Here is a 71,700-nt window from a genome sequence, read left to right on the forward strand (position 1 = left end):
ACTCTTTCCATTTCTGTGCATATAAAGTTCTAGCTGCTGTGGTTGCATACATACATAAACTAGTCAGCTTTCTTAGGACCTTTACTAATTAATTTTATATTGCACCCTTCATTGGAATTCTACAGGTTGAATTGCTATAAGACTGAGAACTTAGTAAGCTTTCCACCAATTTGAAGTGTTGAAAGTTTAAGTAGGGTGCAATCTTGGCTAATTAACCTATTCTAAATGCTTCATTAGTGGCTGTTCTGCCAATTATTTTCACTTCCCATCTGATCTTGGTTTTGCTCTATAAATGGGGCCTGAATGGGAGGAACCTGAGGAGGAGGAGGAGGAGGACCTGAATGGGAGGAACCTGAGTAGGAGGAGGAGGACATGAATGGGAGGAACCTGAGTAGGAGGAGGAGGACCTGAATGGGAGGAACCTGAGTAGGAGGAGGAGGAGGAGGAGGACCTGAATGGGAGGAACCTGAGTTGGAGGAGGAGGACCTGAATGGGAGGAACCTGAGTAGGAGGAGGAGGACATGAATGGGAGGAACCTGAGTAGGAGGAGGAGGACCTGAATGGGAGGAACCTGAGTAGGAGGAGGAGGACCTGAATGGGAGGAACCTGAGTTGGAGGAGGAGGACCTGAATGGGAGGAACCTGAGTTGGAGGAGGAGGACCTGAATGGGAGGAACCTGAGTAGGAGGAGGAGGAGGAGGAGGACCTGAATGGGAGGAACCTGAGTAGGAGGAGGAGGCCTCTCGCTCTTCCTTCCTGACTGAGCATAAGATGCCTCCTCTTAAAAGGTTTGGCAGGCAGGAAATACAACTATCTGGCTTCGTCTCATTGCTTCCCTCCAATAGATGAGTAGCTGTGTTTCCTTTAGGCACTTCTGGACACTGGGAACATGGACTATTTTAAGAATCACATGTCCCCTTAATTTCTGGTTGTGAGGTGCTCCTTTGTGTTCAGATCAGGCCTCAGCACAATAATGTAGCACTTGGGAAGGAAGATGCAGCCCAGAAGCCCAGCACTGGAGGCCAACATAGAGAAGATCTGCACGGCCACCATGTACTTGCCCTTGGTGCTCAGGTAGGTGGGCACAAAAGACACCCAAACGCTGCAGAAGACCAGCATGCTGAAGGTGATCAGCTTGGCTTCGTTGAAGGAGCCAGGCAGCTTCCTGGCTAGGAAAGCCACCGTGAAGCAGGTGGCAGCCAAGAAGCCCATGTAGCCGAGGGCAACGTAAAACATGGCCACAGACCCTTCGTTGCATTGCAGGATGATCTCTTCCACCTGGGAGAGCATGTCGGGCTCTGGGAATGGGGGAGAAGAGCCCAGCCAGATGGTGCGGATGAGAACTTGCCCCCCAGAACAGGAGATGACAATGGAGTTGGCCAGACTCTTGCCCAGCCATCTCCTCACCCTGTTCCCGGGCTTTGTGGCCAGGAAGGCCAGCACCACCGTGATGGTCTTTGCCAAGACAGAAGAAACAGCAGCTGAGAAGATGATGCTGAAGGCCGTTTGTCGGAGAAGGCAGGTCTCTTTCCTTGGGCGCCCGATGAAGAGGAAGGAGGACAAAAAGGAAAGCAGGAGGGAGACGAGGAGGATGTAGGAGAGGTCCCGGTTGTTGGCTTTGACTATGGGAGTGCCCTTGTATTTAATGAAGATTCCCAACACAATGCCTGCTGTTAAGGACAAGAAGAGGGCAATGGAAGCTAACACCATTCCCAAATATTCTTCATAAGCCAGGAAGATGATAATCTTGGGGGCACATTGATTTCTGTCCTTGTTTGGATACTGATCTTCTGAACATTTGGTGCAATGTTCTGCATCTGAGGAAGAGGAAAAAGAGTGGCTGCAGCATCAGTTACATCCCTAAGGATCTGTGCTCTGCTACGTTTTGAAAAACTCTGTGGTGGACCTCAGGAAATAAGAATGCTAAATGAGGTAAAGCAAAAATTGTGAGGTAGGATAAACTGAGTAGCAATGAGCACTCCACTTCTGTTAACTGCATTGTTTGGATCCTGCCTAATCCTGAAGAAACAGCTCTTTAACTTGACATTTGAAATGCAGTTTTCTGTTGCTTCCATGCAATGTTCATAGTAGTGAGATCAAAACAGTCCATTGATTATATTGTAATAATTTTCATTTGAAATATTTTATTTTTTATTGTGCTTTTGCTATTAAACATTTGCTGGTTTGCATCACCTGTCCATTACTCTTTATAAATGTCAACATGATTTCCTTTTTGGTGTGACTTGGTATGAAAAATAAAAAAGGAATGCTTTATGGGCATTCCTCTCACAGCTGCCCACTTTCAACCCCAGAGATGTCTTCCTCATGGTCATTCCTATCAACTCACTTCCTGGATGTAATAAAGTTGATTAATCCTAAAGAAGTTGAGGAAGGAGCCCCAATATCTGCAGAATTCTCACAAAAAGTGTGTGAGACTGGATTACTGCCCAGTGTTTACTCTCTCTCGGAATACTGTAATGGTTCTAGGGGTTGCTCGTGCATAAATCGGCGCCACACCTTGCTGAGTTGTCTGAGTGAACCCTTTCTGTCCGGAGAGCCACTCACCTGTGGCTGTCTCAATCGCTGGCAGAATCCGTCAGTGGGCGTTTCTTGAACTTCTTCCAGCAAAGAAGCTCTTTGACACCTAGTCTCCGCCTACTCTCCCTGCGCGGAAGCCTTCTGCGCAGGGAGGGTGTTGGCAGCGGAGAACCCATGCTCTCCCCGCAGGTCTCTGGCAAGGAGTCATGGAGCCACCTCGCCGATTCCCCAATCTGCCCCCCTTCTCCACTGGTGCTACGCTGATTTCCTTCCCCAGAAGATGGGCTGCTTCTCTCCCTCCCGGGACGCTCTCCAGAATCCCTCTGGAGCCCTCCCTCTCGCTCTGGCTCCGATGGCAGTTCCCTGACAAATACCTTCCCCTTGGAGTCACCCACCTTCCTGGGCGGAGAAGGTCCCTTCCGCACACCGAGCACAAGCATAGCAGCAAACGGGCTTTCCTTCCAGAACCACCTTGGCATATCCAGGTCGACATCTTTCTGTACACCTGGAACGAGGTACGGCCTAACCAGAAAGACAAGAAGGTGCAACAAAGAGGAACAGTTAGGAGTATTTGTGGGTATGTAATTCACTCATAGGGTAAATTGAAACTGATCTCTGGACTGCAGCCTTTGACCCCCTCATCAGGGTCCTTTCAACCCCCCACTGACCATTGGGGTGACCAGAATATCTTGTTCTTCGTTCAGGACAACTGAGGTTTGCGCCACAGAACTCTGATTCCTCTTCTCCGTTTACCTGCTTCCCTGCTTAAAAAATCTTCAAAGAAGATAGCAATGGAGTCTGAAATGTGATTTCCCCAATTTTCAGGATTCTGATAATCTCTCAACCACTAATTTAGATAAATTTAATATGACTTTTCCAAATATTGGTTTCCCTCACTCTGTTCTTGAGGGATGCAAGGTTTCCTCTTGTCGCTGATCTATTTCCCTAGTTATTTCTAGTTTACATGCCATTTCTTAACGTTAACCTTATATTACAATAGGGTTGTTGTTTTTTTAAATTATCATCTTTCACCAACAACTGTGAATGGTGTCTTCTCTGAGGACCTCTGGGCTCTATGCTTTCTGTGAGCATCCCAAATTTCCCACCTATCTCAGCTGCTGTGGAAAGAAGGAGTGGCCGTTGCAGCTGTTATTGGACGGTCAATACATCATTGGTCAACCTGATATAGTCATTTTGCAGCAGTTGTTCAAGGAAAAGCATATTCAGGATCTCCTAGCCTCCCCTCTCTGTGATTCCCCCTACCTTGTTGAATTTCTTGGGCCACTCAATGGCTTCTGGGTTAATGGTGAACTTTATGCTAGCAGACGTCTCTCTCCTTATATTCCCAATAACGACACAAGACTTATTGGGAGAGATCACCCAGTTCACAATATCAAAGTCTGCTGGCAGCTCCCAGTTCTCATCCAAGCACAGCCTGCCTCTGGAAGTATTCAAACACTGGATTTCTCTCAAGAAAGGGTGAAGCTGGAATGACAGGGGAAAGCACCAGCACTGAGAAACCTGGAAGCCAAGATGGATATCTCAGTCCTACTCACTTCAATCTCTTATGATTTGGGGCCTGGGTGTATCTCATGTAGACTGGAATTCCTATTCAGCCATTTTTATTACTACAGACCCTGCAAGTGCCCCAATTTTCCAGGGATGTCCCTGGATTAGAGTCAGTTTTTCATTTGATCCCGGAATGTCCCACTTTTCCTTTTCTTCATTGGAGAAAAGTTGGCAGATGTGGAGTTATCCAACCCACAAGCCGTCCAATCCTGTATCGGGAATTTTAATATGTTTTATATTTTAGTATGAATTTCTTTATTTTGGGAGCTGCCCAGAGTGCTGAGGCAAGCCAAAAAGATGTGTGGGGTATAAACAGTGATATATTTCTAGCAAAAAGGGTGCCGGAAATCACCATGAACACCTCCCTCTGAGAATGGCAATGGTACCCGCCTGAGAGGTGCCAGAACTGAGTTTGAGTGAGTCCCGACCCCCCAGTAAAAAAGCCCTAGGTATCAACAGTAAAATTTTCATTATGGAATGGTATGTCCCTATTTTCATCAGAGAAATGTTGGGCGGTCTGCTACTATTACTAATACTAATAGTAATTATGATATGTTGCAGGTCTATCCCCAGTCAAGATCAGCATCTGTGTGGACTGCAGTTTGCAAAAAGGGGAAGGAAATACCTGCCACGGCTGTAGCCTTTGGGGTCCCCATTGCTCTCCTTCCTCCACCATCAGCCTCCTCTGGGATCTCGAGGAAAGCGAAGCATGCAAGGCCTGAGCCACAGCTTGAACATGGATGTAAGTGCCATAGCTGTCTAGAGACAGGGCTCTCTCATGCACCCCTTGGGATAATGGCTCCAGTTTCTCCTCCTCTTTGCATCTTATCCTGCCTTTCACGGACAACAAATGCTTTGAATATGAACACTGAAATGCTTGATTGAAATAATCCCTAAGATTGAACTGCAATTTGTCACCTTTGCTGCTCCTTATTCCGGTCTGAATTGCAAAGGACAGAGAACCATGGAGGTGCTGGAATAAATTTGGAGGGATGTAAAAGCCATTTCTGATTTCTAGCAAAGATGTTGTGATCCAGACTTTTGCCCCTATTTCCTTCTCATAGATAAAGTGTATTGCCATGAGGATTACGATAGTCTGTGAATTGGTTATATAGGAAACAAATACCCCAACTTGTCTCCATAGGAAAAAAGGTTCCCCAGGCCTGATAAATTGACCTGGATCATTTTCTGGTACTCTTTTTGATAAAGCAATGCAGATCCCTTTGCTGAGCAGCAGAGGTTTCACAGCGCTCACAAATCTTTCTCCACTGTCATTGTCTGGAGTGAAGAGGCCAATCCACGTCCATCCAAAATGCAGGAGCAATTCAACAATCCCCTGGTACTGACTTTCCTCTTTGGGACTCATCCGGTAGACAAAAGGGAACAGGGTTTTACCTTCGAGAACCTGGGAAGTGAAGCCATAACTGATCTAGCAAGGAAAGCAAAAGATCAGCAATTTATTTTACTTTCAGCATAATGGGTATTTAATCATCTGAAATGCCTGATATCTAAATCTCTGCTGGCTGAGGCTGATGGGAGTTTTAGTCGGAAACATCTGGAGGTGCCAAGTTGGTAAAGGCTCAGTTTTGAAAAAGGGATGTTGAATCCATAGCTCAGGATTTTCCCATTTTGAAAAATATCCTCACTTGACCCCTCCCAAGAGAAAATAGAATTTTACACAGTTGGAATTCTCTGTGCTTCCATGCTCTCCCACTACTTACCTGTGGGATTTTGTAGATGCCTGACAAGGCTGAAATCACTCTTGAGATGAAAGTGTTGCTTCTTTCAAGAACAGCCAGCAGGTGATTCTGTTCTCCACAGTGATAATTGGGAATATTGCATCCACTGCCTGCAAGCAGCTCTAGCATGGCGTCCGAAGTCATCCTTGCATCAAAATAGTTCTCATAGATGTTGTAGCCCAGGGTGATGTTGGGTAAGAGCCTGAGATCCTGGTTGATCTCTTGAATGGTGAACAGGAAAGACAACATGTGCCAGTAGAACCTAGGTGCCTCCCTGCAATAAATGAACCCTTTAAACAGAGTGCAACTGGCATTCGTATGAATGGGGGTGGGGACATTATATGATCCACAAAGATTAATATTTGTTTGTTTCTTTGTTTTTCCATCCTTCTGCATTGACATCAAATCTTTTCCTGTCTAGCATAGAGGAAGAATTTGGAAATCTCTGCTCCATTACAGCACCTTTGAAGCACACAGAGCTGTTCAACAGTGGAACGGACTCCCTCCGAAGGTGACCATGTGTCATGGATGCTTCAGGTGAGATTCCTCTGGGTCCCTTCCATCTCTACCACTCTATGATTCTATTCTACTGTGGTTTTATGAGTAAGAAATGAAGGCGCCCCTCAAAAATTGTGATATACTGGGAAGTTGCTGCAAAGGCTGCTTTTCTTGCAGTGGTCTTTGGCTTCTTCCAAGGGGCTAGACTATAGGTAGGTAAGAGACCATTTTATTGACAGAAGAGAAGCACCAAATACCTCAGTCCCCTTTTACTTACATATGGGGCCTGGTGGCTTGCAGGTTTGACTGTGTGGTAAAATTATAATTTTGTCCATATTCTGGATCAGAAACTACACGAATGAGCACACCTCCCTTTACTAGAATCTTTTACTAGACACCCCTCCCCAGCTCCCAGCTCCTCCAACAGCAAGCCCAATGGTCAGGGCAGGGTAGTCCTGCAACACCAGCCCTTGGCTCCCCAGCCCTGAGAAAGGGGCTATTTCCTTGATAAACAGGAACCATTATAAGGAGTGGAGGACCATGAAACCATCTGCATATAAGTGCATACACTTCAGTCCTGGCGAAGGGTGTCTGAGAAAAGTTGTATGGCGTTTCCTCAACAAAGCGTTTTGGAGAGATGATCCCACTGATGAAAAAGTGTCCAGGCCGGTAGTAATTGCGAGCATCCGTTTGATCCCTGACCAGATTCAGGAGGAGGAGGAGGAGGACCTGAATGGGAGGAACCTGAGGAGGAGGAGGAGGAGGAGGAGGACCTGAATGGGAGGAACCTGAGTAGGAGGAGGAGGACCTGAATGGGAGGAACCTGAGTTGGAGGAGGAGGACCTGAATGGGAGGAACCTGAGTTGGAGGAGGAGGACCTGAATGGGAGGAACCTGAGTAGGAGGAGGAGGAGGAGGAGGACCTGAATGGGAGGAACCTGAGTAGGAGGAGGAGGCCTCTCGCTCTTCCTTCCTGACTGAGCATAAGATGCCTCCTCTTAAAAGGTTTGGCAGGCAGGAAATACAACTATCTGGCTTCGTCTCATTGCTTCCCTCCAATAGATGAGTAGCTGTGTTTCCTTTAGGCACTTCTGGACACTGGGAACATGGACTATTTTAAGAATCACATGTCCCCTTAATTTCTGGTTGTGAGGTGCTCCTTTGTGTTCAGATCAGGCCTCAGCACAATAATGTAGCACTTGGGAAGGAAGATGCAGCCCAGAAGCCCAGCACTGGAGGCCAACATAGAGAAGATCTGCACGGCCACCATGTACTTGCCCTTGGTGCTCAGGTAGGTGGGCACAAAAGACACCCAAACGCTGCAGAAGACCAGCATGCTGAAGGTGATCAGCTTGGCTTCGTTGAAGGAGCCAGGCAGCTTCCTGGCTAGGAAAGCCACCGTGAAGCAGGTGGCAGCCAAGAAGCCCATGTAGCCGAGGGCAACGTAAAACATGGCCACAGACCCTTCGTTGCATTGCAGGATGATCTCTTCCACCTGGGAGAGCATGTCGGGCTCTGGGAATGGGGGAGAAGAGCCCAGCCAGATGGTGCGGATGAGAACTTGCCCCCCAGAACAGGAGATGACAATGGAGTTGGCCAGACTCTTGCCCAGCCATCTCCTCACCCTGTTCCCGGGCTTTGTGGCCAGGAAGGCCAGCACCACCGTGATGGTCTTTGCCAAGACAGAAGAAACAGCAGCTGAGAAGATGATGCTGAAGGCCGTTTGTCAGAGAAGGCAGGTCTCTTTCCTTGGGCGCCCGATGAAGAGGAAGGAGGACAAAAAGGAAAGCAGGAGGGAGACGAGGAGGATGTAGGAGAGGTCCCGGTTGTTGGCTTTGACTATGGGAGTGCCCTTGTATTTAATGAAGATTCCCAACACAATGCCTGCTGTTAAGGACAAGAAGAGGGCAATGGAAGCTAACACCATTCCCAAATATTCTTCATAAGCCAGGAAGATGATAATCTTGGGGGCACATTGATTTCTGTCCTTGTTTGGATACTGATCTTCTGAACATTTGGTGCAATGTTCTGCATCTGAGGAAGAGGAAAAAGAGTGGCTGCAGCATCAGTTACATCCCTAAGGATCTGTGCTCTGCTACGTTTTGAAAAACTCTGTGGTGGACCTCAGGAAATAAGAATGCTAAATGAGGTAAAGCAAAAATTGTGAGGTAGGATAAACTGAGTAGCAATGAGCACTCCACTTCTGTTAACTGCATTGTTTGGATCCTGCCTAATCCTGAAGAAACAGCTCTTTAACTTGACATTTGAAATGCAGTTTTCTGTTGCTTCCATGCAATGTTCATAGTAGTGAGATCAAAACAGTCCATTGATTATATTGTAATAATTTTCATTTGAAATATTTTATTTTTTATTGTGCTTTTGCTATTAAACATTTGCTGGTTTGCATCACCTGTCCATTACTCTTTATAAATGTCAACATGATTTCCTTTTTGGTGTGACTTGGTATGAAAAATAAAAAAGGAATGCTTTATGGGCATTCCTCTCACAGCTGCCCACTTTCAACCCCAGAGATGTCTTCCTCATGGTCATTCCTATCAACTCACTTCCTGGATGTAATAAAGTTGATTAATCCTAAAGAAGTTGAGGAAGGAGCCCCAATATCTGCAGAATTCTCACAAAAAGTGTGTGAGACTGGATTACTGCCCAGTGTTTACTCTCTCTCGGAATACTGTAATGGTTCTAGGGGTTGCTCGTGCATAAATCGGCGCCACACCTTGCTGAGTTGTCTGAGTGAACCCTTTCTGTCCGGAGAGCCACTCACCTGTGGCTGTCTCAATCGCTGGCAGAATCCGTCAGTGGGCGTTTCTTGAACTTCTTCCAGCAAAGAAGCTCTTTGACACCTAGTCTCCGCCTACTCTCCCTGCGCGGAAGCCTTCTGCGCAGGGAGGGTGTTGGCAGCGGAGAACCCATGCTCTCCCCGCAGGTCTCTGGCAAGGAGTCATGGAGCCACCTCGCCGATTCCCCAATCTGCCCCCCTTCTCCACTGGTGCTACGCTGATTTCCTTCCCCAGAAGATGGGCTGCTTCTCTCCCTCCCGGGACGCTCTCCAGAATCCCTCTGGAGCCCTCCCTCTCGCTCTGGCTCCGATGGCAGTTCCCTGACAAATACCTTCCCCTTGGAGTCACCCACCTTCCTGGGCGGAGAAGGTCCCTTCCGCACACCGAGCACAAGCATAGCAGCAAACGGGCTTTCCTTCCAGAACCACCTTGGCATATCCAGGTCGACATCTTTCTGTACACCTGGAACGAGGTACGGCCTAACCAGAAAGACAAGAAGGTGCAACAAAGAGGAACAGTTAGGAGTATTTGTGGGTATGTAATTCACTCATAGGGTAAATTGAAACTGATCTCTGGACTGCAGCCTTTGACCCCCTCATCAGGGTCCTTTCAACCCCCCACTGACCATTGGGGTGACCAGAATATCTTGTTCTTCGTTCAGGACAACTGAGGTTTGCGCCACAGAACTCTGATTCCTCTTCTCCGTTTACCTGCTTCCCTGCTTAAAAAATCTTCAAAGAAGATAGCAATGGAGTCTGAAATGTGATTTCCCCAATTTTCAGGATTCTGATAATCTCTCAACCACTAATTTAGATAAATTTAATATGACTTTTCCAAATATTGGTTTCCCTCACTCTGTTCTTGAGGGATGCAAGGTTTCCTCTTGTCGCTGATCTATTTCCCTAGTTATTTCTAGTTTACATGCCATTTCTTAACGTTAACCTTATATTACAATAGGGTTGTTGTTTTTTTAAATTATCATCTTTCACCAACAACTGTGAATGGTGTCTTCTCTGAGGACCTCTGGGCTCTATGCTTTCTGTGAGCATCCCAAATTTCCCACCTATCTCAGCTGCTGTGGAAAGAAGGAGTGGCCGTTGCAGCTGTTATTGGACGGTCAATACATCATTGGTCAACCTGATATAGTCATTTTGCAGCAGTTGTTCAAGGAAAAGCATATTCAGGATCTCCTAGCCTCCCCTCTCTGTGATTCCCCCTACCTTGTTGAATTTCTTGGGCCACTCAATGGCTTCTGGGTTAATGGTGAACTTTATGCTAGCAGACGTCTCTCTCCTTATATTCCCAATAACGACACAAGACTTATTGGGAGAGATCACCCAGTTCACAATATCAAAGTCTGCTGGCAGCTCCCAGTTCTCATCCAAGCACAGCCTGCCTCTGGAAGTATTCAAACACTGGATTTCTCTCAAGAAAGGGTGAAGCTGGAATGACAGGGGAAAGCACCAGCACTGAGAAACCTGGAAGCCAAGATGGATATCTCAGTCCTACTCACTTCAATCTCTTATGATTTGGGGCCTGGGTGTATCTCATGTAGACTGGAATTCCTATTCAGCCATTTTTATTACTACAGACCCTGCAAGTGCCCCAATTTTCCAGGGATGTCCCTGGATTAGAGTCAGTTTTTCATTTGATCCCGGAATGTCCCACTTTTCCTTTTCTTCATTGGAGAAAAGTTGGCAGATGTGGAGTTATCCAACCCACAAGCCGTCCAATCCTGTATCGGGAATTTTAATATGTTTTATATTTTAGTATGAATTTCTTTATTTTGGGAGCTGCCCAGAGTGCTGAGGCAAGCCAAAAAGATGTGTGGGGTATAAACAGTGATATATTTCTAGCAAAAAGGGTGCCGGAAATCACCATGAACACCTCCCTCTGAGAATGGCAATGGTACCCGCCTGAGAGGTGCCAGAACTGAGTTTGAGTGAGTCCCGACCCCCCAGTAAAAAAGCCCTAGGTATCAACAGTAAAATTTTCATTATGGAATGGTATGTCCCTATTTTCATCAGAGAAATGTTGGGCGGTCTGCTACTATTACTAATACTAATAGTAATTATGATATGTTGCAGGTCTATCCCCAGTCAAGATCAGCATCTGTGTGGACTGCAGTTTGCAAAAAGGGGAAGGAAATACCTGCCACGGCTGTAGCCTTTGGGGTCCCCATTGCTCTCCTTCCTCCACCATCAGCCTCCTCTGGGATCTCGAGGAAAGCGAAGCATGCAAGGCCTGAGCCACAGCTTGAACATGGATGTAAGTGCCATAGCTGTCTAGAGACAGGGCTCTCTCATGCACCCCTTGGGATAATGGCTCCAGTTTCTCCTCCTCTTTGCATCTTATCCTGCCTTTCACGGACAACAAATGCTTTGAATATGAACACTGAAATGCTTGATTGAAATAATCCCTAAGATTGAACTGCAATTTGTCACCTTTGCTGCTCCTTATTCCGGTCTGAATTGCAAAGGACAGAGAACCATGGAGGTGCTGGAATAAATTTGGAGGGATGTAAAAGCCATTTCTGATTTCTAGCAAAGATGTTGTGATCCAGACTTTTGCCCCTATTTCCTTCTCATAGATAAAGTGTATTGCCATGAGGATTACGATAGTCTGTGAATTGGTTATATAGGAAACAAATACCCCAACTTGTCTCCATAGGAAAAAAGGTTCCCCAGGCCTGATAAATTGACCTGGATCATTTTCTGGTACTCTTTTTGATAAAGCAATGCAGATCCCTTTGCTGAGCAGCAGAGGTTTCACAGCGCTCACAAATCTTTCTCCACTGTCATTGTCTGGAGTGAAGAGGCCAATCCACGTCCATCCAAAATGCAGGAGCAATTCAACAATCCCCTGGTACTGACTTTCCTCTTTGGGACTCATCCGGTAGACAAAAGGGAACAGGGTTTTACCTTCGAGAACCTGGGAAGTGAAGCCATAACTGATCTAGCAAGGAAAGCAAAAGATCAGCAATTTATTTTACTTTCAGCATAATGGGTATTTAATCATCTGAAATGCCTGATATCTAAATCTCTGCTGGCTGAGGCTGATGGGAGTTTTAGTCGGAAACATCTGGAGGTGCCAAGTTGGTAAAGGCTCAGTTTTGAAAAAGGGATGTTGAATCCATAGCTCAGGATTTTCCCATTTTGAAAAATATCCTCACTTGACCCCTCCCAAGAGAAAATAGAATTTTACACAGTTGGAATTCTCTGTGCTTCCATGCTCTCCCACTACTTACCTGTGGGATTTTGTAGATGCCTGACAAGGCTGAAATCACTCTTGAGATGAAAGTGTTGCTTCTTTCAAGAACAGCCAGCAGGTGATTCTGTTCTCCACAGTGATAATTGGGAATATTGCATCCACTGCCTGCAAGCAGCTCTAGCATGGCGTCCGAAGTCATCCTTGCATCAAAATAGTTCTCATAGATGTTGTAGCCCAGGGTGATGTTGGGTAAGAGCCTGAGATCCTGGTTGATCTCTTGAATGGTGAACAGGAAAGACAACATGTGCCAGTAGAACCTAGGTGCCTCCCTGCAATAAATGAACCCTTTAAACAGAGTGCAACTGGCATTCGTATGAATGGGGGTGGGGACATTATATGATCCACAAAGATTAATATTTGTTTGTTTCTTTGTTTTTCCATCCTTCTGCATTGACATCAAATCTTTTCCTGTCTAGCATAGAGGAAGAATTTGGAAATCTCTGCTCCATTACAGCACCTTTGAAGCACACAGAGCTGTTCAACAGTGGAACGGACTCCCTCCGAAGGTGACCATGTGTCATGGATGCTTCAGGTGAGATTCCTCTGGGTCCCTTCCATCTCTACCACTCTATGATTCTATTCTACTGTGGTTTTATGAGTAAGAAATGAAGGCGCCCCTCAAAAATTGTGATATACTGGGAAGTTGCTGCAAAGGCTGCTTTTCTTGCAGTGGTCTTTGGCTTCTTCCAAGGGGCTAGACTATAGGTAGGTAAGAGACCATTTTATTGACAGAAGAGAAGCACCAAATACCTCAGTCCCCTTTTACTTACATATGGGGCCTGGTGGCTTGCAGGTTTGACTGTGTGGTAAAATTATAATTTTGTCCATATTCTGGATCAGAAACTACACGAATGAGCACACCTCCCTTTACTAGAATCTTTTACTAGACACCCCTCCCCAGCTCCTCCAACAGCAAGCCCAATGGTCAGGGCAGGGTAGTCCTGCAACACCAGCCCTTGGCTCCCCAACCCTGAGAAAGGGGCTATTTCCTTGATAAACAGGAACCATTATAAGGAGTGGAGGACCATGAAACCATCTGCATATAAGTGCATACACTTCAGTCCTGGCGAAGGGTGTCTGAGAAAAGTTGTATGGCGTTTCCTCAACAAAGCGTTTTGGAGAGATGATCCCACTGATGAAAAAGTGTCCAGGCCGGTAGTAATTGCGAGCATCCGTTTGATCCCTGACCAGATTCAGGAGGAGGAGGAGGAGGACCTGAATGGGAGGAACCTGAGGAGGAGGAGGAGGAGGAGGAGGACCTGAATGGGAGGAACCTGAGTAGGAGGAGGAGGACCTGAATGGGAGGAACCTGAGTAGGAGGAGGAGGACCTGAATGGGAGGAACCTGAGTTGGAGGAGGAGGACCTGAATGGGAGGAACCTGAGTTGGAGGAGGAGGACCTGAATGGGAGGAACCTGAGTTGGAGGAGGAGGACCTGAATGGGAGGAACCTGAGTTGGAGGAGGAGGACCTGAATGGGAGGAACCTGAGTAGGAGGAGGAGGACCTGAATGGGAGGAACCTGAGTTGGAGGAGGAGGACCTGAATGGGAGGAACCTGAGTTGGAGGAGGACCTGAATGGGAGGAACCTGAGTAGGAGGAGGAGGACCTGAATGGGAGGAACCTGAGTAGGAGGAGGAGGACCTGAATGGGAGGAACCTGAGTAGGAGGAGGAGGACCTGAATGGGTGGAACCTGAGTTGGAGGAGGAGGACCTGAATGGGAGGAACCTGAGTTGGAGGAGGAGGACCTGAATGGGAGGAACCTGAGTAGGAGGAGGAGGACCTGAATGGGAGGAACCTGAGTTGGAGGAGGAGGACCTGAATGGGAGGAACCTGAGTTGGAGGAGGAGGACCTGAATGGGAGGAACCTGAGTTGGAGGAGGAGGACCTGAATGGGAGGAACCTGAGTAGTAGGAGGAGGACCTGAATGGGAGGAAACTGAGTTGGAGGAGGAGGCCTTCCAAAAGTTAAAATAATAAAACAGAATCAAATTACCTCAACTTACTAAGAATCTGGGTGAATGCTTTCTTTACTACATTAAAAAAATATATATTATTAAGTCTCCACAGATATTCCAATCACTTGTCTTCGCATACAGTTTAAAACAAAAAACCCCACACAATTTCTTCTTGACTCCCCACCCCCTATTCTCTATGTTTGTTTTTATTACTTCTTTTTATCAGATGTTTTAAAAAACATGTTTTTATTATCAAAGCCCCAATGTCGTATTTCAGTCATCCGCTGCTTATATTTCAAATCCTGCCTTTGACTTCATGTATGGATGATAGTTTGACAAATAAGATATCAATGGTCTCCATTCTTCCTGAAAAGATTCATCCTCATGTCCTCTTAGTTTAACAGGTAATTTCACCATCTCAGCAGATTCCCCCAGTTTCATAAGCCAATCCTCCCTCTTTCCACTTCTGTGCAAATAAAGTTCTAGCTGCTGTGGTTGCATACATAAATAACCCAGTCAGCTTTCTTGGGACCTTAATTATTAAATTTATATAGGAGCCTTCATTGGATTGCTACAGGTTGAACTGCTATAAGAATAAGTGTTTAGTAAGCTTTCCACTCGTCTGGAGAGATGAAAGTCTAAGTAGGATGCAATCTTAGCTAATGAATCTAAATGCTTCATCAGTGGCTGTTCTGTCAATTATTTTTACTTGCCGATCTGATCTTGGTTTTGCTCTATAAATGGGGGCCTGAATGGGAGGAACCTGAGTTGGAGGAGGAGGACCTGAATGGGAGGAACCTGAGTTGGAGGAGGAGGACCTGAATGGGAGGAACCTGAGTTGGAGGAGGAGGACCTGAATGGGAGGAACCTGAGTTGGAGGAGGAGGACCTGAATTGGAGGAACCTGAGTTGGAAGAGGAGGACCTGAATGGGAGGAACCTGAGTTGGAGGAGGAGGACCTGAATGGGAGGAACCTGAGTAGGAGGAGGAGGACCTGAATGGGAGGAACCTGAGTAGGAGGAGGAGGACCTGAATGGGAGGAACCTGAGTTGGAGGAGGAGGACCTGAATGGGAGGAACCTGAGTAGGAGGAGGAGGACCTGAATGGGAGGAACCTGAGTAGGAGGAGGAGGACCTGAATGGGAGGAACCTCAGTTGGAGGAGGAGGACCTGAATGGGAGGAACCTGAGTTGGAGGAGGAGGCCTCTCGCTCTTCCTTCCTGACTGAGCATAAGATGCCTCCTCTGAAAAGGTTTGGCAGGCAGGGAATACAACTATCTGGCATCGTCTCATTGCTTCCCTCCAATGCTAAACTTGTTGCTGGCTCACTCGTAATCTGGTGATCCACTCAACATCAGTGCACAATGTGTCAGATCCTGGACAACGCAATAAAATCCATTGTACTCCAGTCTAGGCTTGGCTAAGGACAGTTGCTACTCTTTGGAATAGGGAGCAGAGTTTACACAATACAGAAATTAAGCCAGCAGACTACGGAAGATAATTTAAATGATTTTCTCAATTTATTAATATACAAAGTTTAGGAGAATGAAATGATGTGAAGTGAGCTTATGAATGATACGTGTGCTGGTCGCGATTCGCTGCTTCCACGCATGTGCGTGACATCATTTTGAGCGTTTGCGCATGTGCGAATGGCAAAACCCGGAAATAATGCGTTTTGTTACATCCGGGTTGCCACGGAGCGCAACCTAAAAACTCTCAGTTTCCTTCTTATGGTAATTTCTTTGACCCCCAGAAGGTCTCACTGTCTCTTTTCTCAGTTCTTTCTTTAGCTGTCCCTTCTTGCTCGCTTGCTCTCCTCCTTTCCTTCCTCCTCCTCCTTTGGGCGTGGGCAGCGTGAGCTAGCAGTTTTCCTACGCCATATTGTGGTTCGAGGGCCCGACCCCCACGAAGTGAAATGAAGACACAAGGACACGTGATATAAGGTTAATGGGCTAGAAAAGGCCACAACTTTATTGATTACAGCAATGAAAAGGTATTGGCTTAGGCATTGGATCGAAACAAGTGGGTTTATTCACCAGGCGTTCATCACCTGTTGATGCTAATCCAACTATAGGCTCACCCCTGCTGTCACCGCGGGTCGTGCCATGGCCTCCCGCCAAGCAGGCATCGGACAGAATACACGACCGCCAGATTCCTTTAACGGAATACCCCTAAAAATTGAAGGCATAGGCGATGGCCACACCTAGCACTTCGACACACCACAACACATTATTCCAATGCCTAACCTACCCACCAATACCACAAAAGTTGTGACGATTGCTACGAGGTAGGCGAAAAAACCAAAAAGCCTATTGCCAAATGGAAAAACTCCTACCAGGCCCCCCAGGCAACCAGGGCGACCAACCTAAGGTCCATAGCAAGGCCAATGACCTAAGCCCTAACTAAAAGGGAGTGGAGGGTGGGTGACTCGTGACGGGACGACGATGAGGAATGAGGCCAGGGAAAGGCTGGCACTGCAGCAAAAGGCTGCTGAACACGCCCCCACCACGGCACCTGGTTGGGTGGCCACCGGGGGGGGGGGGCGTGAGTGCCAGCCAGGTGAGTGGGAGGCAGGGGGCAACGCCCCCTGCTGGGCGGTGCTCGGGTTCCCGCCCACAACCACTCCCCTCTCTTTCAGGGAGGAGAGTCTTTGCCCTTTCTTTTCAAGCCACCTTCCAGGATCGTTCCCCTCTCAGTCCTGCCTTCTCTTTCTCCTCCGCCACCGTAGACGCTGTCGTTCTCTCGCACTTCTCCTTCGCCGTCCACCCTTTGCCCGCTGTCTTCTCCGTTCTGCTCCGCAATCTCAAAAGGTGTCGGGCTTTAGGACTGGGGCTGGCCGTGTGGGACGCCAGCGTAGGGCCACATGGGGTTGGGTTTCTCGCCCCGCTTGCCTCCGCGCTCAGATCTTTTATTCCTCCTCTCCAGTTTGGACCACAAGGATTAAGACCTGTGCAAGGACAACAAAAAGGAAATGTCCCTTAGGGACTCGGGCGCCTCCAGGTGCTACTTCCCCTGCCACCACTGGCGGAGGAAGGTGGGGTGTGGGGGGGGGGTATCGCCCCGAGTGTCATCCCGGGGGGGGGTGGCAAAATCCCCCTGGGCGGATCGGTGCAAGCCTCCCAACTCCTCCTCATCTGGGTTCAGGGTGGACACAGCTGCGATGCTGCCGCATCCAGCGCCTGAGCCACGTGCAGAGTGGCCTCCTTTCCCCCTGCGCCCCACTGCTGCCTCTTGTACTGGGTCGCTCTGGTGGCACTGGTGGTGCTGGCGGCAGCGCTCTTCTGAAGATCTTGCGAATCCGGGAGATGATGGAGCCCAGGCAAGTGGGGGTCTTCGGGGGCCTCTCTTCCTCGCAGTCCTGTGAGAAAAGTAAACAATTCACCTCCAGATTCTGGGAAAATGCCGCAATCATTAATCAATCAATCAAACAATTGATTGATTAAATCCGTATGCCGTCCTTCATCTGAAGCTGTCAGGGCGGCTTACAGCATAAAAATACAAAATAAGTGAAGTTATTGCGATAAGTGAAGTTACAGGGAACCAGGCAGAGGGCCTTCTCGGTGGTGGCACCCGCCCAGTGGAACGCCCTCCCGCCAGATGTCAAAGAAATAAACAACTATTTGACTTTTAGAAGACATGTGAAGACAGCCCTGTTCAGGGAAGCTTTTCAAATGTCATGAATGAATGTGTGTTTCGTCTGACCTCGATTATGCTTGCCTCCAGGTGTTCTCCAGGTGGGGGGCACGGCGAATAAAGGGCCTCCTTGTCCTCCTTGTCCTCCCCGTCCTCCTCTGGGGGGCTCTCTGGTACTTCCTGGTGCTCTTCCTCCTTGATAGCCACTTCAGAGGCTGCCTGCCAGCAGAGACAGGACCCCAGAGGTGGTGGCATTGGTGGTGGGGAGAGGGGAGAAAGAGAGCAGCCCAGAATGAGACAGGAACCCACATTGAGTCGCTAGCCAGGGAAGCCCTACAGCCCTGGCGCCATGGGGGGCTGTTCCATCAGGACAAGTAGGGCAGCAAGCATACCCTTAGCAGCCCCCTGCCTGCCTGCCTGCCTGCCTGCCTGCCCCCTTGCTCACGACCAGTCCAGAAGGTGGCCTGACCGGCCAGCCGGCTTCCTCCTCCTCCTCCTCCTCCTCCCCCCCCCCCAGCCTCAGGGTTCTCCAGCTCAGCAGGGCTTCCCTCCTGCTCTGTCTGCTACGTACCTCATTGAGGGAGTCCCAAAGGGAATCCAGGGAGGACAGGGAGGAAACACTGGAAAATGGTGACATACTTGGAACCTGCAAGGAAAAGATGCAAAAAACGAACAATTAAAAAACGCAACCAAACGTTAAAACTCAAGGCACCCATAACTGAAACAACAGTTCCATTCTGCGGTTGATATGCTTCCCTCCCCTTCTGCCAATCACCACTTAGGCCACGGCCACCTACCCAGTCAGGGCTGAGGAGATCCAGCCGTCTTGCGGTCGTCTCCTCCTCGCCTTTTCCTTCGTCCTCCTTGACATTGGGAATGTCCTCCTCGGTGGCTGACTGCTAGCAGAGACAGGACCCCAGAGTTGACGGTGGGGAGAGAGGAGAAAGAGAGCATCCCAAAATGAGAGAGGAACCCAGAAGGGAAACTCTCTTGCCTACATTGAGTCGCTAGCCAGGGACATGGGGGGCTGGTCCATCAGGAGGAGTGGGGCAGCAAGCATGGTCTGCCCTTAGCAGCCCCCTGCCTGTTTGCCCCCTTGCTCTCAACCATCCAGAAGGTGGCCTGGCCGGTCAGCCAGCCAGCATCCTCCTCTTCCTCCTCCTCCCCAGCCTCAGGGTTGCCCATGTGCAGCTCAGCAGGGCTTCCCTCCTGCTCTGTCTGCTACGTACCTCATTGAGGGAGTCCCAAAGGGAATCCAGGGAGGACAGGGAGGAAACACTGGAAAATGGTGACATGCTTGGAACCTGCAAGGAAAAGATGCAAAAAACGAGCAATTAAAAAACGCAACCAAACGTTAAAACTCAAGGCACCCATAACTGAAACAACAGTCTCATCCTACAATTGATATGCCCCCCTCCCCTTCTGCCAATCACCACTTAGGCCACGGCCACCTACCCAGTCAGGGCTGAGGAGATCCAGCCGTCTTGCAGTCGTCTCCTCCTCGCCTTTGTCCTCCTTGACATTGGGAATGTCCTCCTCGGTGGCTGACTGCTAGCAGAGACAGGACCCCAGAGTTGACGGTGGGGAGAGAGGAGAAAGAGAGCATCCCAAAATGAGACAGGAACCCAGAAGGCAAACTCTCCTGCCCACATTGAGTCGCTAGCCAGGGACATGGGGGGCTGGTCCATCAGGACGAGTGGGGCAGCAAGCACAGCACATTCACTCTCAAGGCACCCATAATTCAAACAACAGAACAGCGGTATAGCCAGCTGCTTGGGTGCCCGGTTCAACGCGGGGGTCCTGTGGGCTTTCTGGAGCCTATCCTCTGCCTCCCCCCCAGCTGTAGGGCGGTTGAGGGAGAGGCAGGGGGCAGACGCAAGCCCCACGCTTCTGTTTCAGGCAGCGTCCAGCCTGCAGGGGCCCAAGCCACCAAGTCACCCCCAGGAGAGATGCGTGGATCAGGCCCTCTGCACCCCCCCCTGTAAGTGCCAGCCCCCCCCGCGGTGTGGCGCCCAGTGCCAGCCGCGTTTTTTGACTCAACTAAAAGGTTTGGTGAGCCCAATTTTTATTTTTATTTTAAACACGGCTTTCTGTCCTTTTGCCACCCCCCTCAGTGATGACACCTGGGGCGGACCCCAACCCCCCACCCCCACCCTCCTTTCTCTGCAACTGCAACAGAATAAAAGGACTCAAAACTCCCTTAGCAGTTTCCTGCTGGTCCCCTCACCATTTCCCCAGACGTCAGTCTTCAGGCTTTGCTTTCTCGGTGTCCAATAAGAGTTTTTCCTGATTCACTTGCAGAGAAACCACCAAAAGGCTGTTGGCCTCAACTGCAAAGTGAGGCTGGGATTCTGAGCCGATGTCACAGCCAGGTTCCGACCAGTCCATTTCCTCCAAGGGGGGGGGGACACCTGTTTCCCCTGAGGGTGACCGCTGAACACACCACCCAAGGGAAAAAGAAGGAGAAAAGCAGAGAAATCTTTTAATTCTGTAGCAAGAAAGAATGAGTGCCAGGAGTTTTCTTTTCCCTGCACTCCTCCATTGCCACACCTTTTCATTACTATTATTATGCTAGATCAGGGGTCGGCAACCCGCGGCTCCGGAGGCGCATGCGGCTCTTTAACGCCTTTGCCGCGGCTCCGGGGCGGAGGCGAGGGGAGGAGGCGCATGTTCCGCAAAGCCATTTCCGAGCTAGAGAGGAGAGGGGGTTGCGAGCTAACCCCTCCCACACTCCATTCGCGGGGGCTGGCCTTTTGCCCCCGCGAGAACAGGGGAATCCCCGGGCGTGCCTGCAACCCTGCCCGCCAATCGGACCGCCCTCTTTTCCCCGTTCCAGCTCGCACCCTCTCCCTTCCTTCCCCTCGCGGTGTGTGGGATTCCACTCCCGGCAGTCCTTCTCCGCCGTCCTCGCTGCTTTCCTCCCCGCCGCCCCCCGCTTTCCTCCCTCTCCAGCCTCCTCTAGGCGTGGGTTGAAGCTGCGGCGGCCATTTCTTTAAAGGGCACCGATAAGGGAAAATCGTCGGCGCCATCTTTGTGGGCGCACGTGGGAGTCGCGGGAGCGGCCATTTTGGTTGAGGGCTGTAAGCAGGCTGCATTGAAAGGGGGCATGTAAGCTGGTCACTGTTTTGAAGGGGAGTGAAGAACACACACTCAAAAAAAGGTAACTTGTTAATTTAACCTTTATTTCTATGAGGAGGAGTAATTCTGAGGGGTCAAACAAAAAAATAATAAAAAAGTGTCAAAAAAGTTATTTTAAAATGACGAGGATGACATTGGGCCCTCATTATTAATTATTATTTACATCAGGCACTGATTAGGATTTATGGTACACTGGGGCCCTGATTAATTTTCTATGGCATTTTGGGGCATTGATTATTGGGCATAGCAAATTTTGCTATGGGGCCCTCTGATTTCTAGTTGCGTCCCTCTTTTGGACCCCCGGTAGCCCAGCCATGGATAAAGGCAAGAAAAGAAAAATTTCTGAAGAAAACAGAATGTCTAATGATACATGGACAGAATCATTTGCCTTCTCTACTGACAAGACTGGTTTACCAGTATGCTTAATATGTGGTGAGAAATTTGCAAACAACAAAAAGTCAAATATTGCAAGACATTTCCAGAATAAACACACAGCCTTTGCTGAAAAATATCCAGATGGAGATGAGAGACGAAAAGCCATTGCAGAACTTATGAGGAAGGTTGATAGGAGCAAAAATAATTTCAAGAATTGGGTGAAGTCTGCAAATTCCACAACATATGCTAGTTTTGTAGCCGCTCAGGAAATAGTCAAGCACGGTAAGCCGTTCACAGTGTTATATTTGTTTTAAATGTCGCAATGGTTTTGCGGCTCCCAGTTGTTGTTTTTTCTTCGGAAACGGGTCCAAGTGGCTCTTTTTGTCTTAAAGGTTGCAGACCCCTGTGCTAGATTTAATGAACACTCATATCAGAGTGCTCTGTAAATTGGTGGCCATAGTCTTTATATACTAACCTTTTATGCTCTTCCACATCTGTTTAATGCTCCCAAACCCTTCTTTTAGCGTCTTTTAGACTTTTATATATACTTTGTGTTAAATACTTTTTCGCTTTCCGAAACGTTTTACAGACTGAAAATGATTATACCCCACTCTACTGATGCTGGTCTACTACTGTAATAAAGATTTGATTGATTGATTGATTGAAATGAAGTATCCTATAGAAATGCAATGACTGGACACTAATGTAATGTATTCCCCTCCCCCCAAATTCATACTTTATTACTTATTAATATTAGTAAGAATAATGAAATAAGTCAAGCCAGAGGCTGCTCCCAGCTTAAATTTATATAGCACCCTTCATTGGAATGCTACAAGTTGAATCGTAATAAGAATGAGAGTTTCCACCAATTTGAAGTGATGAAAGTTTAAGTAGGATGCAATCTTGACTAATTAATATAAATGCTTTGTCAGTGGCTGATCTGTAAATTATTTTTACTTGCCCTTTTGATCTTGGCTTTGCTCTATAATGGGGACCTGAATGGGAGGAACCTGAGTTGGAGGCGGAGGCCTCTCCCTATTCCTTCCTGACTGAGCATAAGATGCCTCCTCTTAAAAGGTTTGGCAGGCAGGGAATACAACTTATCTGGCATCGTCTCATTGCTTTCCTCCAATGCTAAACTTGTTGCTTGCTCACTCGTAATCTGGTGATCCACTCAACATCAGTGCACAACATGTCACATCCAGGCCAGTGTAATAAAACCCATTGGACTCCAGTCAAGGCTTGGCTAAGGTCAGTTGCTACTTTTTGGAACAGAGAGCAGAGCTTACACAATACAGAAATTAAACCAACAGACTACGGAAGATGTCTTTAATGAATTTCTCAGTTTATTGATATACAAAGCTTAGGAGAACAAAATGACGTGAAGTGTACTTGTGAATGATACAGCATACATGTAGAAAATGGAGAAAATTCAATAAATAGAAATGACATAACTAGAAACTATTGTTGAATATCAGAATTGATATGGTTAATAGGTAGTTAGGACAAAGGAATCACACTCAAAGACCTAACTCCTCTCTCTCTCCAGCCTATCTTGTTGTGAGATAAATATAACTTCTCAAAGCAAAAAATGATTAAATGATAAAACTTTACAAACTAAGGGCAGTAGATCAGGACTCATTGTAGTCCTTGGCAAAGCAAGGTAGCAAAACATTTCCTCCCATCTTACGGTTCATGTCAACAGGACTACACAAAACCTGGGCTAAGAAGGAACACAATCTCTTTCACAGATGAAGAATGAGCAACATGGATGAGCAAGTGTGTTTCCTTTAGGCACTTCTGGGCATCGGGAACATGGCCTATTTTAAGAATCAGATGTCCCCTTAATTTCTGGTTGTCAGGTGCTCCTTTGTGTTCAGATCAGGCCTCAGCACAATCATGCAGCACTTGGGAAGGAAGATGCAGCCCAGAAGCCCAGCACTGGAGGCCAACATAGAGAAGATCTGCACGGCCACCATGTACTTGCCCTTGGTGCTCAGGTAGGTGGGCACAAAAGACACCCAAACGCTGCAGAAGACCAGCATGCTGAAGGTGATCAGCTTGGCTTCGTTGAAGGAGCCGGGCAGCTTCCTGGCTAGGAAAGCCACCGTGAAGCAGGTGGCAGCCCAGAAGCCCAGGGAGCCGAGGGCATAGTTTTGCGCCACAGAACTCTGATTCCTCTTCTCCGTTGACCTGATTCCCTGCTGAATAAATCTTCAAAGAAAATGGCAATGGAGTCTGAAATGGGATTCCCCTCGTTAGTTCTAGTTTACATGCCATTTCTTAACGTCGGGTTACAGAGATGCAGATGACGTTAAAGTGTGAGTTTATCAATCAGGTACCAATCAGAAGAAAGTGAATGGTCAGTCTCAACTGCGAAAAGAAGAATGGTTGGTGTAAACCCGAAACGAAGTTAAGAATTGCATTTCAATGGGTCTGCTTTAGGTTTCATTGCAATCAAGGCGGTGAAATAATAATAATAATAATAATAATAATAATAATAATAATAATAATAATAATAATAATAATGGTTTCCCAGGCCACTCTGGGCGGCTCCCAACAGAATATTAAAAGCACTATAAATATCACAGCCACAACATGCATTTAAAGCATTTTGGGAGCTCTAAATTGCAGGTAAAACAACTGGCGGGTGGCCAGCGCCATTTTGGCCTCTGTTGTCCAGGGCGCAGGAGCCGCTGGAGGTCGGGAAAAGGGGGAAGCCGTTCTAGGTGCCTCCCAGGGCATGAGGAAAAGGACGAGGTCTCTTCGCGACTTCCTGGGTTATGGGGGTTTATGAGTATAATAATTGGTTGTTATTAGTTTATTAGCAGGCCAGGAGGAAGGTTGCGCAGGGCAGCCTGGGAAGGGCGAGGGAAAGGCTGTGAGGAAAAGCCTTCTCTCTTTCTCCATCGCTCTGCCCCTCCATCAAGTTGAAATGGAAGAATAAGAGAAAAATAAAATGATAAGAAACAGGACCCTTGTTTGTGAGAAGAAGGGGCAGCAAAGCATGCTGGGAAGAAGGACGTGAGGGAAATGAAATGAAACCTAATAAAGGATAATTTATCAATAAAGCTAATAAGTGAAGCCTAACAGAAGACACCTTGGGGCTTATTTATTTAGTTATACATTGGAAAAAGGGTAAATTTCAATTACAGGAAACAGGATCCTTGTTTGTGAGAAGAAGGGGCAGCAAAGCATGCTGGGAAGAAGGACGTGAGGGAAATGAAATGAAACCTAATAAAGGATAATTTATCAATAAAGCTAATGAGTGAAACCGAACAAAAGACATCTTGGGATTTATTCATTCAGTTATACACTGGAAAAAGGGTAAATTTCAATTACAGGAAACAGGACCCTTGTTTGTGAGAAGAAGGGGCAGCAAAGCATGCTGGGAAGAAGGACGTGAGGGAAATGAAACCGAATAAAGGATAATTTACCAATAAAGCTAATGAGTGAAACCGAACAAAAGACATCTTGGGATTTATTCATGCAGTTATACACTGGAAAAAGGGTAAATTTCAATTACAGGAAACAGGATCCTTGTTTTTGAGAAGAAGGGGCAGCAAAGCATGCTGGGAGGAAGGACGTGAGGGAAATGAAATGAAACCTAATAAAGGATAATTTATCAATAAAGCTAATAAGTGAAGCCTAACAGAAGACATCTTGGGATTTATTCATTCAGTTATACACTGGAAAAACGGAAAATTTCAATTATAGGACACAGGACCCTTGTTTTTGAGAAGAAGGGGCAGCAAAGCATGCTGGGAAGAAGGACGTGAGGGAAATGAAAGCTAATAGAGGTTAATTTATCCATAAAGCTAAATAGTGAAACCGAACAAAAGACACCTTGAGATTGATTGATTTGGTTATACACTGGAAAAACCAGCAAATTTCAAATTTATTGAGGCTGGGAATCGACCATTGGCCTGGCAGAGCTGGCAGTGCATGCTGGGAAGTCTGCCCCCCCTCCCAGTGTGGACCAGGCTGGCAGAGGCTGGCGGGAGTCGCAGGGCCTTTTGGAGGTGGCCCCTTCCCCTCCGAGGGGATCTCAAAGCCTGGCTCCATGGCCCTCCTGCCTCTGCCTCCGCCAGGGACACCAGCTGCACTCTGCACGCCCTCAGAGGCCGGAGAGGCTGGCAGGGGCAGGGCCCCCAGGTGAGCCCGGGAGAGAGAGGGGCCCCTGGGGGGATCTGCACTCTGCACGCCCTCAGAGGCCGGAGAGGCTGGCAGGGGCAGGGCCCCCAGGTGAGCCCGGGAGGAGAGGGGCCCCTGGGGGATCTGCACTCTGCACGCCCTCAGAGGCCGGAGAGGCTGGCAGGGGCAGGGCCCCCAGGTGAGCCCGGGAGGAGAGGGGCCCCTGGGGGGATTTGCACTCTGCACGCCCTCAGAGGCCGGAGAGGCTGGCAGGGGCAGGGCCCCCAGGAGAGAGAGGGGCCCCTGGGGGGATCTGCACTCTGCACGCCCTCAGAGGCCGGAGAGGCTGGCAGGGGCAGGGCCCCCAGGTGAGCCTGGGAGAGAGAGGGGCCCCTGGGGGGATTTGCACTCTGTACGCCCTCAGAGGCCGGAGAGGCTGGCAGGGACAGGGCCCCGAGGAGAGAGAGGGGCCCCTGGGGGGATTTGCACTCTGTACGCCCTCAGAGGCCGGAGAGGCTGGCAGGGACAGGGCCCCGAGGAGAGAGAGGGGCCCCTGGGGGGATCTGCACTCTGCACGCCCTCAGAGGCCGGAGAGGCTGGCAGGGGCAGGGCCCCCATGTGAGCCCGGGAGAGAGAGGGGCCCCTGGGGGGATCTGCACTCTGCACGCCCTCAGAGGCCAGAGAGGCTGGCAGGGGCAAGACCCCCAGGAGAGAGAGGGGCCCCTGGGGGGATTTGCACTCTGCACGCCCTCAGAGGCCGGAGAGGCTGGCAGGGGCAGGGCCCCCAGGTGAGCCCGGGAGAGAGAGGGGCCCCTGGGGGGATTTGCACTCTGCACGCCCTCAGAGGCCAGAGAGGCTGGCAGGGGCAAGACCCCCAGGAGAGAGAGGGGCCCCTGGGGGGATTTGCACTCTGCACGCCCTCAGAGGCCGGAGAGGCTGGCAGGGATAGGGCCCCCAGGAGAGAGAGGGGCCCCTGGGGGGATTTGCACTCTGCACGCCCTCAGAGGCTGGAGAGGCTGGCAGGGACAGGGCCCCCAGGTGGGCCCGGGAGAGAGAGTAGCCCCTGGGGGGATCTGCACTCTGCACGCCCTCAGAGGCCGGAGAGGCTGGCAGGGACAGGGCCCCCAGGAGAGAGAGGGGCCCCTGGGGGGATCTGCACTCTGCACACCCTCAGAGGCCAGAGAGGCTGGCAGGGGCAGGGCCCCCAGGTGAGCCCGGGAGAGAGAGGGGCCCCTGGGGGGATTTGCACTCTGCACGCCCTCAGAGGCCGGAGAGGCTGGCAGGGGCAGGGCCCTCATGTGAGCCCAGGAGAGAGAGGGGCCCCTGGGGGGATTTGCACTCTGCACGCCCTCAGAGGCCGGAGAGGCTGGCAGGGGCAGGGCCCCCAGGTGAGCCCGGGAGAGAGAGGGGCCCCTGGGGGGATCTGCACTCTGCACACCCTCAGAGGCCGGAGAGGCTGGAAGGGGCAGGACCCCCAGGTGGGCCCGGGAGAGAGAGGGGCCCCTGGGGGGATCTGCACTCTGCACACCCTCAGAGGCCGGAGAGGCTGGAAGGGGCAGGACCCCCAGGTGAGCCAGGGAGAGAGAGGGGCCCCTGGGGGGATTTGCACTCTGCACGCCCTCAGAGGCCAGAGAGGCTGGCAGGGGCAGGGCCCCCAGGTGAGCCCGGGAGAGAGAGGGGCCCCTGGGGGGATTTGCACTCTGCACGCCCTCAGAGGCCAGAGAGGCTGGCAGGGGGAGGGCCCCCAGGTGAGCCCGGGAGAGAGAGGGGCCCCTGGGGGGATTTGCACTCTGCACACCCTCAGAGGCCGGAGAGGCTGGCAGGGGCAGGGCCCCCAGGAGAGAGAGGGGCCCCTGGGGGGATTTGCACTCTGCACGCCCTCAGAGGCCAGAGAGGCTGGCAGGGGCAGGGCCCCCAGGTGAGCCCGGGAGAGAGAGGGGCCCCTGGGGGGATTTGCACTCTGCACGCCCTCAGAGGCCGGAGAGGCTGGCAGGGGCAGGGCCCCCAGGTGAGCCCGGGAGAGAGAGGGGCCCCTGGGGGGATTTGCACTCTGCACGCCCTCAGAGGCCGGAGAGGCTGGCAGGGGCAGGGCCCCCAGGTGAGCCCGGGAGAGAGAGGGGCCCCTGGGGGGATTTGCACTCTGCACGCCCTCAGAGGCCGGAGAGGCTGGCAGGGGCAGGGCCCCCAGGTGAGCCTGGGAGAGAGAGGGGCCCCTGGGGGGATTTGCACTCTGCACGCCTTCAGAGGCCGGAGAGGCTGGCAGGGGCAGGGGCCCCTGGGGGGATCTGCACTCTGCACGCCCTCAGAGGCCAGAGAGGCTGGCAGGGGCAGGGCCCCCAGGTGAGCCCGGGAGAGAGAGGGGCCCCTGGGGGGATCTGCACTCTGCACGCCCTCAGAGGCCGGAGAGGCTGGCAGGGGCAGGGCCCCCAGGTGAGCCCGGGAGAGAGAGGGGCCCCTGGGGGGATCTGCACTCTGCACGCCCTCAGAGGCCGGAGAGGTTGGCAGGGGCAGGGCCCCCAGGTGAGCCCGGGAGAGAGAGGGGCCCCTGGGGGGATCTGCACTCTGCACGCCCTCAGAGGCCGGAGAGGCTGGCAGGGGCAGGGCCCCCAGGTGAGCCCGGGAGAGAGAGGGGCCCCTGGGGGGATTTGCACTCTGCACGCCCTCAGAGGCCAGAGAGGCTGGCAGGGGCAGGACCCCCAGGTGAGCCAGGGAGAGAGAGGGGCCCCTGGGGGGATCTGCACTCTGCACACCCTCAGAGGCCACACAGGCTGGCAGGGGCAGGGCCCCCAGGTGAGCCCGGGAGAGAGAGGGGCCCCTGGGGGGATTTGCACTCTGCACGCCCTCAGAGGCCAGAGAGGCTGGCAGGGGCAGGGCCCCCAGGTGAGCCTGGGAGAGAGAGGGGCCCCTGGGGGGATCTGCACTCTGCACACCCTCAGAGGCCGGAGAGGCTGGCAGGGGCAGGGCCCCCAGGTGAGCCCGGGAGAGAGAGGGGCCCCTGGGGGGATTTGCACTCTGCACGCCCTCAGAGGCCGGAGAGGCTGGCAGGGGCAGGGCCCCCAGGTGAGCCCGGGAGAGAGAGGGGCCCCTGGGGGGATCTGCACTCTGCACGCCCTCAGAGGCCGGAGAGGCTGGCAGGGGCAGGGCCCCCAGGTGAGCCTGGGAGAGAGAGGGGCCCCTGGGGGGATTTGCACTCTGCACGCCTTCAGAGGCCGGAGAGGCTGGCAGGGGCAGGGGCCCCTGGGGGGATCTGCACTCTGCACGCCCTCAGAGGCCAGAGAGGCTGGCAGGGGCAGGGCCCCCAGGTGAGCCCGGGAGAGAGAGGGGCCCCTGGGGGGATTTGCACTCTGCACGCCCTCAGAGGCCGGAGAGGCTGGCAGGGGCAGGGCCCCCAGGTGAGCCCAGGAGAGAGAGGGGCCCCTTGGGGGATTTGCACTCTGCACGCCCTCAGAGGCTGGAGAGGCTGGCAGGGGCAAGACCCCCAGGTGGGCCCGGGAGAGAGAGGGGCCCCTGGGGGGATTTGCACTCTGCACGCCCTCAGAGGCCGGAGAGGCTGGCAGGGGCAGGGCCCCCAGGTGAGCCCAGGAGAGAGAGGGGCCCCTGGGGGGATCTGCACTCTGCACGCCCTCAGAGGCCGGGGAGGCTGGCAGGGGCAGGGCCCCCAGGAGAGAGAGGGGCCCCTGGGGGGATCTGCACTCTGCACGCCCTCAGAGGCCGGGGAGGCTGGCAGGGGCAGGGCCCCCAGGAGAGAGAGGGGCCCCTGGGGGGATCTGCACTCTATACGCCCTCAGAGGCCGGGGAGGCTGGCAGGGGCAGGGCCCCTAGGTGAGCCCGGGAGAGAGAGGGGCCCCTGGGGGGATCTGCACTCTGCACGCCCTCAGAGGCCTGGGAGGCTGGCAGGGGCAGGGCCCCCAGGTGGGCCCGGGAGAGAGAGGGGCCCCTGGGGGGATTTGCACTCTGCACGCCCTCAGGGGCCGGGGAGGCTGGCAGGGGCAGGGCCCCCAGGAGAGAGAGGGGCCCCTGGGGGGATCTGCACTCTGCATGCCCTCAGAGGCCGGGGAGGCTGGCAGGGGCAGGACCCCCAGGTGAGCCCGGGAGAGAGAGGGGCCCCTGGGGGGATCTGCACTCTGCACGCCCTCAGAGGCCGGAGAGGCTGGCAGGGGCAGGGCCCCCAGGTGAGCCCGGGAGAGAGAGGGGCCCCTGGGGGGATTTGCACTCTGCACGCCCTCAGAGGCCGGAGAGGCTGGCAGGGGCAGGGCCCCCAGGTGAGCCCAGGAGAGAGAGGGGCCCCTTGGGGGATTTGCACTCTGCACGCCCTCAGAGGCTGGAGAGGCTGGCAGGGGCAAGACCCCCAGGTGGGCCCGGGAGAGAGAGGGGCCCCTGGGGGGATTTGCACTCTGCACGCCCTCAGAGGCCGGAGAGGCTGGCAGGGGCAGGGGCCCCTGGGGGGATCTGCACTCTGCACGCCCTCAGAGGCCAGAGAGGCTGGCAGGGGCAGGGCCCCCAGGTGAGCCCGGGAGAGAGAGGGGCCCCTGGGGGGATTTGCACTCTGCACGCCCTCAGAGGCCGGAGAGGCTGGCAGGGGCAGGGGCCCCTGGGGGGATCTGCACTCTGCACGCCCTCAGAGGCCAGAGAGGCTGGCAGGGGCAGGGCCCCCAGGTGAGCCCGGGAGAGAGAGGGGCCCCTGGGGGGATTTGCACTCTGCACGCCCTCAGAGGCCGGAGAGGCTGGCAGGGGCAGGGCCCCCAGGTGAGCCCAGGAGAGAGAGGGGCCCCTTGGGGGATTTGCACTCTGCACGCCCTCAGAGGCTGGAGAGGCTGGCAGGGGCAAGACCCCCAGGTGGGCCCGGGAGAGAGAGGGGCCCCTGGGGGGATTTGCACTCTGCACGCCCTCAGAGGCCGGAGAGGCTGGCAGGGGCAGGGCCCCCAGGTGAGCCCAGGAGAGAGAGGGGCCCCTGGGGGGATCTGCACTCTGCACGCCCTCAGAGGCCGGGGAGGCTGGCAGGGGCAGGGCCCCCAGGAGAGAGAGGGGCCCCTGGGGGGATCTGCACTCTGCACGCCCTCAGAGGCCGGGGAGGCTGGCAGGGGCAGGGCCCCCAGGAGAGAGAGGGGCCCCTGGGGGGATCTGCACTCTATACGCCCTCAGAGGCCGGGGAGGCTGGCAGGGGCAGGGCCCCTAGGTGAGCCCGGGAGAGAGAGGGGCCCCTGGGGGGATCTGCACTCTGCACGCCCTCAGAGGCCTGGGAGGCTGGCAGGGGCAGGGCCCCCAGGTGGGCCCGGGAGAGAGAGGGGCCCCTGGGGGGATTTGCACTCTGCACGCCCTCAGGGGCCGGGGAGGCTGGCAGGGGCAGGGCCCCCAGGAGAGAGAGGGGCCCCTGGGGGGATCTGCACTCTGCATGCCCTCAGAGGCCGGGGAGGCTGGCAGGGGCAGGACCCCCAGGTGAGCCCGGGAGAGAGAGGGGCCCCTGGGGGGATCTGCACTCTGCACGCCCTCAGAGGCCGGAGAGGCTGGCAGGGGCAGGGCCCCCAGGTGATCCCGGGAGAGAGAGGGGCCCCTGGGGGGATTTGCACTCTGCACGCCCTCAGAGGCCGGAGAGGCTGGCAGGGGCAGGGCCCCCAGGTGAGCCCGGGAGAGAGAGGGGCCCCGGGGGGGATCTGCACTCTGCACGCCCTCAGAGGCCTGGGAGGCTGGCAGGGACGGGGCCCCCAGGTGAGCCCGGGAGAGAGAGGGGCCCCTGGGGGGATCTGCACTCTGCACGCCCTCAGAGGCCGGGGAGGCTGGCAGGGACGGGGCCCCCAGGTGAGCCCGGGAGGAGAGGGGCCCCTGGGGGGATCTGCACTCTGCACGCCCTCAGAGGCCTGGGAGGCTGGCAGGGGCAGGGCCCCCAGGTGGGCCCGGGAGAGAGAGGGGCCCCTGGGGGGATTTGCACTCTGCACGCCCTCAGGGGCCGGGGAGGCTGGCAGGGGCAGGGCCCCCAGGAGAGAGAGGGGCCCCTGGGGGGATCTGCACTCTGCATGCCCTCAGAGGCCGGGGAGGCTGGCAGGGGCAGGACCCCCAGGTGAGCCCGGGAGAGAGAGGGGCCCCTGGGGGGATCTGCACTCTGCACGCCCTCAGAGGCCGGAGAGGCTGGCAGGGGCAGGGCCCCCAGGTGATCCCGGGAGAGAGAGGGGCCCCTGGGGGGATCTGCACTCTGCACGCCCTCAGAGGCCGCACAGGCTGGCAGGGGCAGGGCCCCCAGGTGATCCCGGGAGAGAGAGGGGCCCCTGGGGGGATTTGCACTCTGCACGCCCTCAGAGGCCGGAGAGGCTGGCAGGGGCAGGGCCCCCAGGTGAGCCCGGGAGAGAGAGGGGCCCCGGGGGGGATCTGCACTCTGCACGCCCTCAGAGGCCTGGGAGGCTGGCAGGGACGGGGCCCCCAGGTGAGCCCGGGAGAGAGAGGGGCCCCTGGGGGGATCTGCACTCTGCACGCCCTCAGAGGCCGGGGAGGCTGGCAGGGACGGGGCCCCCAGGTGAGCCCGGGAGGAGAGGGGCCCCTGGGGGGATTTGCACTCTGCACGCCCTCAGAGGCCAGAGAGGCTGGCAGGGGCAGGGCCCCCAGGTGAGCCTGGGAGAGAGAGGGGCCCCTGGGGGGATTTGCACTCTGCACGCCCTCAGAGGCCGGAGAGGCTGGCAGGGGCAGGGCCCCCAGGTGAGCCCGGGAGAGAGGGGGGCCCCTTGGGGGATCTGCAGTCTGCACGCCCTCAGAGGCCGGAGAGGCTGGCAGGGGCAGGGCCCCCAGGTGAGTCCGGGAGAGAGAGGGGCCCCTGGGGGATTTGCACTCTGCACGCCCTCAGAGGCTTCGTAATCTAAGTTCAGGGGGCTGCCTGAACCAGCATCTCTCTGGGGGGTGAGGGGTTTCTTCCCATTGGTCAACATCCTTCTTAAATTGTGGTGCCCAGAACTGGACACAGTATTCCAGGTGGCGTCTGACCAAGGCAGAATGGAGCTCAGTCTTGTAAGCCACTGGGATTAGTAGCAATATAAGTAATAATAATCACAACAAGATAGTAATATTAGACTTGGTTAACAAATGTTTTTAAGAACATTGTTCACACATATTTATACTGATTAGCTCTGTGTGCATTGCAATCACTTATTCATTGTTGTGCGTAGTAATTTTAAGTGCATTCTTAATATTACAATCAAGGTACAATACTTTTAAAATGCACGTTTTCTTTAATTATAAACACAGAAATAAATGACGCTCTCAATTCATCGGATGATGACCTGTGCCACAAAGAGGGAACCAGGCAGAGGGCCTTTTCAGTGGTGGCGCCCGCCCTGTGCAACGCCCTCCCAGCCGATGTCAAGGAAAGAAACGACTACCTGACTTTTAGAAGACACCTGAAGGTAGCCCTGTTCAGGGAAGTTTGCAATGTTGGATGTATTTATCGTGTTTTTCATATTCTATTGGGAGCCGCCCTGAGTGGCTGGGGAAACCAAGCCAGATGGTGGGGTAGAAAGAAATGGTGGTTGTTGTGACACTAGATTGAATGAACACTCATCTCAGAGTGCCCTGGAAATGGAGGGCCAGAGTCTTTTATATACGAACCTTTTATGCTCTTCCACATCTGTTTAATGCTCCGAAACCCGTCTTTTCGCTTCTTTTAGACTTTTATGTATACTTTGTGTTTTAATACTTTTTAGCTTTACGTTTTACAGTTTGGAAATGACTGTACCCCACCCTACTGATGCTGGTCTACTACCGTAATAAAGATTTGATTGATTGAAATGAAGTATCCTATAGTAATGCAGTGATTGGACACCGAAATAATATAATACAGGGTGATTCATAATGAAATATACATTTTCCAGATCCTGTAAGACAGGCGCCGACACGGAAAACAGCTGCGAACCGTGAGGTAGATGTACTCATAAAATGATGGAGGTGATGGTGCGCGTGTCACGTGACTAGTCAGGCGAAATGGCGGCGTCTGGAGTGGAGAAGGCGTTTTGGGTTCTTGAATTGAGCAAAACGGAGTTTGTTGTGCAACGGCATTTTTGATTGTGATGTGTGTCGTGTGACAAAGGGTGCACACATAGAACATCTCTGACTGTTTCTAAAATACTTTAAACATTCCCCTACAATTCTGTCACAGGTAACATGAAATATATTATATTCTTTTTTATAGGGTGTTGAAACTGTATATTTTATTATGAATCACCCTGTATAATAATATAATTATATTATATTATATTAATTATATGATATTATAATACATTCCCCCAAATTAATATTTCATTACTAATTAATATTAGTAATAATAATGAAATAAGTCAAGCCAGAGGCTCCTCCCAGCTTTGCCTTGCCCAGCCTAGTGGGCGTGACCACTCTCCACTAAACCCCGCCCCACCTCTCCCCGCTTTCCACTGCTGCCTTTTGTGACCCATTGCCTTCCCCAGCTCTACTCTCCCCACCTCCTTTCACAATGACTCGCCCAGATTGGCATAGGCAGCCTGCCACTCCCATGAGCGCCGGAGTTCCCGCTCCCCTCTCTTCCCGCCTGCCTCGCCCGCCCCTAACCCTATTCCTAACCCTGGTCAATGCAATAAAGTTCACTGGATCCCAGTCAAGGCTTGGCTAAGGTCCGTTGCTACTCTCTGGAACAGGGAGCAGAGCTTACACAATACAGAAATTAAACCAACGAACCACAGAAGAGAACTTAAATGAATTTCTCAGTTTATTGATATACAAAGCTTAGGAGAACAAAATGATGTGAAGTGAGCTTATGAATGATAGCGCATAAATGCGGGAAATGGAGCATAGAAAATTGAATACATAGAACTGGCATAACCAAACAGTATTGTGGAATATCAGAATTGATATGGTTAATAGGTAGTTAGGACAAAGGAATCACACTCAAAGACCTAACTCCTCTCTCCCTCCAGCCTATCTGGTTGTCAGATAAATATAACTTCTGAAAGCAAAAAATGATTAAATGATAAAACTTTACAAACTAAGGGCAGTAGATCAGGACTCATTGTAGTCCTTGGCAAAGCAAGGTAGCAAAACATTTCCTCCCATCTTACGGTTCATGTCAACAGGACTACACAAAACCTGGGCTAAGAAGGAACACAATCTCTTTTAGAGATGGAGAAGGAGCAACATGGAGGAGTAGCTGTGTTTCCTTTATGCACTTCTGGACATCAGGAACATGGCCTATTTTTAGAATCAGATGTCCCCTTAATTTCTGCATCTTATCCTGCCTTTCACGGACAACAAATGCTTTGAATATGAACACTGAAATGCTTGATTGAAATAACCCCTAAGATTGAACTGCAATTTGTCACCTTTGCTGCTCCTTATTCCAGTCTGAATTGCAAAGGACAGAGAACCATGGAGGTGCTGGAATAAATTTGGAGGGATGTAAAAGCCATTTCTGATTTCTAGCAAAGATGTTGTGATCCAGACTTTTGCCCCTATTTCCTTCTCATAGATAAAGTGTATTGCCATGAGTATTACGATAGTCTGTGAATTGGTTATATAGGAAACAAATACCCCAACTTGTCTCCATAGGAAAAAAGGTTCCCCAGGCCTGATAAATTGACCTGGATCATTTTCTGGTACTCTTTTTGATAAAGCAATGCAGATCCCTTTGCTGAGCAGCAGAGGTTTCACAGCGCTCACAAATCTTTCTCCACTGTCATTGTCTGGAGTGAAGAGGCCAATCCACGTCCATCCAAAATGCAGGAGCAATTCAACAATCCCCTGGTACTGACTTTCCTCTTTGGGACTCATCCGGTAGACAAAAGGGAACAGGGTTTTACCTTCGAGAACCTGGGAAGTGAAGCCATAACTGATCTAGCAAGCAAAGCAAAGATCAGCAATTTATTTTACTTTCAGCATAATGGGTATTTAATCATCTGAATTGCCTGATATCTAAATCTCTGCTGGCTGAGGCTGATGGGAGTTTTAGTCGGAAACATCTGGAGGTGCCAAGTTGGTAAAGGCTCAGTTTTGAAAAAGGGATGTTGAATCCATAGCTCAGGATTTTCCCATTTTGAAAAATATCCTCACTTGACCTTTGAAGCACACAGAGCTGTTCAACAGTGGAACGGACTCCCTCCGAAGGTGACCATGTGTCATGGATGCTTCAGGTGAGATTCCTCTGGGTCCCTTCCATCTCTACCACTCTATGATTCTATTCTACTGTGGTTTTATGAGTAAGAAATGAAGGCGCCCCTCAAAAATTGTGATATACTGGGAAGTTGCTGCAAAGGCTGCTTTTCTTGCAGTGGTCTTTGGCTTCTTCCAAGGGGCTAGACTATAGGTAGGTAAGAGACCATTTTATTGACAGAAGAGAAGCACCAAATACCTCAGTCCCCTTTTACTTACATATGGGGCCTGGTGGCTTGCAGGTTTGACTGTGTGGTAAAATTATAATTTTGTCCATATTCTGGATCAGAAACTACACGAATGAGCACACCTCCCTTTACTAGAATCTTTTACTAGACACCCCTCCCCAGCTCCCAGCTCCTCCAACAGCAAGCCCAATGGTCAGGGCAGGGTAGTCCTGCAACACCAGCCCTTGGCTCCCCAGCCCTGAGAAAGGGGCTATTTCCTTGATAAACAGGAACCATTATAAGGAGTGGAGGACCATGAAACCATCTGCATATAAGTGCATACACTTCAGTCCTGGCGAAGGGTGTCTGAGAAAAGTTGTATGGCGTTTCCTCAACAAAGCGTTTTGGAGAGATGATCCCACTGATGAAAAAGTGTCCAGGCCGGTAGTAATTGCGAGCATCCGTTTGATCCCTGACCAGATTCAAGGGGCATTTCGCCTTGTGGTTCTTGCAGACTCCAAAGGACATCATGAGCAGCAGAAGCAGCAACAGAAGGAGCAGGGATCTCATTCTGGCTCTGCCTCCTCCTCCTCTTACCTGCCAAGGAGGCAAAGCAGAAGAACCCAAAGACTCTTGCAAGGCCAGACTGCCTGGGCTTTCCCAATCTGGGTGGTTTTCAACTCTACCTTCTGAGCTTGGAAGCACAAGGCAGGCACCTCCCTCTTTCTCCAGCTCTGCATCTTCACTCGGTCTGTCTCCATCACAGGAAATATTCTCTGCACCAACTTTTTCCCCCCAGACACAGTGCAATTAATATTGTCATGTTGCTTTCCGAGGCTCATGCAATCTACAGAAATATCTCCTGAGCTTTCAGAAGATGAGAAGACTATAATTTTTATTATTCCAAGTGGAATAAGTTTCATCACAAAAACTTTCTGGAGTCTTGAATGGCTCAAGCAGCAGGTGCAGAGCTGGAGAAAAACATGGTGCACAGAAGTCAAGGGGTGTGTTTGGGAGTTGGAAGTTTGGCCTGAACTTTGCTCCCAAGGACAAAAGAAGGAGCTGGATCTGACCATGGACTCTCCTTCCTTGGAGGTTTTGAAGCAGCGTTTGGATGGCCATCTGTTAGGGATGATTTAGCATTGCAGAGGGTTGGACTAGAGGACCTTGGGGTCCCTTTCCAAGTCTCCCATTCTATGATTCATTGGAGGTTTTTAAGAAGAGGTGGGAAGGTCAGGGATGGACAACAGCCAGATGAAGGAGTCCCAGCCTTGAATCCCGGGCATCCTAAGCCCTTTTAAAATGTGGGGGTTCGGGGGGGGGGGGACATTATTGGGGTGTTGTTTTTATTTTGATTATATATGTTGTGGTTTTATATTTTGATTTTGTTCTGTGAACCGCCCTGAGACCTCCAGGGAGAGAGCGGTATATAGATTCAGTACATCAATAAATAAAGGAATAAATATGAATAAATAAAAATGAATAAATGAAGAATGCTAAGAAATGCCATCCTCAGTACTGTGAACGGGATACATGGTGGTGGGATCTTGTTTCCTGGAGGCTGCTAGAAACAGAGACTGGTGGAGCCTGCGATGGGGAGGGTTTTCTCAAGCCCACCGTCTGGCCACTTTGGGTGGGTCTGGGCTGCTTGATTCCTGCCGCTCTCTTCTGGTTCTCCCCTGGAAGGGAAGTAGCACCTTGGTGGCTTTGAAGCCATTTCAAGTGAATTTCCACCCCATCTTTGAAAGGCTTCTCCAACAGAGGGAAGCTCTCTGGGGTTGGTGGAGGGGAGAAAGGTTGCTCTGAACTTTTGACTCTCCCTTCCCCTTCGACATGTTCTGCGGAAGGAGAGCTTCTGTTGCACATGGAGCCAACTTGCTCCTTGACTTTGAGCAGAAACTTCTCTACTTGTAAACAATTGCATGTGCAGAAGCCAGGTGTGACGGAAAAGTTGGTTCCATAAGTATTTCTTTTTTACTTTTATCTCCTGCCAGGAAATGGTGAAAGAACAGCAGCCTCTGATTGGCTGAAGTTCCAGGAGGGAGAGTTTAAAAAGAGAGACGTTGGAGTGAGACAGGGAGTTGGGCTGTTGAGGGTGGTGTGGTTGGTTGAGTTGAGCTGGTTGAGGAAGGAGGTTGGGAGTTAGGTAGGGAGATAGGATAGGAGTGAGGTTGAAATACAACGAGGGTTGAGGAGGCAGAGTTGGTTCTGGAGAAAAGGTCCACTCCACTGTACAGTGAAGGACTGAGTGTAGTGTCTGAGTGTAGTGTCCTGCGGGAGTAATAGGACCAGATCTTGCTGGGAGACTGAGGCTGAGACAGAAGTAGGAGCTGAGATCTACTTAGGTCTCAAACTCGCCTGGAGGGGAGAGACTCTTCTGAGGAAAGAAGAGACTTCCAAAACCCAGTGAAGGAAGGGTGCGTGTGGTGAACCCTTAAGACTGTTACTGAAAGTCCCTCAGGAGCTGGATTTGTTAAAGGGGTGGGTAACTGAAGGAAAAGAGGGACGCGGGTGGTGCTGTGGTCTAAACCACAGAGCCTAGGGCTTGCCCAGGTCGGTGGTTCGAATCCCCACGACGGGGTGAGCTCCCGCTGCTCGGTCCCTGCTCCTGCCAACCTAGCAGTTTGAAAGAACATCAGAGTGCAAGTAGATAAATAGGTACCACTCCGGTGGGAAGGTAAACGGCGTTTCCGTGCGCTGCTCTGGTTCGCCAGAAGCAGCTTAGTCATGCTGGCCACATGACCCAGACATGCTGGCCACATGATCTGCGGACAAATGCTGGTTCCCTCGGCCAAGCGAGATGAGCGCCGCAACCCCAGAGTCGTCCGCGACTGGACATAACTGTTAGGGGTCCCTTTATCTTTAACTGAAGGAAAGTACCGCCTTAGAAAGGAACCAAACTATAAAGCTGAAACCTGTGAAAATGAATTGAAGTAGCGTATTATTATTGAAGTAACCTAAGTTTCTCCACTTGTATTATACTACCTTGTTTTAAAATAAATCTTTATTGTTATTTGAAAAACATCTGCTTGAGACTCCAGCTCACTGGTTATCCCCCACACCCAGGTCCCCTACAGAATACTCTGGGATAGTTAGCATTGGTTTTAAGGGTGGTTCAGTGAGGTGGGGGCAATATATGTAAGAAAGAGCAGGCACATTGAGGCGCCAAGCCCGTGGCACCAGGCTAGCATTCTAGCAGTTTTATTATTCTTTATCCATTTATTTATTAATATTTACTTCTTTCTTACTTACTCATTTCATCTCTTGCATAAAATCCACGTACCACAGGGTTAGGCCAATAACTCCCAAAGCGCTTTATGTAACAATCATAAAAAGTTTACAAACTTACTTCAGAACATACAAAAAGTTAAAATAATAAAACAGACTCAAATTACCTCAACTTCCTAAGAATCTGGGTGGATCCTTAACGAAAATATATTTTTTATAACAATAAATTTAATAAAGTCTCCATAGATATTCCAAAACACCTTTCTTCTTATACAACTGGTAAAAATAAATACATAATTTCTTCTTGACTCCCCACCTCTCCTTTCTCGATGTTTGTTTTTATTACTCCTTTTTATCAGATGTTTTAAAATATATATGCTTTTATTATGTAAGCCCCGATGTCGTCTTTCAATAATCCTCTGCCTTTGACTTCATGTATGGATGATGGTTTGACAGATAATATATCCCTGATCTCCATTCTTCCTTAAACAATCCATCATTTTGGATGGTCATTTTGGATGGTAATTTTAGCAGGTAATTTCACCATTTCAGCATATTCCCCCAGTTTCATAAGCCATTCCTCCTTGGTGGGGAACTCTTTCCATTTCTGTGCATATAAAGTTCTAGCTGCTGTGGTTGCATACATACATAAACTAGTCAGCTTTCTTAGGACCTTTACTAAGTAATTTTATATTGCACCCTTCATTGGAATTCTACAGGTTGAATTGCTATAAGACTGAGAACTTAGTAAGCTTTCCACCAATTTGAAGTGTTGAAAGTTTAAGTAGGGTGCAATCTTGGCTAATTAACCTATTCTAAATGCTTCATTAGTGGCTGTTCTGCCAATTATTTTCACTTCCCATCTGATCTTGGTTTTGCTCTATAAATGGGGCCTGAATGGGAGGAACCTGAGGAGGAGGAGGAGGAGGAGGAGGACCTGAATGGGAGGAACCTGAGTAGGAGGAGGAAGAGGAGGAGGACCTGAATGGGAGGAACCTGAGTAGGAGGAGGAGGCCTCTCGCTCTTCCTTCCTGACTGAGCATAAGATGCCTCCTCTTAAAAGGTTTGGCAGGCAGGAAATACAACTATCTGGCTTCGTCTCATTGCTTCCCTCCAATAGATGAGTAGCTGTGTTTCCTTTAGGCACTTCTGGACACTGGGAACATGGACTATTTTAAGAATCACATGTCCCCTTAATTTCTGGTTGTCAGGTGCTCCTTTGTGTTCAGATCAGGCCTCAGCACAATAATGTAGCACTTGGGAAGGAAGATGCAGCCCAGAAGCCCAGCACTGGAGGCCAACATAGAGAAGATCTGCACGGCCACCATGTACTTGCCCTTGGTGCTCAGGTAGGTGGGCACAAAAGACACCCAAACGCTGCAGAAGACCAGCATGCTGAAGGTGATCAGCTTGGCTTCGTTGAAGGAGCCAGGCAGCTTCCTGGCTAGGAAAGCCACCGTGAAGCAGGTGGCAGCCAAGAAGCCCATGTAGCCGAGGGCAACGTAAAACATGGCCACAGACCCTTCGTTGCATTGCAGGATGATCTCTTCCACCTGGGAGAGCATGTCGGGCTCTGGGAATGGGGGAGAAGAGCCCAGCCAGATGGTGCAGATGAGAACTTGCCCCCCAGAACAGGAGATGACAATGGAGTTGGCCAGACTCTTGCCCAGCCATCTCCTCACCCTGTTCCCGGGCTTTGTGGCCAGGAAGGCCAGCACCACCGTGATGGTCTTTGCCAAGACAGAAGAAACAGCAGCTGAGAAGATGATGCTGAAGGCCGTTTGTCGGAGAAGGCAGGTCTCTTTCCTTGGGCGCCCGATGAAGAGGAAGGAGGACAAAAAGGAAAGCAGGAGGGAGACGAGGAGGATGTAGGAGAGGTCCCGGTTGTTGGCTTTGACTATGGGAGTGTCCTTGTATTTAATGAAGATTCCCAACACAATGCCTGCTGTTAAGGACAAGAAGGCCATGTACAAATATATAAAAGGATGTCACATAGAGGAGGGAGAAAGGCTGTTTTCTGCTGCTCCAGAGAAGCGGACACGGAGCAATGGATCCAAACTACAAGAAAGAAGATTCCACCTAAACATTAGGAAGAACTTCCTGACAGTAAGAGCTGTTCGACAGTGGAATTTGCTGCCAAGGAGTGTGGTGGAGTCTCCTTCTTTGGAGGTCTTTAAGCAGAGGCTTGACAACCATATGTCAGGAGTGCTCTGATGGTGTTTCCTGCTTGGCAGGGGGTTGGACTCGATGGCCCTTGTGGTCTCTTCCAACTCTATGATTCTATGATTCTATGATTCTAAGAGGGCAATGGAAGCTAACACCATTCCCAAATATTCTTCATAAGCCAGGAAGATGATAATCTTGGGGGCACATTGATTTCTGTCCTTGTTTGGATACTGATCTTCTGAACATTTGGTGCAATGTTCTGCATCTGAGGAAGAGGAAAAAGAGTGGCTGCAGCATCAGTTACATCCCTAAGGATCTGTGCTCTGCTACGTTTTGAAAAACTCTGTGGTGGACCTCAGGAAATAAGAATGCTAAATGAGGTAAAGCAAAAATTGTGAGGTAGGATAAACTGAGTAGCAATGAGCACTCCACTTCTGTTAACTGCATTGTTTGGATCCTGCCTAATCCTGAAGAAACAGCTCTTTAACTTGACATTTGAAATGCAGTTTTCTGTTGCTTCCATGCAATGTTCATAGTAGTGAGATCAAAACAGTCCATTGATTATATTGTAATAATTTTCATTTGAAATATTTTATTTTTTATTGTGCTTTTGCTATTAAACATTTGCTGGTTTGCATCACCTGTCCATTACTCTTTATAAATGTCAAAATGATTTCCTTTTTGGTGTGACTTGGTATGAAAAATAAAAAAGGAATGCTTTATGGGCATTCCTCTCACAGCTGCCCACTTTCAACCCCAGAGATGTCTTCCTCATGGTCATTCCTATCAACTCACTTCCTGGATGTAATAAAGTTGATTAATCCTAAAGAAGTTGAGGAAGGAGCCCCAATATCTGCAGAATTCTCACAAAAAGTGTGTGAGACTGGATTACTGCCCAGTGTTTACTCTCTCTCGGAATACTGTAATGGTTCTAGGGGTTGCTCGTGCATAAATCGGCGCCACACCTTGCTGAGTTGTCTGAGTGAACCCTTTCTGTCCGGAGAGCCACTCACCTGTGGCTGTCTCAATCGCTGGCAGAATCCGTCAGTGGGCGTTTCTTGAACTTCTTCCAGCAAAGAAGCTCTTTGACACCTAGTCTCCGCCTACTCTCCCTGCGCGGAAGCCTTCTGCGCAGGGAGGGTGTTGGCAGCGGAGGACCCATGCTCTCCCTGCAGGTCTCTGGCGAGGAGTCATGGAGCCACCTCGCCGATTCCCCAATCTGCCCCCCTTCTCCACTGGTGCTACGCTGATTTCCTTCCCCAGAAGATGGGCTGCTTCTCTCCCTCCCGGGACGCTCTCCAGAATCCCTCTGGAGCCCTCCCTCTCGCTCTGGCTCCGATGGCAGTTCCCTGACAAATACCTTCCCCTTGGAGTCACCCACCTTCCTGGGCGGAGAAGGTCCCTTCCGCACACCGAGCACAAGCATAGCAGCAAACGGGCTTTCCTTCCAGAACCACCTTGGCATATCCAGGTCGACATCTTTCTGTACACCTGGAACGAGGTACGGCCTAACCAGAAAGACAAGAAGGTGCAACAAAGAGGAACAGTTAGGAGTATTTGTGGGTATGTAATTCACTCATAGGGTAAATTGAAACTGATCTCTGGACTGCAGCCTTTGACCCCTCATCAGGGTCCTTTCAACCCCCCACTGACCATTGGGGTGACCAGAATATCTTGTTCTTCGTTCAGGACAACTGAGGTTTGCGCCACAGAACTCTGATTCCTCTTCTCCGTTTACCTGCTTCCCTGCTTAAAAAATCTTCAAAGAAGATAGCAATGGAGTCTGAAATGTGATTTCCCCAATTTTCAGGATTCTGATAATCTCTCAACCACTAATTTAGATAAATTTAATATGACTTTTCCAAATATTGGTTTCCCTCACTCTGTTCTTGAGGGATGCAAGGTTTCCTCTTGTCGCTGATCTATTTCCCTAGTTATTTCTAGTTTACATGCCATTTCTTAACGTTAACCTTATATTACAATAGGGTTGTTGTTTTTTTAAATTATCATCTTTCACCAACAACTGTGAATGGTGTCTTCTCTGAGGACCTCTGGGCTCTATGCTTTCTGTGAGCATCCCAAATTTCCCACCTATCTCAGCTGCTGTGGAAAGAAGGAGTGGCCGTTGCAGCTGTTATTGGACGGTCAATACATCATTGGTCAACCTGATATAGTCATTTTGCAGCAGTTGTTCAAGGAAAAGCATATTCAGGATCTCCTAGCCTCCCCTCTCTGTGATTCCCCCTACCTTGTTGAATTTCTTGGGCCACTCAATGGCTTCTGGGTTAATGGTGAACTTTATGCTAGCAGACGTCTCTCTCCTTATATTCCCAATAACGACACAAGACTTATTGGGAGAGATCACCCAGTTCACAATATCAAAGTCTGCTGGCAGCTCCCAGTTCTCATCCAAGCACAGCCTGCCTCTGGAAGTATTCAAACACTGGATTTCTCTCAAGAAAGGGTGAAGCTGGAATGACAGGGGAAAGCACCAGCACTGAGAAACCTGGAAGCCAAGATGGATATCTCAGTCCTACTCACTTCAACCTCTTATGATTTGGGGCCTGGGTGTATCTCATGTAGACTGGAATTCCTATTCAGCCATTTTTATTACTACAGACCCTGCAAGTGCCCCAATTTTCCAGGGATGTCCCTGGATTAGAGTCAGTTTTTCATTTGATCCCGGAATGTCCCACTTTTCCTTTTCTTCATTGGAGAAAAGTTGGCAGATTTGGAGTTATCCAACCCACAAGCCGTCCAATCCTGTATCGGGAATTTTAATATGTTTTATATTTTAGTATGAATTTCTTTATTTTGGGAGCTGCCCAGAGTGCTGAGGCAAGCCAAAAAGATGTGTGGGGTATAAACAGTGATATATTTCTAGCAAAAAGGGTGCCGGAAATCACCATGAACACCTCCCTCTGAGAATGGCAATGGTACCCGCCTGAGAGGTGCCAGAACTGAGTTTGAGTGAGTCCCGACCCCCCAGTAAAAAAGCCCTAGGTATCAACAGTATCTGTATAGGGACAGATGGTATGTCCCTATTTTCATCAGAGAAATGTTGGGCGGTCTGCTACTATTACTAATACTAATAGTAATTATGATATGTTGCAGGTCTATCCCCAGTCAAGATCAGCATCTGTGTGGAGTGCAGTTTGCAAAAAGGGGAAGGAAATACCTGCCACGGCTGTAGCCTTTGGGGTCCCCATTGCTCTCCTTCCTCCACCATCAGCCAAGCATGCAAGGCCTGAGCCACAGCTTGAACATGGATGTAAGTGCCATAGCTGTCTAGAGACAGGGCTCTCTCATGCACCCCTTGGGATAATGGCTCCAGTTTCTCCTCCTCTTTGCATCTTATCCTGCCTTTCACGGACAACAAATGCTTTGAATATGAACACTGAAATGCTTGATTGAAATAATCCCTAAGATTGAACTGCAATTTGTCACCTTTGCTGCTCCTTATTCCGGTCTGAATTGCAAAGGACAGAGAACCATGGAGGTGCTGGAATAAATTTGGAGGGATGTAAAAGCCATTTCTGATTTCTAGCAAAGATGTTGTGATCCAGACTTTTGCCCCTATTTCCTTCTCATAGATAAAGTGTATTGCCATGAGGATTACGATAGTCTGTGAATTGGTTATATAGGAAACAAATACCCCAACTTGTCTCCATAGGAAAAAAGGTTCCCCAGGCCTGATAAATTGACCTGGATCATTTTCTGGTACTCTTTTTGATAAAGCAGTGCAGATCCCTTTGCTGAGCAGCAGAGGTTTCACAGCGCTCACAAATCTTTCTCCACTGTCATTGTCTGGAGTGAAGAGGCCAATCCACGTCCATCCAAAATGCAGGAGCAATTCAACAATCCCCTGGTACTGACTTTCCTCTTTGGGACTCATCCGGTAGACAAAAGGGAACAGAGTTTTACCTTCGAGAACCTGGGAAGTGAAGCCATAACTGATCTAGCAAGCAAAGCAAAGATCAGCAATTTATTTTACTTTCAGCATAATGGGTATTTAATCATCTGAAATGCCTGATATCTAAATCTCTGCTGGCTGAGGCTGATGGGAGTTTTAGTCGGAAACATCTGGAGGTGCCAAGTTGGTAAAGGCTCAGTTTTGAAAAAGGGATGTTGAATCCATAGCTCAGGATTTTCCCATTTTGAAAAATATCCTCACTTGACCCCTCCCAAGAGAAAATAGAATTTTACACAGTTGGAATTCTCTGTGCTTCCATGCTCTCCCACTACTTACCTGTGGGATTTTGTAGATGCCTGACAAGGCTGAAATCACTCTTGAGATGAAAGTGTTGCTTCTTTCAAGAACAGCTAGCAGCTGATTCTGTTCTCCACAGTGATAATTGGGAATATTGCATCCACTGCCTGCAAGCAGCTCTAGCATGGCGTCCGAAGTCATCCTTGCATCAAAATAGTTCTCATAGATGTTGTAGCCCAGGGTGATGTTGGGTAAGAGCCTGAGATCCTGGTTGATCTCTTGAATGGTGAACAGGAAAGACAACATGTGCCAGTAGAACCTAGGTGCCTCCCTGCAATAAATGAACCCTTTAAACAGAGTGCAACTGGCATTCGTATGAATGGGGGTGGGGACATTATATGATCCACAAAGATTAATATTTGTTTGTTTCTTTGTTTTTCCATCCTTCTGCATTGACATCAAATCTTTTCCTGTCTAGCATAGAGGAAGAATTTGGAAATCTCTGCTCCATTACAGCACCTTTGAAGCACACAGAGCTGTTCAACAGTGGAACGGACTCCCTCCGAAGGTGACCATGTGTCATGGATGCTTCAGGTGAGATTCCTCTGGGTCCCTTCCATCTCTACCACTCTATGATTCTATTCTACTGTGGTTTTATGAGTAAGAAATGAAGGCGCCCCTCAAAAATTGTGATATACTGGGAAGTTGCTGCAAAGGCTGCTTTTCTTGCAGTGGTCTTTGGCTTCTTCCAAGGGGCTAGACTATAGGTAGGTAAGAGACCATTTTATTGACGGAAGAGAAGCACCAAATACCTCAGTCCCCTTTTACTTACATATGGGGCCTGGTGGCTTGCAGGTTTGACTGTGTGGTAAAATTATAATTTTGTCCATATTCTGGATCAGAAACTACACGAATGAGCACACCTCCCTTTACTAGAATCTTTTACTAGACACCCCTCCCCAGCTCCCAGCTCCTCCAACAGCAAGCCCAATGGTCAGGGCAGGGTAGTCCTGCAACACCAGCCCTTGGCTCCCCAGCCCTGAGAAAGGGGCTATTTCCTTGATAAACAGGAACCATTATAAGGAGTGGAGGACCATGAAACCATCTGCATATAAGTGCATACACTTCAGTCCTGGCGAAGGGTGTCTGAGAAAAGTTGTATGGCGTTTCCTCAACAAAGCGTTTTGGAGAGATGATCCCACTGATGAAAAAGTGTCCAGGCCGGTAGTAATTGCGAGCATCCGTTTGATCCCTGACCAGATTCAGGAGGAGGAGGAGGAGGACCTGAATGGGAGGAACCTGAGGAGGAGGAGGAGGAGGAGGAGGAGGAGGAGGAGGAGGAGGAGGACCTGAATGGGAGGAACCTGAGTAGGAGGAGGAGGACCTGAATGGGAGGAACCTGAGTAGGAGGAGGAGGACCTGAATGGGAGGAACCTGAGTTGGAGGAGGAGGACCTGAATGGGAGGAACCTGAGTAGGAGGAGGAGGACCTGAATGGGAGGAACCTGAGTTGGAGGAGGAGGACCTGAATGGGAGGAACCTGAGTTGGAGGAGGAGGACCTGAATGGGAGGAACCTGAGTTGGAGGAGGAGGACCTGAATGGGAGGAACCTGAGTAGTAGGAGGAGGACCTGAATGGGAGGAAACTGAGTTGGAGGAGGAGGCCTTCCAAAAGTTAAAATAATAAAACAGAATCAAATTACCTCAACTTACTAAGAATCTGGGTGAATGCTTTCTTTACTACATTAAAAAAATATATATTATTAAGTCTCCACAGATATTCCAATCACTTGTCTTCGCATACAGTTTAAAACAAAAAACCCCACACAATTTCTTCTTGACTCCCCACCCCCCATTCTCTATGTTTGTTTTTATTACTTCTTTTTATCAGATGTTTTAAAAAACATGTTTTTATTATCAAAGCCCCAATGTCGTATTTCAGTCATCCGCTGCTTATATTTCAAATCCTGCCTTTGACTTCATGTATGGATGATAGTTTGACAAATAAGATATCAATGGTCTCCATTCTTCCTGAAAAGATTCATCCTCATGTCCTCTTAGTTTAGCAGGTAATTTCACCATTTCAGCAGATTCCCCCAGTTTCATAAGCCAATCCTCCCTCTTTCCACTTCTGTGCAAATAAAGTTCTAGCTGCTGTGGTTGCATACATAAATAACCCAGTCAGCTTTCTTGGGACCTTAATTATTAAATTTATATAGGAGCCTTCATTGGATTGCTACAGGTTGAACTGCTATAAGAATAAGTGTTTAGTAAGCTTTCCACTAGTCTGGAGAGATGAAAGTCTAAGTAGGATGCAATCTTAGCTAATGAATCTAAACGCTTCATCAGTGGCTGTTCTGTCAATTATTTTTACTTGCCGATCTGATCTTGGTTTTGCTCTATAAATGGGGGCCTGAATGGGAGGAACCTGAGTTGGAGGAGGAGGACTGAATGGGAGGAACCTGAGTTGGAGGAGGAGGACCTGAATGGGAGGAACCTGAGTTGGAGGAGGAGGACCTGAATGGGAGGAACCTGAGTAGGAGGAGGAGGACTGAATGGGAGGAACCTGAGTTGGAGGAGGAGGACCTGAATGGGAGGAACCTGAGTAGGAGGAGGAGGACCTGAATGGGAGGAACCTGAGTAGGAGGAGGAGGACCTGAATGGGAGGAACCTGAGTTGGAGGAGGAGGACCTGAATGGGAGGAACCTGAGTTGGAGGAGGAGGCCTCTCGCTCTTCCTTCCTGACTGAGCATAAGATGCCTCCTCTGAAAAGGTTTGGCAGGCAGGGAATACAACTATCTGGCATCGTCTCATTGCTTCCCTCCAATGCTAAACTTGTTGCTGGCTCACTCGTAATCTGGTGATCCACTCAACATCAGTGCACAATGTGTCAGATCCTGGACAACGCAATAAAATCCATTGTACTCCAGTCAAGGCTTGGCTAAGGTCAGTTGCTACTCTTTGGAACAGGGAGCAGAGTTTACACAATACAGAAATTAAGCCAGCAGACTACGGAAGATAATTTAAATGATTTTCTCAATTTATTAATATACAAAGTTTAGGAGAATGAAATGATGTGAAGTGAGCTTATGAATGATACGTGTGCTGGTCGCGATTCGCTGCTTCCACGCATGTGCGTGACATCATTTTGAGCGTTTGCGCATGCGCGAATGGCAAAACCCGGAAATAATGCGTTTTGTTACTTCCAGGTTGCCGCGGAGCGCAACCTAAAAACTCTCAGTTTCCTTCTTATGGTAATTTCTTTGACCCCCAGAAGGTCTCACTGTCTCTTTTCTCAGTTCTTTCTTTAGCTGTCCCTTCTTGCTCGCTTGCTCTCCTCCTTTCCTTCCTCCTCCTCCTTTGGGCGTGGGCAGCGTGAGCTAGCAGTTTTCCTACGCCATATTGTGGTTCGAGGGCCCGACCCCCACGAAGTGAAATGAAGACACAAGGACACGTGATATAAGGTTAATGGGCTAGAAAAGGCCACAACTTTATTGATTACAGCAATGAAAAGGTATTGGCTTAGGCATTGGATCGAAACAAGTGGGTTTATTCACCAGGCGTTCATCACCTGTTGATGCTAATCCAACTATAGGCTCACCCCTGCTGTCACCGCGGGTCGTGCCATGGCCTCCCGCCAAGCAGGCATCGGACAGAATACACGACCGCCAGATTCCTTTAACGGAATACCCCTAAAAATTGAAGGCATAGGCGATGGCCACACCTAGCACTTCGACACACCACAACACATTATTCCAATGCCTAACCTACCCACCAATACCACAAAAGTTGTGACGATTGCTACGAGGTAGGCGAAAAAACCAAAAAGCCTATTGCCAAATGGAAAAACTCCTACCAGGCCCCCCAGGCAACCAGGGCGACCAACCTAAGGTCCATAGCAAGGCCAATGACCTAAGCCCTAACTAAAAGGGAGTGGAGGGTGGGTGACTCGTGACGGGACGACGATGAGGAATGAGGCCAGGGAAAGGCTGGCACTGCAGCAAAAGGCTGCTGAACACGCCCCCACCACGGCACCTGGTTGGGTGGCCACCGGGGGGGGGGGGGCGTGAGTGCCAGCCAGGTGAGCGGGAGGCAGGGGGCAACGCCCCCTGCTGGGCGGTGCTCGGGTTCCCACCCACAACCACTCCCCTCTCTTTCAGGGAGGAGAGTCTTTGCCCTTTCTTTTCAAGCCACCTTCCAGGATCGTTCCCCTCTCAGTCCTGTCTTCTCCTTCTCCTCCGCCACCGTAGACGCTGTCGTTCTCTCGCACTTCTCCTTCGCCGTCCACCCTTTGCCCGCTGTCTTCTCCGTTCTGCTCCGCAATCTCAAAAGGTGTCGGGCTCTAGGACGGGCTGGCCGTGTGGGACGCCAGCGTAGGGCCACATGGGGTTGGGTTTCTCGCCCCGCTTGCCTCCGCGCTCAGATCTTTTATTCCTCCTCTCCAGTTTGGACCACAAGGATTAAGACCTGTGCAAGGACAACAAAAAGGAAATGTCCCTTAGGGACTCGGGTGCCTCCAGGTGCTACGTCCCCTGCCACCACTGGCGGAGGAAGGTGGGGTGTGGGGGGGGGGTATCGCCCCGAGTGTCATCCCAGGGGGGGTGGCAAAATCCCCCTGGGCGGATCGGTGCAAGCTTCCCAACTCCTCCTCATCTGGGTTCAGGGTGGACACAGCTGCGATGCTGCCGCATCCAGCGCCTGAGCCACGTGCAGAGTGGCCTCCTTTCCCCCTGCGCCCCACTGCTGCCTCTTGTACTGGGTTGCTCTGGTGGCACTGGTGGTGCTGGCGGCAGCGCTCTTCTGAAGATCTTGCGAATCCGGGAGATGATGGAGCCCAGGCAAGTGGGGGTCTTCGGGGGCCTCTCTTCCTCGCAGTCCTGTGAGAAAAGTAAACAATTCACCTCCAGATTCTGGGAAAATGCCGCAATCATTAATCAATCAATCAAACAATTGATTGATTAAATCCGTATGCCGTCCTTCATCTGAAGCTGTCAGGGCGGCTTACAGCATAAAAATACAAAATAAGTGAAGTTATTGCGATAAGTGAAGTTACAGGGAACCAGGCAGAGGGCCTTCTCGGTGGTGGCACCCGCCCAGTGGAATGCCCTCCCGCCAGATGTCAAAGAAATAAACAACTATTTGACTTTTAGAAGACATGTGAAGACAGCCCTGTTCAGGGAAGCTTTTCAAATGTCATGAATGAATGTGTGTTTCGTCTGACCTCGATTATGCTTGCCTCCAGGTGTTCTCCAGGTGGGGGGCACGGCGAATAAACGGCCTCCTTGTCCTCCTTGTCCTCCTTGTCCTCCTTGTCCTCCTCTGGGGGGCTCTCTGGTACTTCCTGTTTCTCTTCCTCCTTGATAGCCACTTCAGAGGCTGCCTGCCAGCAGAGACAGGACCCCAGAGGTGGTGGCATTGGTGGTGGGGAGAGGGGAGAAAGAGAGCAGCCCAGAATGAGACAGGAACCCACATTGAGTCGCTAGCCAGGGAAGCCCTACAGCCCTGGCGCCATGGGGGGCTGGTCCATCAGGACAAGTAGGGCAGCAAGCATACCCTTAGCAGCCCCCTGCCTGCCTGCCTGCCTGCCTGCCCCCTTGCTCACGACCAGTCCAGAAGGTGGCCTGACCGGCCAGCCGGCTTCTTCCTCCTCCTCCTCCTCCTCCTCCTCCTCCTCCTCCTCCTCCTCCTCCCCAGCCTCAGGGTTCTCCAGCTCAGCAGGGCTTCCCTCCTGCTCTGTCTGCTACGTACCTCATTGAGGGAGTCCCAAAGGGAATCCAGGGAGGACAGGGAGGAAACACTGGAAAATGGTGACATGCTTGGAACCTGCAAGGAAAAGATGCAAAAAACGAGCAATTAAAAAACGCAACCAAACGTTTAAACTCAAGGCACCCATAACTGAAACAACAGTCTCATCCTACAATTGATATGCCCCCCTCCCCTTCTGCCAATCACCACTTAGGCCACGGCCACCTACCCAGTCAGGGCTGAGGAGATCCAGCCGTCTTGCGGTCGTCTCCTCCTCGCCTTTTCCTTCGTCCTCCTTGACATTGGGAATGTCCTCCTCGGTGGCTGACTGCTAGCAGAGACAGGACCCCAGAGTTGACGGTGGGGAGAGAGGAGAAAGAGAGCATCCCAAAATGAGAGAGGAACCCAGAAGGGAAACTCTCTTGCCTACATTGAGTCGCTAGCCAGGGACATGGGGGGCTGGTCCATCAGGAGGAGTGGGGCAGCAAGCATGGTCTGCCCTTAGCAGCCCCCTGCCTGTTTGCCCCCTTGCTTTCAACCATCCAGAAGGTGGCCTGGCCGGTCAGCCAGCCAGCATCCTCCTCTTCCTCCTCCTCCCCAGCCTCAGGGTTGCCCATGTGCAGCTCAGCAGGGCTTCCCTCCTGCTCTGTCTGCTACGTACCTCATTGAGGGAGTCCCAAAGGGAATCCAGGGAGGACAGGGAGGAAACACTGGAAAATGGTGACATGCTTGGAACCTGCAAGGAAAAGATGCAAAAAACGAGCAATTAAAAAACGCAACCAAACGTTAAAACTCAAGGCACCCATAACTGAAACAACAGTCTCATCCTACAATTGATATGCCCCCTCCCCTTCTGCCAATCACCACTTAGGCCACGGCTACCTACCCAGTCAGGGCTGAGGAGATCCAGCCGTCTTGCAGTCGTCTCCTCCTCGCCTTTTCCTTCGTCCTCCTTGACATTGGGAATGTCCTCCTCGGTGGCTGACTGCTAGCAGAGACAGGACCCCAGAGTTGACGGTGGGGAGAGAGGAGAAAGAGAGCATCCCAAAATGAGACAGGAACCCAGAAGGCAAACTCTCCTGCCCACATTGAGTCGCTAGCCAGGGACATGGGGGGCTGGTCCATCAGGAGGAGTGGGGCAGCAAGCACAGCACATTCACTCTCAAGGCACCCATAATTCAAACAACAGAACAGCGGTATAGCCAGCTGCTTGGGTGCCCGGTTCAACGCGGGGGGGTCCTGTGGGCTTTCTGGAGCCTATCCTCTGCCTCCCCCCCAGCTGTAGGGCGGCTGAGGGAGAGGCAGGGGGCAGACGCAAGCCCCACGCTTCTGTTTCAGGCAGCGTCCAGCCTGCAGGGGCCCAAGCCACCAAGTCACCCCCAGGAGAGATGCGTGGATCAGGCCCTCTGCACCCCCCCCCCGGTAAGTGCCAGGCCCCGCGGTGTGGCGCCCAGTGCCAGCCGCGTTTTTTGACTCAACTAAAAGGTTTGGTGAGCCCAATTTTTATTTTTATTTTAAACACGGCTTTCTGTCCTTTTGCCACCCCCCTCAGTGATGACACCTGGGGCGGACCCCAACCCCCCACCCCCACCCTCCTTTCTCTGCAACTGCAACAGAATAAAAGGACTCAAAACTCCCTTAGCAGTTTCCTGCTGGTCCCCTCACCATTTCCCCAGACGTCAGTCTTCAGGCTTTGCTTTCTCGGTGTCCAATAAGAGTTTTTTCTGATTCACTTGCAGAGAAACCACCAAAAGGCTGTTGGCCTCAACTGCAAAGTGAGGCTGGGATTCTGAGCCGATCTCACAGCCAGGTTCCGATCAGTCCATTTCCTCCAAGGGGGGGGGGGACACCTGTTTCCCCTGAGGGTGACCGCTGAACACACCACCCAAGGGAAAAAGAAGGAGAAAAGCAGAGAAATCTTTTCATTCTGTAGCAAGAAAGAATGAGTGCCAGGAGTCTTCTTTTCCCTGCACTCCTCCATTGCCACACCTTTTCATTACTATTATTATGCTAGATCAGGGGTCGGCAACCCGCGGCTCCGGAGGCGCATGCGGCTCTTTAACGCCTTTGCCGCGGCTCCGGGGCGGAGGCGAGGGGAGGAGGCGCATGTTCCGCAAAGCCATTTCCGAGCTAGAGAGGAGAGGGGGTTGCGAGCTAACCCCTCCCACACTCCATTCGCGGGGGCTGGCCTTTTGCCCCCGCGAGAACAGGGGAATCCCCGGGCGTGCCTGCAACCCTGCCCGCCAATCGGACCGCCCTCTTTGCCCCGTTCCAGCTCGCACCCTCTCCCTTCCTTCCCCTCGCGGTGTGTGGGATTCCACTCCCGGCAGTCCTTCTCCGCCGTCCTCGCTGCTTTCCTCCCTCTCTAGCCTCCTCTAGGCGTGGGTTGAAGCTGCGGCGGCCATTTCTTTAAAGGGCACCGATAAGGGGAAACCGTCGGCGCCATCTTTGTGGGCGCACGTGGGAGTCGCGGGAGCGGCCATTTTGGTTGAGGGCTGTAAGCAGGCTGCATTGAAAGGGGGCATGTAAGCTGGTCACTGTTTTGAAGGGGAGTGAAGAACACACACTCAAAAAAAGGTAACTTGTTAATTTAACCTTTATTTCTATGAGGAGGAGTAATTCTGAGGGGTCAAACAAAAAAATAATAAAAAAGTGTCAAAAAAGTTATTTTAAAATGACGAGGATGACATTGGGCCCTCATTATTAATTATTATTTACATCAGGCACTGATTATGATTTATGGTACACTGGGGCCCTGATTAATTTTCTATGGCATTTTGGGGCATTGATTATTGGGCATAGCAAATTTTGCTATGGGGCCCTCTGATTTCTAGTTGCGTCCCTCTTTTGGACCCCCGGTAGGCCAGCCATGGATAAAGGCAAGAAAAGAAAAATTTCTGAAGAAAACAGAATGTCTAATGATACATGGACAGAATCATTTGCCTTCTCTACTGACAAGACTGGTTTACCAGTATGCTTAATATGTGGTGAGAAATTTGCAAACAACAAAAAGTCAAATATTGCAAGACATTTCCAGAATAAACACACAGCCTTTGCTGAAAAATATCCAGATGGAGATGAGAGACGAAAAGCCATTGCAGAACTTATGAGGAAGGTTGATAGGAGCAAAAATAATTTCAAGAATTGGGTGAAGTCTGCAAATTCCACAACATATGCTAGTTTTGTAGCCGCTCAGGAAATAGTCAAGCACGGTAAGCCGTTCACAGTGTTATATTTGTTTTAAATGTCGCAATGGTTTTGCGGCTCCCAGTTGTTGTTTTTTCTTCGGAAACGGGTCCAAGTGGCTCTTTTTGTCTTAAAGGTTGCAGACCCCTGTGCTAGATTTAATGAACACTCATATCAGAGTGCTCTGTAAATTGGTGGCCATAGTCTTTATATACTAACCTTTTATGCTCTTCCACATCTGTTTAATGCTCCCAAACCCTTCTTTTAGCGTCTTTTAGACTTTTATATATACTTTGTGTTAAATACTTTTTCGCTTTCCGAAACGTTTTACAGACTGAAAATGATTGTACCCCACTCTACTGATGCTGGTCTACTACTGTAATAAAGATTTGATTGATTGATTGATTGATTGATTGATTGATTGAAATGAAGTATCCTATAGAAATGCAATGACTGGACACTAATGTAATGTATTCCCCTCCCCCCAAATTCATACTTTATTACTTATTAATATTAGTAAGAATAATGAAATAAGTCAAGCCAGAGGCTGCTCCCAGCTTAAATTTATATAGCACCCTTCATTGGAATGCTACAAGTTGAATCGTAATAAGAATGAGAGTTTCCACCAATTTGAAGTGATGAAAGTTTAGGTAGGATGCAATCTTGACTAATTAATATCAATGCTTTGTCAGTGGCTGATCTGTAAATTATTTTTACTTGCCCTTTTGATCTTGGCTTTGCTCTATAATGGGGACGTGAATGGGAGGAACCTGAGTTGGAGGCGGAGGCCTCTCCCTATTCCTTCCTGACTGAGCATAAGATGCCTCCTCTTAAAAGGTTTGGCAGGCAGGGAATACAACTTATCTGGCATCGTCTCATTGCTTTCCTCCAATGCTAAACTTGTTGCTTGCTCACTCGTAATCTGGTGATCCACTCAATATCAGTGCACAACATGTCATATCCAGGCCAGTGTAATAAAACCCATTGGACTCCAGTCAAGGCTTGGCTAAGGTCAGTTGCTACTTTTTGGAACAGAGAGCAGAGCTTACACAATACAGAAATTAAACCAACAGACTACGGAAGATGTCTTAAATGAATTTCTCAGTTTATTGATATACAAAGCTTAGGAGAATGAAATGACGTGAAGTGTACTTATGAATGATACAGGATACATGTAGAAAATGGAGAAAATTCAATAAATAGAAATGACATAACTAGAAACTATTGTTGAATATCAGAATTGATATGGTTAATAGGTAGTTAGGACAAAGGAATCACACTCAAAGACCTAACTCCTCTCTCCCTCCAGCCTATCTTGTTGTGAGATAAATATAACTTCTCAAAGCAAAAAATGATTAAATGATAAAACTTTACAAACTAAGGGCAGTAGACCAGGACTCATTGTAGTCCTTGGCAAAGCAAGGTAGCAAAACATTTCCTCCCATCTTACGGTTCATGTCAACAGGACTACACAAAACCTGGGCTAAGAAGGAACACAATCTCTTTCAGAGGTGGAGAAGGAGCAACATGGATGAGCAAGTGTGTTTCCTTTAGGCACTTCTGGGCATCGGGAACATGGAATATTTTTAGAATCAGATGTCCCCTTAATTTCTGGTTGTCAGGTGCTCCTTTGTGTTCAGATCAGGCCTCAGCACAATCATGTAGCACTTGGGAAGGAAGATGCAGCCCAGAAGCCCAGCACTGGAGGCCAACATCGAGAAGATCTGCACGGCCACCATGTACTTGCCCTTGGTGCTCAGGTAGGTGGGCACAAAAGACACCCAAACGCTGCAGAAGACCAGCATGCTGAAGGTGATCAGCTTGGCTTCGTTGAAGGAGCCGGGCAGCTTCCTGGCTAGGAAAGCCACCGTGAAGCAGGTGGCAGCCAAGAAGCCCAGGGAGCCGAGGGCATAGTTTTGCGCCACAGAACTCTGATTCCTCTTCTCCGTTGACCTGATTCCCTGCTGAATAAATCTTCAAAGAAAATGGCAATGGAGTCTGAAATGGGATTCCCCTCGTTAGTTCTAGTTTACATGCCATTTCTTAACGTCGGGTTACAGAGATTCAGATGACGTTAAAGAGTGAGTTTATCAATCAGGTACCAATCAGAAGAAAGTGAATGGTCAGTCTCAACTGCGAAAAGAAGAATGGTTGGTGTAAACCCGAAACAAAGTTAAGAATTGCATTTCAATGGGTCTGCTTTAGGTTTCATTGCAATCAAGGCGGTGAAATAATAATAATAATAATAATAATAATAATAATAATAATAATAATAATGGTTTCCCTGGCCACTCTGGGCAGCTCCCAACAGAATATTAAAAGCACTATAAATATCACAGCCACAACATGCATTTAAAGCATTTTGGGAGCTCTAAATTGCAGGTAAAACAACTGGCGGGTGGCCAGCGCCATTTTGGCCTCTGTTGTCCAGGGCGCAGGAGCCGCTGGAGGTCGGGAAAAGGGGGAAGCCGTTCTAGGTGCCTCCCAGGGCATGAGGAAAAGGACGAGGTCTCTTCGCGACTTCCTGGGTTATGGGGGTTTATGAGTATAATAATTGGTTATTATTAGTTTATTAGCAGGCCAGGAGGAAGGTTGCGCAGGGCAGCCTGGGAAGGGCGAGGGAAAGGCTGTGAGGAAAAGCCTTCTCTCTTTCTCCATCGCTCTGCCCCTCCATCAAGTTTAAATGGAAGAATAAGAGAAAAATAAAATGATAAGAAACAGGACTCTTGTTTGTGAGAAGAAGGGGCAGCAAAGCATGCTGGGAAGAAGGACGTGAGGGAAATGAAATGAAACCTAATAAAGGATAATTTATCAATAAAGCTAATAAGTGAAGCCTAACAGAAGACATCTTGGGATTTATTTATTTAGTTATACATTGGAAAAAGGGTAAATTTCAATTATAGGAAACAGGATCCTTGTTTGTGAGAAGAAGGGGCAGCAAAGCATTCTGGGAAGAAGGACGTGAGGGAAATGAAATGAAACCTAATAAAGGATAATTTATCAATAAAGCTAATAAGTGAAACCGAACAAAAGACATCTTGGGATTTATTCATTCAGTTATACACTGGAAAAAGGGTAAATTTCAAATTTATTGAGGCTGGGAATCGACCATTGGCCTGGCAGAGCTGGCAGTGCATGCTGGGAAGTCTGCCCCCCCCCCCCCCCGAACGTGGACCAGGCTGGCAGAGGCTGGCGGGAGTCGCAGGGCCTTTGGAAGGTGGCCCCTTCCCCTCCGAGGGCAGAGAAAGGCCCGGCCAAGTGACCCTCCTCGTCCTCCAGGGACACCAGCGCCTGCCAGAGTCCCCCAAGGGCCAGAGAGGCTGGAAGGGGCAGGGCCCCCAGGAGAGAGAGGGGCCCCTGGGGGGATCTGCACTCTGCACGCCCTCAGAGGCCGGAGAGGCTGGCAGGGGCAGGGCCCCCAGGTGAGCCTGGGAGAGAGAGGGGCCCCTGGGGGGATTTGCACTCTGCACGCCCTCAGAGGCCGGAGAGGCTGGCAGGGGGAGGGCCCCCAGGTGAGCCCAGGAGAGAGAGGGGCCCCTGGGGGGATCTGCACTCTGCACGCCCTCAGAGGCCGGAGAGGCTGGCAGGGGCAGGGCCCCCAGGAGAGAGAGGGGCCCCTGGGGGGATTTGCACTCTGCACGCCCTCAGAGGCCGGAGAGGCTGGCAGGGGCAGGGCCCCCAGGAGAGAGAGGGGCCCTTGGGGGGATCTGCACTCTGCACGCCCTCAGAGGCCGGAGAGGCTGGCAGGGGCAGGGCCCCCAGGAGAGAGAGGGGCCCCTGGGGGGATCTGCACTCAGCACGCCCTCAGAGGCCAGAGAGGCTGGCAGGGGCAGGGCCCCCAGGTGAGTCTGGGAGAGAGAGGGGCCCCTGGGGGGATTTGCACTCTGCACGCCTTCAGAGGCCGGAGAGGCTGGCAGGGGCAGGGCCCCCAGGTGAGCCCGGGAGAGAGAGGGGCCCCTGGGGGGATTTGCACTCTGCACGCCCTCAGAGGCCAGAGAGGCTGGCAGGGGCAGGGCCCCCAGGAGAGAGAGGGGCCCCTGGGGGGATATGCACTCTGCACGCCCTCAGAGGCCGGGGAGGCTGGCAGGGGCAGGGCCCCCAGGTGAGCCCGGGAGAGAGAGGGGCCCCTGGGGGGATCTGCACTCTGCACGCCCTCAGAGGCCAGAGAGGCTGGCAGGGGCAGGGCCCCCAGGAGAGAGAGGGGCCCCTGGGGGGATCTGCACTCTGCACGCCCTCAGAGGCCGGGGAGGGTGGCAGGGGGAAGGCCCCCAGGTGAGCCCAGGAGAGAGAGGGGCCCCTGGGGGGATCTGCACTCTGCACGCCCTCAGAGGCTGGAGAGGCTGGCAGGGGGAAGGCCCCCAGGTGAGCCCGGGAGAGAGAGGGGCCCCTGGGGGGATCTGCACTCTGCACGCGCTCAGAGGCCAGGGAGGCTGGCAGGGGCAGGGCCCCCAGGTGAGCCAGGGAGAGAGAGGGGCCCCTGGGGGGATCTGCACTCTGCACGCCCTCAGAGGCCGGAGAGGCTGGCAGGGGCAGGGCCCCCAGGTGAGCCCGGGAGAGAGAGGGGCAACTGGGGGGATCTGCACTCTGCACGCCCTCAGAGGCCAGAGAGGCTGGCAGGGGCAGGGCCCCCAGGTGAGCCCGGGAGAGAGAGGGGCCCCTGGGGGGATCTGCACTCTGCACGCCCTCAGAGGCCGGAGAGGCTGGCAGGGGCAGGGCCCCCATGTGAGCCCGGGAGAGAGAGGGGCCCCTGGGGGATCTGCACTCTGCACGCCCTCAGAGGCCAGAGAGGCTGGCAGGGGGAGGGCCCCCAGGTGAGCCCAGGAGAGAGGGGGGCCCCTGGGGGGATTTGCACTCTGCATGCCCTCAGAGGCCGGAGAGGCTGGCAGGGGCAGGGCCCCCAGGAGAGAGAGGGGCCCCTGGGGGGATTTGCACTCTGCACGCCCTCAGAGGCCGGAGAGGCTGGCAGGGGGAGGGCCCCCAGGGGAGCCCGGGAGAGATGGGGGCCCCTGGGGGGATCTGCACTCTGCACGCCCTCAGAGGCCGGAGAGGCTGGCAGGGCACGGACCCCCAGGTGAGCCCGGGAGAGAGGGGGGCCCCTTGGGGGATTTGCACTCTGCACACCCTCAGAGGCCGGAGGGGCTGGCAGGGGCCGGGCCCCCAGGTGAGCCCAGGAGAGAGAGGGGCCCCTGGGGGGATCTGCACTCTGCACGCCCTCAGAGGCCGGAGAGGCTGGCAGGGGCAGGGCCCCCAGGTGGGCCCGGGAGCGAGAGGGGCCCCTGGGGGGATTTGCACTCTGCACGCCTTCAGAGGCCGGGGAGGCTGGCAGGGGGAGGGCCCCCAGGTGAGCCCGGGAGAGAGAAGGGCCCCTGGGGGGGATCTGCACTCTGCACGCCCTCAGAGGCCGGGGAGGCTGGCAGGGGGAGGGCCCCCAGGTGAGCCCGGGAGAGAGAAGGGCCCCTGGGGGGGATCTGCACTCTGCACGCCCTCAGAGGCCGGGGAGGCTGGCAGGGGGAGGGCCCCCAGGTGAGCCCGGGAGAGAGGGGGGCCCCTGGGGGGATCTGCACTCTGCACGCCCTCAGAGGCCAGAGAGGCTGGCAGGGGCAGGGCCCCCAGGTGGGCCCAGGAGAGAGAGGGGCCCCTGGGGGGATTTGCACTCTGCACGCCCTCAGAGGCCGGGGAGGCTGGCAGGGGGAGGGCCCCCAGGTGAGCCCGGGAGAGAGAAGGGCCCCTGGGGGGGATCTGCACTCTGCACGCCCTCAGAGGCCGGGGAGGCTGGCAGGGGCAGGGCCCCCAGGAGAGAGAGGGGCCCCTGGGGGGATTTGCACTCTGCACGCCCTCATAGGCCGGAGAGCCTGGGAGAGAGGGGGTCCCCTGGGGGGATTTGCACTCTGCACGCCCTCAGAGGCAGGAGAGGCTGGCAGGGGGAGGGCCCCCAGGTGAGCCAGGGAGAGAGAGGGGCCCCTGGGGGGATCTGCACTCTGCACGCCCTCAGAGGCCGGAGGGGCTGGCAGGGGCAGGGCCCCCAGGAGAGAGAGGGGCCCCTGGGGGGATCTGCACTCTGCACGCCCTCAGAGGCCAGAGAGGCTGGCAGGGGCAGGGCCCCCAGGTGAGCCAGGGAGAGAGAGGGGCCCCTGGGGGGATCTGCACTCTGCACGCCCTCAGAGGCCAGAGAGGCTGGCAGGGGCAGGGCCCCCAGGTGAGCCCGGGAGAGAGAGGGGCCCCTGGGGGGATCAGCACTCTGCACGCCCTCAGAGGCAGGAGAGGCTGGCCTGGGCAGGGCCCCCATGTGAGCCCGGGAGAGAGAGGGGCCCCTGGGGGGATTTGCACTCTGCACGCCCTCAGAGGCCGGAGAGGCTGGCAGGGGCAGGGCCCCCAGGTGAGCCCAGGAGAGAGGGGGGCCCCTGGGGGGATTTGCACTCTGCACGCCCTCAGAGGCCGGAGAGGCTGGAAGGGGCAGGGCCCCCAGGTGAGCCCAGGAGAGAGAGGGGCCCCGGGGGGATCTGCACTCTGCACGCCCTCAGAGGCCAGAGAGGCTGGCAGGGGCAGGGCCCCCAGGAGAGCCCGGGAGAGAGAGGGGCCCCTGGGGGGATTTGCACTCTGCACGCCCTCAGAGGCCGGAGGGGCTGGCAGGGGCAGGGCCCCCAGGAGAGAGAGGGGCCCCTGGGGGGATTTGCACTCTGCATGTACTCAGAGGCCGGAGAGGCTGGCAGGGGCAGGGCCCCCAGGAGAGAGAGGGGCCCCTGGGGGGATTTGCACTCTGCACGCCCTCAGAGGCCGGAGAGGCTGGTAGGGGCAGGGCCCCCAGGTGAGCCCGGGAGAGAGAGGGGCCCCTGGGGGGATTTGCACTCTGCACGCCCTCAGAGGCCGGAGAGGCTGGCAGGGGCAGGGCCCTCATGTGAGCCCAGGAGAGAGAGGGGCCCCTGGGGGGATTTGCACTCTGCACGCCCTCAGAGGCCGGAAGGGCTGGCAGGGCACGGGCCCCCAGGTGAGCCAGGGAGAGAGAGGGGCCCCTGGGGGGATTTGCACTCTGCACGCCCTCAGAGGCCGGAAGGGCTGGCAGGGCACGGGCCCCCAGGTGAGCCAGGGAGAGAGAGGGGCCCCTGGGGGGATTTGCACTCTGCACACCCTCAGAGGCCGGAGAGGCTGGCAGGGGCAGGACCCCCAGGTGAGCCAGGGAGAGAGAGGGGCCCCTGGGGGGATTTGCACTCTGCACGCCCTCAGAGGCCGGAGAGGCTGGCAGGGGCAGGGCCCCCAGGAGAGCCCGGGAGAGAGAGGGGCCCCTGGGGGGATTTGCACTCTGCACGCCCTCAGAGGCCGGAGGGGCTGGCAGGGGCAGGGCCCCCAGGAGAGAGAGGGGCCCCTGGGGGGATCTGCACTCTGCACGCCCTCAGAGGCCGGAGAGGCTGGCAGGGCACGGGCCCCCAGGTGAGTCTGGGAGAGAGAGGGGCCCCTGGGCGGATTTGCACTCTGCACGCCCTCAGAGGCTTCGTAGTCTAAGCTCAGGGGGCTCTCTGAGCCAGCATCTCTCTGGGGGGTGAGGGGCTTCTTCCCATTGGTCAACATCCTTCTTAAATTGTGGTGCCCAGAACTGGACACAGTATTCCAGCTGGCGTCTGACCAAGGCAGAATGGAGCTCAGTCTTGTAAGCCACTGGGATTAGTAGCAATAAAAGTAACAATAATCACTTTGTTAACAAATATTTATGCTGCTCAACTATGTGTGCATTTCAATCACTTATTCATTGTTGTGAGTAGTAATTTTAAGTGCATGCTTAATATTACAATCAAGGTGCGATACTTTTAAAATGCACATTTTCTTTAATTATGAACACAGAAATAAATGACGCTCTCAATTCATCGGATGATGACCTGCGCCACAAAGAGGGAACCAGGCAGAGGGCCTTTTCAGTGGTGGCGCCCGCCCTGTGCAACGCCCTCCCAGCCGATGTCAAGGAAAGAAACGACTACCTGACTTTTAGAAGACACCTGAAGGTAGCCCTGTTCAGGGAAGTTTGCAATGTTGGATGTATTTATCGTGTTTTTCATATTCTATTGGGAGCCGCCCTGAGTGGCTGGGGAAACCAAGCCAGATGGTGGGGTAGAAAGAAATGGTGGTTGTTGTGACACTAGATTTCATGAACACTCATCTCAGAGTGCCCTGGAAATGGAGGGCCAGAGTCTTTTATATACTAACCTTTTATGCTCTTCCACATCTGTTTAATGCTCCGAAACCCTTCTTTTCGCTTCTTTTAGACTTTTATGTATACTTTGTGTTTTAATACTTTTTAGCTTTACGTTTTACAGTTTGGAAATGACTGTACCCCACCCTACTGATGCTGGTCTACTACCGTAATAAAGATTTGATTGATTGAAATGAAAAATCCTATAGTAATGCTGTGATTGGACACCGAAATAATATAATACAGGGTGATTCATAATGAAATATACATTTTCCAGATCCTGTAAGACAGGCGCCGACACGGAAAACAGCTGCGAACCGTGAGGTAGATGTACTCATAAAATGATGGAGGTGATGGTGCGCGTGTCACGTGACTAGTCAGGCGAAATGGCTGCGTCTGCAGTGGAGAAGGCGTTTTGGGTTCTTGAATTGAGCAAAACGGAGTTTGTTGTGCAACGGCATTTTCGATTGTGATGTGTGTTGTGTGACAAAGGGTGCACACATAGAACATCTCTGACTGTTTCTAAAATACTTTAAACATTCCCCTACAATTCTGTCACAGGTAACATGAGATATATTATATTCTCTTTTATATTGTGTTGAAACTGTATACTGCATTATGAATCACTCTGCATAATAACATAAAACATAACATAACATAACATAACACAACATAACATAACATAATATAATATATCGTACTTTTCCGTGTATGAGACGAGTAAAATGGGACCCTCCCCTTTTTCTTAATTTTCAGTTCCCAAAAATAGGGGTTGTCTTATACACAGGGGCATGTTCTACATGGTAAAATACAGTAATATGTAATTTATAATATAATATAATATAATATAATATAATATAATATAATATAATATAATATAATATAATATAATAATATAATATAATAGGGACCCCTGATCCTTAGGTCCAGTCGTAGCCGACTCTGGGGTTGCGGCGCTCATCTTGCTTTACTGGCCGAGGGAGCCGGCGTACAGCTTCTGGGTCATGTGGCCAGCATGCTCATTCTGGCAAACCAGAGCAGTACACGGAAATGCCGTTTACCTTCCCGCCGGAGTGGTACCTATTTATCTACTTGCACTCTGACTTGCTTTCGAACTGCTAGGTTGGTAGGAGCTGGGACCAAACAACAGGAGCTCACCCCGTCGCGGGGATTCCAACTGCCGACCTTCTGATCGGCAAGCCCTAGGCTCTGTGGTTTGACCCACAGCACCACCCGTGTCCCAATGTAATAATTATAATATAATATAATAGAATATAATAATAATATACCTCGCCCCTGCTCTCCCCGCTTTCCACTGCTGCCTTTCGTGACCCATTGCCTTCCCCAGCTCTACTCTCCCCACCTCCTTTCACAATGACTCGTCCAGATTGGCGTAGGCGGCCTGCCACTCCCGTGAGCGCCGGAGTTCCCTCTCCACTCTCTTCCCTCTTGCCCGCCCCTAACCCTGGCCAGTGCAATAAAATTCATTGGACCGCAGTCAAGGCTTGGCTAAGGTCAGTTGCTACTCTTTGGAACAGGGAGCAGAGCTTACACAATACAGAAATTAAACCAACAGACTACGGAAGATGTCTTAAATGAATTTCTCAGTTTATTATACATAGCTTAGGAGAACGAAATGATGTAAAGTGAGCTTATGAATGATAGCGCATAAATGTGGGAAATGGAGCATAGAAAATGGAATACATAGAACTGGCATAACCAAATGGTATTGTTGAATATAAGAATTTATATGGTTAATAGGCAGTCATGACAAAGCAAACAGACTCAGAAACCTAACTCCTCTCTCCCTCCAGCCTATCTTGTTGTGAGATAAATATAACTTCTCAAAGCAAAAAATGATTAAATGATAAAACTTTACAAACTAAGGGCAGTAGACCAGGACTCATTGTAGTCCTTGGACAACCAAGGTAGCAAAACATTTCCTCCCATCTTACGGTTCATGTCAACAGGACTTCCTAAAACCTGGGCTAAGAAGGAACACAATCTCTTTCACAGATGAAGAATGAGCAACATGGATGAGCAAGTGTGTTTCCTTTATGCACTTCTGGGCATCGGGAACATGGACTATTTTAAGAATCAGATGTCCCCTTAATTTCTGGTTGTCAGGTGCTCCTTTGTGTTCAGATCAGACCTCAGCACAATCATGTAGCACTTGGGAAGGAAGATGCAGCCCAGAAGCCCAGCACTGGAGGCCAACATAGAGAAGATCTGCACGGCCACCATGTACTTGCCCTTGGTGCTCAGGTAGGTGGGCACAAAAGACACCCAAACGCTGCAGAAGACCAGCATGCTGAAGGTGATCAGCTTGGCTTCGTTGAAGGAGCCGGGCAGCTTCCTGGCTAGGAAAGCCACCGTGAAGCAGGTGGCAGCCAAGAAGCCCAGGGAGCCGAGGGCAACGTCAAACATGGCCACAGACCCTTCGTTGCATTGCAGGATGATCTCTTCCAGTTGGGAGCGCATGTCGGGCTCTGGGAATGGGGGAGAAGAGCCCAGCCAGATGGTGCAGATGAGAACTTGCCCCCCAGAACAGGAGATGACAATGGAGTTGGCCAGACTCTTGCCCAGCCATCTCCTCACCACCGTGATGGTCTTTGCCAAGACAGAAGAAACAGCAGCTGAGAAGATGATGCTGAAGGCCGTTTGTCGGAGAAGGCAGGTCTCTTTCCTTGGGCGCCCGATGAAGAGGAAGGAGGACAAAAAGGAAAGCAGGAGGGAGACGAGGAGGATGTAGGAGAGGTCCCGGTTGTTGGCTTTGACTATGGGAGTGTCCTTGTATTTAATGAAGATTCCCAACACAATGCCTGCAGTTATAGATAAGAAGAGGGTAACGGAAGCTAACACCATTCCCAAATATTCTTCATAAGCCAGGAAGATGATAATCTTGGGGACACATTGATCTCTGTCCTTGTTTGGATACTGATCTTCTGAACATTTGGTGCAATGTTCTGCATCTGAGGAAGAGGAAAAAGAGTGGCTGCAGCATCAGTTACATCCCTAAGGATCTGTTCTCTTTTACGTTTTGAAAAACTCTGTGGTGGACCTCAGGAAATAAGAATGTTAAAATAGGTAAAGCAAAATTGTGATGTAGGATAAACTGAGTAGCAATGAGCACTCCGCTTCTGTTAACTGCATTGTTTGGTCCTGCCTAATCCTGAAGAAACAGCTCTTTAACTTGACATTTGAAATGCAGTTTTCTGTTGCTTCCATGCAATGTTCATAGTAGTGAGATCAAAACAGTCCATTGATTATATTGTAATAATTTTCATATGAAGTATTGTTCATTTTTTATTGTGCTTTTGCTATTAAAAATTTGCTGGTTTGCATCACCTGTCCATTACTCTTTATAAATGTCAACATGATTTCCTTTTTGGTGTGACTTGGTATAAAAAATAAAGAAAGAATGCTTTATGGGCATTCCTCTCACAGCTGCCCACTTTCAACCCCAGAGATTTCTTCCTTATGACCACTCCTTTCAACTCCCTTCCTGGATGTAATAAAGTTGATTAATCCTATGGATGTCGAGGAAGAATCCACATTCCCCAATGTCTGCAGAAATCTCACAAAAAGTGGGTGAGACTGGATTACTGCCCTGTGTTTACTCTCTCCAGAAATACCTTCCCCCTTGGAGTCACCCACCTTCCTGGGCGGAGAAGGTCCCTTCCGCACACCGAGCACAAGCATAGCAGCAAACGGGCTTTTCTTCTAGAACCACCTTGGCATATCCAGGTCGACATCTCTCTGTACACCTGGAACGAGGTACGGCCTAACCCAGGGGTCGGCAACCTGCGGCTCCGGAGCCGCATGCGGCTCTTTAACGCCTTTGCCGCGGCTCCGGGGCGGAGGCGAGGGGAGGAGGCGCATGTTCCGCAAAGCCATTTCCGAGCTAGAGAGGAGAGGGGGTTGCGAGCTAACCCCTCCCACACTCCATTCGCGGGGGCTGGCCTTTTGCCCCCGCGAGAACAGGGGAATCCCCGGGCGTGCCTGCAACCCTGCCCGCCAATCGGACCGCCCTCTTTGCCCCGTTCCAGCTCGCACCCTCTCCCTTCCTTCCCCTCGCGGTGTGTGGGATTCCACTCCCGGCAGTCCTTCTCCGCCGTCCTCGCTGCTTTCCTCCCTCTCTAGCCTCCTCTAGGCGTGGGTTGAAGCTGCGGCGGCCATTTCTTTAAAGGGCACCGATAAGGGGAAACCGTCGGCGCCATCTTTGTGGGCGCACGTGGGAGTCGCGGGAGCGGCCATTTTGGTTGAGGGCTGTAAGCAGGCTGCATTGAAAGGGGGCATGTAAGCTGGTCACTGTTTGGAAGGGGAGTGAAGAACACACACTCAAAAAAAGGTAACTTGTTAATTTAACCTTTATTTCTATGAGGAGGAGTAATTCTGAGGGGTCAAACAAAAAAATAATAAAAAAGTGTCAAAAAAGTTATTTTAAAATGACGAGGATGACATTGGGCCCTCATTATTAATTATTATTTACATCAGGCACTGATTATGATTTATGGTACACTGGGGCCCTGATTAATTTTCTATGGCATTTTGGGGCATTGATTATTGGGCATAGCAAATTTTGCTATGGGGCCCTCTGATTTCTAGTTGCGTCCCTCTTTTGGACCCCCGGTAGGCCAGCCATGGATAAAGGCAAGAAAAGAAAAATTTCTGAAGAAAACAGAATGTCTAATGATACATGGACAGAATCATTTGCCTTCTCTACTGACAAGACTGGTTTACCAGTATGCTTCATATGTGGTGAGAAATTTGCAAACAACAAAAAGTCAAATATTGCAAGACATTTCCAGAATAAACACACAGCCTTTGCTGAAAAATATCCAGATGGAGATGAGAGACGAAAAGCCATTGCAGAACTTATGAGGAAGGTTGATAGGAGCAAAAATAATTTCAAGAATTGGGTGAAGTCTGCAAATTCCACAACATATGCTAGTTTTGTAGCCGCTCAGGAAATAGTCAAGCACGGTAAGCCGTTCACAGTGTTATATTTGTTTTAAATGTCGCAATGGTTTTGCGGCTCCCAGTTGTTGTTTTTTCTTCGGAAACAGGTCCAAGTGGCTCTTTTTGTCTTAAAGGTTGCAGACCCCTGTGCTAGATTTAATGAACACTCATATCAGAGTGCTCTGTAAATTGGTGGCCATAGTCTTTATATACTAACCTTTTATGCTCTTCCACATCTGTTTAATGCTCCCAAACCCTTCTTTTAGCGTCTTTTAGACTTTTATATATACTTTGTGTTAAATACTTTTTCGCTTTCCGAAACGTTTTACAGACTGAAAATGATTATACCCCACTCTACTGATGCTGGTCTACTACTGTAATAAAGATTTGATTGATTGATTGATTGAAATGAAGTATCCTATAGAAATGCAATGACTGGACACTAATGTAATGTATTCCCCTCCCCCCAAATTCATACTTTATTACTTATTAATATTAGTAAGAATAATGAAATAAGTCAAGCCAGAGGCTGCTCCCAGCTTAAATTTATATAGCACCCTTCATTGGAATGCTACAAGTTGAATTGTAATAAGAATGAGAGTTTCCACCAATTTGAAGTGATGAAAGTTTAAGTAGGATGCAATCTTGACTAATTAATATAAATGCTTTGTCAGTGGCTGGTCTGTAAATTATTTTTAATTTCCCTTTTGATCTTGGCTTTGCTCTATAATGGGGACGTGAATGGGAGGAACCTGAGTTGGAGGAGGATGCTAGCAGACGTCTCTCTCCTTATATTCCCAATAACGACACAAGACTTATTGGGAGAGATCACCCAGTTCACAATATCAAAGTCCGCTGGCAGCTCCCAGTTCTCATCCAAGCACAGCCTGCCTCTGGAAGTATTCAAACACTGGATTTCTCTCAAGAAAGGGTGAAGCTGGAATGACAGGGGAAAGCACCAGCACTGAGAAACCTGGAAGCCAAGATGGATATCTGAGTCCTACTCACTTCAATCTCTTATGATTTGGGGCCTGGGTGTATCTCATGTAGACTGGAATTCCTATTCAGCCATTTTTATTACTACAGACCCTGCAAGTGCCCCAATTTTCCAGGGATGTCCCTGGATTAGAGTCAGTTTTTCATTTGATCCCGGAATGTCCCACTTTTCCTTTTCTTCATTGGAGAAAAGTTGGCAGATGTGGAGTTATCCAACCCGCAAGCCGTCCAATCCTGTATCGGGAATTTTAATATGTTTTATATTTTAGTATGAATTTCTTTATTTTGGGAGCTGCCCAGAGTGCTGAGGCAAGCCAAAAAGATGTGTGGGGCATAAACAGTGATAGGATCTAGGAGTCTTGGTTGACCACAAACTTGACATGAGCCAACAGTGTGACGCGGCAGCTAAAAAAGCCAATGCAATTCTGGGCTGCATCAATAGGAGTATAGCATCTAGATCAAGGGAAATAATAGTGCCACTGTATTCTGCTCTGGTCAGACCTCACCTGGAGTACTGTGTCCAGTTCTGGGCACCACAGTTCAAGAAGGACACTGACAAACTGGAACGTGTCCAGAGGAGGGCAACCAAAATGGTCAAAGGTCTGGAAACGATGCCTTATGAGGAACGGCTAAGGGAGCTGGGCATGTTTAGCCTGGAGAAGAGGAGGTTAAGGGGTGATATGATAGCCATGTTCAAATATATAAAAGGATGTCACATAGAGGAGGGAGAAAGGTTGTTTTCTGCTGCTCCAGAGAAGCGGACACGGAGCAATGGATCCAAACTACAAGAAAGAAGATTCCACCTAAACATTAGGAAGAACTTCCTGACAGTAAGAGCTGTTTGACAGTGGAATTTGCTGCCAAGGAGTGTGGTGGAGTCTCCTTCTTTGGAGGTCTTTAAGCAGAGGCTTGACAACCATATGTCAGGAGTGCTCTGATGGTGTTTCCTGCTTGGCAGGGGGTTGGACTCGATTGCCCTTGTGGTCTCTTCCAACTCTATGATTCTATGATTCTATATTTCTAGCAAAAAGGGTGCCGGAAATCACCATGAACACCTCCCTCTGAGAATGGCAATGGTACCCGCCTGAGAGGTGCCAGAACTGAGTTTGAGTGAGTCCCGACCCCCCAGTAAAAAAGCCCTAGGTATCAACAGTATCTGTATAGGGACAGATGGTATGTCCCTATTTTCATCAGAGAAATGTTGGGCGGTCTGCTACTATTACTAATACTAATAGTAATTATGATATGTTGCAGGTCTATCCCCAGTCAAGATCAGCATCTGTGTGGAGTGCAGTTTGCAAAAAGGGGAAGGAAATACCTGCCACGGCTGTAGCCTTTGGGGTCCCCATTGCTCTCCTTCCTCCACCATCAGCCAAGCATGCAAGGCCTGAGCCACAGCTTGAACATGGATGTAAGTGCCATAGCTGTCTAGAGACAGGGCTCTCTCATGCACCCCTTGGGATAATGGCTCCAGTTTCTCCTCCTCTTTGCATCTTATCCTGCCTTTCACGGACAACAAATGCTTTGAATATGAACACTGAAATGCTTGATTGAAATAATCCCTAAGATTGAACTGCAATTTGTCACCTTTGCTGCTCCTTATTCCGGTCTGAATTGCAAAGGACAGAGAACCATGGAGGTGCTGGAATAAATTTGGAGGGATGTAAAAGCCATTTCTGATTTCTAGCAAAGATGTTGTGATCCAGACTTTTGACCCTATTTCCTTCTCATAGATAAAGTGTATTGCCATGAGGATTACGATAGTCTGTGAATTGGTTATATAGGAAACAAATACCCCAACTTGTCTCCATAGGAAAAAAGGTTCCCCAGGCCTGATAAATTGACCTGGATCATTTTCTGGTACTCTTTTTGATAAAGCAGTGCAGATCCCTTTGCTGAGCAGCAGAGGTTTCACAGCGCTCACAAATCTTTCTCCACTGTCATTGTCTGGAGTGAAGAGGCCAATCCACGTCCATCCAAAATGCAGGAGCAATTCAACAATCCCCTGGTACTGACTTTCCTCTTTGGGAGTCATCCGGTAGACAAAAGGGAACAGGGTTTTACCTTCGAGAACCTGGGAAGTGAAGCCATAACTGATCTAGCAAGGAAAGCAAAAGATCAGCAATTTATTTTACTTTCAGCATAATGGGTATTTAATCATCTGAATTGCCTGATATCTAAATCTCTGCTGGCTGAGGCTGATGGGAGTTTTAGTCGGAAACATCTGGAGGTGCCAAGTTGGTAAAGGCTCAGTTTTGAAAAAGGGATGTTGAATCCATAGCTCAGGATTTTCCCATTTTGAAAAATATCCTCACTTGACCCCTCCCAAGAGAAAATAGAATTTTACACAGTTGGAATTCTCTGTGCTTCCATGCTCTCCCACTACTTACCTGTGGGATTTTGTAGATGCCTGACAAGGCTGAAATCACTCTTGAGATGAAAGTGTTGCTTCTTTCAAGAACAGCCAGCAGCTGATTCTGTTCTCCACAGTGATAATTGGGAATATTGCATCCACTGCCTGCAAGCAGCTCTAGCATGGCGTCCGAAGTCATCCTTGCATCAAAATAGTTCTCATAGATGTTGTAGCCCAGGGTGATGTTGGGTAAGAGCCTGAGATCCTGGTTGATCTCTTGAATGGTGAACAGGAAAGACAACATGTGCCAGTAGAACCTAGGTGCCTCCCTGCAATAAATGAACCCTTTAAACAGAGTGCAACTGGCATTCGTATGAATGGGGGTGGGGACATTATATGATCCACAAAGATTAATATTTGTTTGTTTCTTTGTTTTTCCATCCTTCTGCATTGACATCAAATCTTTTCCTGTCTAGCATAGAGGAAGAATTTGGAAATCTCTGCTCCATTACAGCACCTTTGAAGCACACAGAGCTGTTCAACAGTGGAACGGACTCCCTCCGAAGGTGACCATGTGTCATGGATGCTTCAGGTGAGATTCCTCCGGGTCCCTTCCATCTCTACCACTCTATGATTCTATTCTACTGTGGTTTTATGAGTAAGAAATGAAGGCGCCCCTCAAAAATTGTGATATACTGGGAAGTTGCTGCAAAGG

The sequence above is a fragment of the Podarcis muralis genome, chromosome 18 (assembly GCF_964188315.1).
Source record: "Podarcis muralis chromosome 18, rPodMur119.hap1.1, whole genome shotgun sequence".
Taxonomy (NCBI): domain Eukaryota; kingdom Metazoa; phylum Chordata; class Lepidosauria; order Squamata; family Lacertidae; genus Podarcis; species Podarcis muralis.